The sequence below is a fragment of the Lagopus leucura genome, unplaced genomic scaffold (assembly GCF_019238085.1).
Source record: "Lagopus leucura isolate 7727_CA_CO unplaced genomic scaffold, USGS_WTPT01 Super-Scaffold_100053, whole genome shotgun sequence".
NCBI classification, from domain to species: Eukaryota; Metazoa; Chordata; class Aves; order Galliformes; family Phasianidae; genus Lagopus; species Lagopus leucura.
In genome coordinates, this window is record NW_024962299.1 from 1,922,246 (window position 1) to 1,991,501 (window position 69,256).

General features: G+C 48.3%; 3 protein-coding genes across 10 annotated transcripts in view; all 3 read left to right on the top strand.

Annotated features, from left to right (window-relative positions):
• The window catches only part of CA5A (carbonic anhydrase 5A), a 15,217-nt gene extending 4,509 nt beyond the window's left edge, over nucleotides 1-10,708 (top strand). The window contains exons 1-7 of one of the 3 annotated variants that reach the window (XM_042885946.1): nucleotides 1,710-1,830; nucleotides 2,334-2,531; nucleotides 6,163-6,281; nucleotides 7,691-7,786; nucleotides 7,942-8,004; nucleotides 8,560-8,715; nucleotides 9,939-10,708. In XM_042885946.1, coding sequence (XP_042741880.1) covers nucleotides 1,725-1,830; nucleotides 2,334-2,531; nucleotides 6,163-6,281; nucleotides 7,691-7,786; nucleotides 7,942-8,004; nucleotides 8,560-8,715; nucleotides 9,939-10,118 — 918 coding nt within the window. In that variant the 5' untranslated portion in view covers nucleotides 1,710-1,724 and the 3' untranslated portion in view covers nucleotides 10,119-10,708. Of the gene's footprint in view, nucleotides 1-1,709; nucleotides 1,831-2,021; nucleotides 2,097-2,333; nucleotides 2,532-6,162; nucleotides 6,282-7,690; nucleotides 7,787-7,941; nucleotides 8,005-8,559; nucleotides 8,716-9,938 lie in introns of those variants that run through there. The other 2 variants (XM_042885947.1, XM_042885944.1) reach the window with 2 other exon arrangements.
• A 5,693-nt stretch (nucleotides 10,709-16,401) lies between these two features.
• On the top strand, nucleotides 16,402-49,073 carry SLC7A5 (solute carrier family 7 member 5). Its single transcript, XM_042885903.1, has 10 exons — nucleotides 16,402-17,017; nucleotides 28,640-28,765; nucleotides 39,433-39,538; nucleotides 40,233-40,277; nucleotides 41,567-41,690; nucleotides 42,740-42,843; nucleotides 43,394-43,490; nucleotides 43,944-44,093; nucleotides 44,942-45,119; nucleotides 46,758-49,073. Exons 1-10 carry the CDS (start codon nucleotides 16,423-16,425, stop codon nucleotides 46,811-46,813), a joined length of 1,581 nt encoding a protein of 526 aa, XP_042741837.1. The 5' UTR covers nucleotides 16,402-16,422; the 3' UTR covers nucleotides 46,814-49,073.
• Nucleotides 49,074-64,526: 15,453 nt separating this feature from the next.
• The window catches only part of KLHDC4 (kelch domain containing 4), a 27,617-nt gene continuing 22,887 nt past the window's right edge, over nucleotides 64,527-69,256 (top strand). For 3 of the 6 annotated variants that reach the window (XM_042885958.1, XM_042885959.1, XM_042885961.1), the window contains exons 1-3: nucleotides 65,801-65,835; nucleotides 66,822-66,877; nucleotides 67,999-68,097. Coding sequence is in view for 2 of the 6 variants with exons in the window: in XM_042885955.1 (XP_042741889.1) it covers nucleotides 64,589-64,687; nucleotides 65,744-65,835; nucleotides 66,822-66,900; nucleotides 67,999-68,097 (369 nt within the window). In the remaining 4 variants the exon portion in view is untranslated. Of the gene's footprint in view, nucleotides 64,688-64,776; nucleotides 64,882-65,743; nucleotides 65,836-66,821; nucleotides 66,901-67,998; nucleotides 68,098-68,915; nucleotides 68,984-69,256 lie in introns of those variants that run through there. The other 3 variants (XM_042885955.1, XM_042885956.1, XM_042885960.1) reach the window with 3 other exon arrangements.

The window sequence follows — 69,256 nt, forward strand, 5'->3', positions numbered from 1 at the left end:
GAAAGGAGTGATTTGGGCCATTCTTCTGAATGCTGGGAACAAGATTTAGGGCTTATGTTTCTTTTTGCAGCTAGTTCTTGTGTTTTTCTGCAGTTTCCAAAGCAAAGAAAAGCAGCACTTTGAGAAGGAAAAGAGTTTTGTGTAATGAAAAGCTCAAGCTTTACTGAGATGCGTGTTCAGTAAGAAATAGCATGTGCATGTAAGCTGGATGCATGTTCTGTGAATGACTCAGAAGGGAAACAAACGTGTTGTGGGGCAAAGTCATTTCCCTGCAGCTTTGCAGCTTTGCAGCCAGTTGTTTCCACAAACCTACGCTGTAAGAACTTCTCTCTGGTTGTGGGTCAGCCCACAAGAACTGACTCACTCTATTCAGTTTAGTAGCTCTATAATAGGCTTTTAGAGATCCTTGCAGGATGGAATCGCTAAAAGGCTTTGAGAAAGTTTGGTCATCTTCATGCTTCTCAGTGTAAAGACGACTGAGTTGAGTTGGGAGGCTTATTTTTCACTTAGAGAAAAGTGGGCATGCAGGGCCACCAACCTCCACATTTCACAGCAGCCCAGGCTGCCCAGGGCCCCATCCAACCTGGCCTTGAACACCTCCAGGGATGGACGGGGCATCACAGCCTCTCTGGGCAGCTGTTCCAGCATCTCACCACTCTCATAGCAAAGAACTTCCCCCTGACATCCAACCTAAACCTTCCCTCTCTCAACTTCAAACCATTTCCCCTTGTCCTGCTGTTATCTACCCTTCCAAAAAGCAAGAATTCAAGGCAAGCATTCATTGCACTTGCAATTGAATCCTAGCACCAGAAGAAATGACTGCATTTAAAGGGAGGCGTATTGAGGGGAGGGGAAGTAAAAGGAGATTTGGGTGTAATGAATCCTGCCATCCATATGAGATCGCATGCTGTCTGCTGACCCATCCCGTGGCTGTGCAGTCACTGGAAGCAAACAGCTCTGCAGATTTCAACTCAGGACCCTTCAAGCTTCAGATGGTGAAGGGCCTGGAGCATCTCTCCTATGAAGAAAGTCTGAGTGAACTGGGTCTGTTCAGCCTTGGGAAAAGAAGACTGAGAGGGGACCTGATCCAGGTCTGTAAGTATCTAAGGTGTGGGGAGCAGAATGGCGAGGCCGGACTCTTTTCAGTGGTGAATGGAGACAGGACAAGGGGAAACGGCTGGAAACTGCAGCATAGGAAGTTCCGCACCAATGTGTGCAAGAACTTCTTTACGGTGAGGTGACAGAGCACTGGAACAGGCTGCCCAGGGAGGTGGTGGAGTCTCCTGCTCTGGAGATGTTCAAGACCTGCCTGGATGCCGACCTGTGCGACCTGCTGTAGGGAACCTGCTTTGGCAGGGGGTTGGACTCGATGAACTCTGGAGGTCCCTTCCAACCCCTACAATTCTGTGATTCTGTGAAGTGATGATTGGAGATTCATGATCCTTGAGGTCCCTTCCGATCCTTGCCGTTCCGTGATCCTGTGTGATTCTGCGATGAGACGCTGTGGGTGCAACGTTGTAAAGCGGAGCTGACCCCAGCTGGGTACGTGAGGTGACAGCAAGCGTGAATCAGCCTGACTGCGTGAAACGGACAAGAAATGCTGGTAGGGAGACGTCCCTTAAAGCAGGAAGGCGGCTGGGAGAGCAGCGCCGCCCTCAGCTCTCCCGCCCCTCGGGGCGCCATGGCGGCGGGCGGGGCCGTGCGGTGAGCGGCGGAGCTGCGCGATGCTCCCGCTGCTGCTCCTACGCCGGGCCGCGGCCGCTGCCTCGTGGCGGGGAAAGCGGCATTGCAGCCTGGGCACCTGCTGCTCGTATCGCCTGCGGAACGCCCGTGAGTGCCGCTGCGGGATGCGGGGCGGTGGGTTTGGAGATCTTTGTGGTGAGGGGAGGGACTTCCACGGAGAGCTTCTGCCCGGGGGCTGCTGGTATCGAGCAGAGCCGTGCGGAGGAAGCTGCGGGGATGTGGGGAGGTGCTGGCAAAACTACAAAGCGGAGCTGCCTTAAAATCCATTTAGAAAACAATCTTCTAACGATCAAGAGGGGCAGTTTCTTTGATGGGCGTTTTGCAAGTGCCTCTAGAGGAGCTTCCCCACAGCCGTGAGTCAGACTGCTGCGCTTCCCTGCGTAGCTGACTCACACAAGTGGAATTTTTTGGGTGCAGTCTTGTTTTTGTTTATTGTTGTGATGAACAATTTTACCTTCCTATGCGCCTGCTAACTTAAATGATCCTTTGCAGTCAATATTTCAATTTGCCGTTCGTTGCCAGAAAGTCGTTAGTGTGTAATTAGTTCTGTAATTGTGCATCAGAGCCAAACTTTCTCCTTTACCTTCCAGTGCATCCGCTTTGGCAGAGCCCACTTACAATTCCTGGGGGCAGTCGCCAGTCTCCTATCAACATCCAGTGGAGAGACAGCGTCTACGACCCCGTCCTGAAGCCTCTGAAGATCAGCTATGACCCAACAACGTGTCTTCACATCTGGAACAATGGGTATTCGTTCCTGGTGGAGTTTGATGATTCTGCTGATAAATCGAGTAAGCAAAGCTGGGAATGTAAACAGCAAAGCTGTTTGTGAGGGTGGATGGTGACAGGGCAAGGGAATGGTTTTAAACTGAGACACGGGAGGTTTAGGTTGGGTATTAGGAGGAAGTTTTTCAGCCAGAGGGTGGTGAGGCACTGGCACAGGTTGCCCAAGGAGGCTGTGGATGCCCCATCCCTGCAGGCATTCAAGGCCAGGCTGGATGTGGCTCTGGGCAGCCTGGGCTGCTGGTTGGCGACCTGCACACAGCAGGGGGTTGGAACTGGATGAGCACTGTGGTTGTTTTCAACCCAGGCCATTCTGTGCTGCTATGAAAGATCTACTTTGCATGCTGTGAAAAGCTCATGTTGAATCACAGTGTAAATGTTGAAAAGGAGCATGTGGTGAATGCTTCATCTGAACACTGATTTTCAGTGGTGGGAATTGAAGTTACAGAAGTTCTATCTGGGACTCACTGTTACCACTTGTACCATTAACGCGACCATTGTACGCATATTCTCTGTTGTAGGGTGAGACTTATTTTTGCTGCCAAAGCCTTAATGCCCTGCCTTTTCATTGGGTATCGTAATAGTACAGCTTTACTTAAGTGGGTCAATCTTCAGTCATATGTGCATGTATCTAATTACCTTTACATAAGGTTTTATCATTAAACTTTAATAACCTACTGCTTCTCTTTTGCAATGTGAACAGATATATTTAATGCTTTTGAAGTAATCAGCGGCAAAGTTGCTTTCAGTTGGAAAGCATGCATACTGTGGTGGCAGTGCTAAGTCACAACTTGAAGCAGTGATTGAGCACCTGGTAGGAAGGCAGGGCCAGCCTAGGGGAGCTCAGGTGCATGGAATGAACCTGAGTGATGGAAGGGCTGGAGCCAGGATCCAACCCTTCCCATTCCTCATTAAAGGATTGGCAGTGGAGGTGAGGGTATCTCTCTAGAGATCTGTGCATGCCTGGGGCCTTCCAAGGCTAAGAAACTTCTTTCCTTTGTTTCTGTGTTTGTGGCTGTTGTGTTTGGGCTTATCCTCACCTGTTGCAGCCTAGGACTTTGCTACCTTGCTATTATTGCTGTGCTTCCCATAGTGTTATAGTATTACACATACTTATCTCAATGTGCTTTTAAAGAGTTAAATAATACTGAGCTGCTACTGCATGGAGCAGGTGTTTGTGTTCCTTTCGTTTTAGTCTAAGCAGGAGGCTGCATGCAGAATCCAATTAAGAATTCCAGCAGTTTGTTAGGAATGAGCACTCTGACCTGAGCAGCCAATTTTTTTTGTGTGCTCAACAGAGTCAAGTGATTTAAAGTGATGAGACTGCTAACCAAATTACAGACTTCCTGTTGGTTATTCCTTCTGAAAATTCAGTTTACCAAAGTATGTTGTTATTTGGAAAGAACATTTCGTAAGGGTAGATGAGCTGGTGGTGGTTGGTCAGGGATGTTGAGAAACATCTGATTCATGTCAGTTCTTCAGCTTGTTTTGGAGGAGAACACAGGAGGGACCCTGGGCAAATCTGAACCTGGTCAATTCGAGGCATTAATCTTTGAGATGACTGCTTACTGTGAGAAATGCTGAAACTTCTTAAAGGATTTCACAGCATTATTGGGAATGAAGCATTTCTGGTTGGTATTTGGAAGGAGGCTGATAAACAGTGTGGGTTTTTTGTCTGGTTGTTTTTTACTGTTTACAGCTGTTCACCTAGGAAACGTTCTTGTTCATTTTAGGGCCTGTGGGTTGGTTTGTTTTTATTCTTTAGAGCTGTTCATCCAGGAAACGTTTTTTCCTTGTTCATTTCAGGGCTTTCCTATATGATAAATAAACCACCTGTTTTTACAGTACAGACTGCAATTTCATTAACGAGAAGAGAGCTTATGATGGAAACTCTCTAACAAGCTCATCAGTGATTTTAGCCTACTGATTTTAGCTGTGTTTCGCTTTTAATTTGTCTTTCGTTTACATAAAGGCAAGCATGAGATGGAAATAGTCAATTGAAGGGGTGCTGGCCTTTTTGAGGCTCAGTATTCACAGAGCATCACAGCTCTCAACGGTCTCTTCTGTTTCATTTCCAAGACTGAAAGCTCGAGGTAAATCTCTGTGAGGTTTCTCACTGCATTTCTGTGGATGACTGCCTTTTCGTCTTCATCATCTTCCTTGAATTAAAGTCAGTTAAAGGTGATGATGGCTATTGGAGGGTAGTATTTGGTGATGGAAGTCCATAATGACCGACAAACAACGTTCATGGGGTGTTGCTGTGTATGTGATCTGATTTCCAAGTGTCTGCATCTCTCACTTGACTTCCTATACCACTGTTGTTGTTTTTCATTTGTTTTCTTTCTGCCAGCTTATGTCTAACAGTAATAGTAGTCCAGAGAAGGAAGGTTTTGAGTAAATCTAGAAAACAACAACAAAAAAATTGAAATGGAATTTGTAGGCGTGCATCCAAGATAGGCAAAAAAAAGCCCAACTCCTTGAGATGAGGCAAAAAAAAGCTTTGGCAAAAGATGAAGGCAGTGCTGCAGTGGGGTGTTTGCTTTTGGGCAGGGCAGGATGAAGTTTCTTTCCTGCCACTTCCTTCTGTCTGCTGGTTTTCTACACATGTGCCTATTCCTAACTTGTGAGCAAACATCCAATCAAGAGTGATTATTCACATGAATGTAATTAGTTGTGGGTTTGCATCTTTGCATAGTCAGGAATGAATACAGAAGTGCTGCGTTGGCAGTGCAGGCCTTGCCTTCTTCCCATCCCTGAAACTTGTTGTACTTCATCATGGTTTTCTTTAATGATAGCCAGTTTGGTATTTATCCTAATTGCTCAGCAGCTGTGGATTAAGTTTAATGTCAATATGCATTGCTTGTTTTATCTCTTCTCTACTTGTAATGAAAGAGCACTTAGTTAGAACTAAAAAACTGCTGATAAGCTTTCAGTCCCTCTCATTTCTTTTCTACTTGGCATTAAACTGATTAACTTCTTTCCTGAAGTAGTGTTGGGTTTTGTACTTCATGTGGTGGCTTGCTGTGAAATCGAAGCACGCTGTACAGTAAAGTAGAGAATGGGCAAAGTGGTCTCTACAGCAATGCATTTGTTATTAGCCCCCCTGGAAGCAATTATGAGCTCTAACTTTAAGCTGCCTTGATGTAATAACAAGCAGGAAGGTTTTGCAAGATATTCCTGGTTCAGTTAGTATGAAATGAATGAAAACCAGCGTATGCAGGAAACCAGGCCTCAAGTTTTCATTGATGTATTTACCAAATCAAGGATGGCTTTCTGATCTCAGGGCAGCAGGCTGAATGTTTACTCCTGCTTAAAAGTGCTTTGTGGCTCCCAGAAGCAGAGAGTTTCCCACAGGCAGTCTGCTTTTGCGTGCTTGTGGAGCAGAAAGGAGTTGCATGAAGACTCTGTTCAGCTTATCTTCAATTTGACACACATTATTCGGACTGCAGGGGAAAAACAGTGATGTGTGAGGACAGTTTTGTCCTAACAGTGTGATTTGTAGAGGTAAACGAGGGATAAGGGGATGTTTCAGCAAGATACTTGATCCAAATGACTTTTCTTTGGGTGAATTTGTGCTGCTTGTCTGGACAATTCCAAACCATGCTTGTTAACGTGGATGTCTTGCTTTGTTTTTTTCAGTCATTGTTGGAGGTCCTTTGGAAAACCAGTACAGATTGAAGCAGTTCCACTTCCACTGGGGAGCCATCAACGAATGGGGATCAGAACACACAGTTGACAGTAAATTCTACCCAGCAGAGGTATGAGGAAAAACCTGAACAGTGCAGATAACAGAGGCTGCATCTTGGGCTGTCTGCGTGAACTGTCAAGCTTCTAGAAAGAGCTGTATTTATTATTATTTTCTTTTTTTAAAAGCAGCTTATTTATGAGTAAGTTCATATTGACTGTATTTTCTGAAGGAGGATGTGGGATTGAAGTAAGCATTGGCCCCTGTCTGAAAGTTTCAGAGAGATTTTCTTCTCCCTGAATGCCCACAGAGGAAGCTGCAGACAAGCCAATGGTAGGCAGCAAAGAATCATTGCTATTCCAGCTCCGTCAGGAGGCAGTGGCACAAATCCCTTTTCCCCTTTAAAAGGAGGACAGACAAGGGATCATAAATAGGCTCTGTAACAGTCAGAGCAGGTGTCTGTAAAGGTAAAATACACAAACTCACTTCTGTTTGTCTTGAAAAAGTGCCGCACTCCTAAGCTGCAGTGACCTGAGTTCATGTGGGCTGTGGGATCTGTTGAGGGTGCAGTGGGTGCAGTACATCTCAGCTGCTGCTTAGTGCACCTCCAAATCTCCCAATCCTTAATGCTTTTAAAGCACCTTGTTTGTTATTACTACACACTTAAAAACTGAATGTGTACCAAATATTGCTTTTTTCCTCAATGTATAAAGAGAAACTGGAACACTATTTAGTTCTCTTGCACGTATCTGTGACTTGAGATCTGGCAGCACTCAGCTTGTATGCAGTGACTCCCATGTGCGTGTGAGCCTGCAGTCCTGCCTAATGTTGCAAAGTTATTTCCAATTACTAACATAAAGAAGCTTGTATGTTTCTTATTTCTGTGGAAGTGTAATGGTTATTGTGATTGCTTTATTTTCTGTTTTTAACTCTTATGAAATCACTAAAGTGGCAAAATTCCCCTGATTAGTTAAGTACTGAGGCAGCAAGTGAGTCAATAAGGAGGATGGGGCCGAGGGGGCGAAACAGATGAAGTTGCTCAGGGTGGGTGGTATAACAGCAGTAAACATAATTATATACCTGAAATGGAGTGCTTCAAAGGGGATTTTTTTTTTTCCTTAAGAAAACTTCTCTCCTACTACTGTGTTCATAATGATGTCAGTCAGCTTTGTGATGCTTGTTAGCAGCAAGGCTGTGACTGGGTGCTCAGACTGGGTAGGCTGGCTGTTATACACAAAACCCTTCAGGAGGATGCAAGTATTAGGCTGTAAGCAGCACTAAGGCAGCTTGTATTACGTGCAGGATTAAGTTCCTTATCAGAATAACATCTTCCAACTGTGCTTTGGTTTTGTGGCCTCTGATTTCCGTGGTAGTTCACTGCAGCATTGTAAATTGCAAGGAACCAAACGCAGTGAAGATGAGAAGTCAAGCTTCTTGCTGTCGTTGCTGTGTGTGTTGATGTCTCATTGATTCATGTTTCAGCTGCATTTAGTACATTGGAATGCTGTGGTGTACCCAACTTTTGAAGAAGCTGTGATGGAAGGCGATGGCTTGGCTGTAATTGGAGTCTTTTTAAAGGTACTTTGGTATAACAAGCTCTAATGGTTTAGTTTTATTTTGGTAAAGCTCTTTTAGTGCAAAATATCTCTAGGTGGCTTTTTGTTTGTCTGAAAGCTGATAAGGTAGACAGGTGGGATGTTGGCTTAATATTCTCTCTTGGTCATCTTTTGCAGCTAGGAGCACATCACGAAGGGCTGCAGACGTTGGTGGATGCCTTGCCAGCAATTAAACACAAGGTGAGTGTTTTTACATATCCCACCAGTTATCATTCAGCACAGCCAGCAGTCGTTCAACAGAAATAATGCTTTGGGCATGGGGAAGTTCTAATAAATGTTATGTGTCAGTCTGATGGGCACATAGAGTCAATTATTGACTGTACTGCAGATAAAATGCTGTATTTCAAGGAGGAGATTGTACACACTTCAAGCTTTCCAAATGATGAGAAAAAGAAATGATGTTCTGGAGATTGTATCCCCTTGAAAGAGGGTAAAATACATGTGCAGAAAATGAGTTTCTCATAATGACTGCTGTCTCACTTGCTGCAGTGTGTTGTTCCTTTCCATGCTCTTCTTGTGCCTGCTCAATAACTGCTTCTGCCTCAAATCCACCTTAACGATCTTGGACAAGTTTGAGGTTTTCAATTACTACTTTATGTAGATTCCTACTAATACAGCACAATTTTACACTTGCAGTGTTTAATCTCATTGTTAAGATCTCTTTAAACATTGTCTTTGTTTTTTTTGCCCTCTCTCAAACTGCAAGCTTTAAAACGAGTTATTTCTGGGTTTTAGGACACTGTTATTGAGTTTGATGTCTTCGACCCCTCCTGCCTGTTACCTTCATGCCCTGATTACTGGACATATGCAGGCTCTTTGACCACTCCCCCACTTACTGAATCAGTCACGTGGATTATTAAGAAGCAGCCAATAGAGGTTGATGAGAATCAGGTAAGTCTCTTGCTGATATTTAATACCACACGTCTGCCTGCCTGTTGCTGTGGAGGGAAAGAAGCACAGAAGCAGCTGCTTCACACCCGCTATTTTGTTTTGGGGTATCCTGATCTTAACCACAGGTAGTGCTGGGAGGCTGAAGACCTCAACAGTAAGCAGTTCAAGGTGTGTGCCTTGTAAAGGCAGGCTCCCCGTATGGAGTTTCATCCTGATTTCTGGTAACGAAGCCTTGTGCTGGAAACCGCACCCTGAAAACTTACAAGGTTGTTTACTAGAACACTGCATCATTTTTCTCTTTGCCGTTCTGCTCTCCTTCGCATGACAGGGAGGGAGAAGAAGGGGCAGTTTTTGTGACACTCTGAACTCTGACCATTTGTGCGTGTCCCTGATAGTGTGTTCACTTGCACAGAAGTCTTGCAGAAGCTACAAGGGCTGCTCCTCCCCCTGGGCAGGCTTGGAGGGGGCACGAGGAGTGGTGGCTCTGAGTCCTGGTTTCTCTCCTTTGCCTCTGTAGACGTGTCTGCTCACTACTTGGCTGTATTGTCCTTGAGGTTTTTTATTTTCAATTTCCTTTTAAAAGGACAGAGGTTTCTGCAGAGGTTGGTTCAGGTGGTTGGCAGTCTGCTGACCCCAGCCCTGACTTACTTCATGCTCTTTGCTGCTTATTATTGCAGTATTTTGTTGTACAGTGTGATGTTGGTATGAAATAGATACAGGGAGAAGTGAAAAATGGTCAGGAGAGCTGATCAAAATTGGACAACGTACTGATTCTTAATAAAACTTCTGCATGCAGCTAGACCATCTGGGAAGTCAAACTTGAGGCAAATATTAATGGTGAAGAATAGGCATGTACACAATCTTAATATTTTAGTTCTGTAAGGGAGCAGAATGGGAAGAAAGCAAGGAAAAATGAATGCATGCTTTTCTTGCAGTTCAAACTTCTATACATTTTGTTGGTTCCTCTCTCATTCTTTCATGGCACAGAAGATCTTAATTGCTTAGCATTGTTGTGCCCTTTGTGAGGACCAAACATCTGATCTGCTGCATGCTTCAATCTGCAGTTATAAACCATTGAGGACAAAAGCCATGTAGGTGGTTGCAGGTTGGGATTGCTTTCTTTTTTCCTTGAGCATCAGTATAGGAATGTCTGTATAAGAAAACCAAACTCCAGGAAGGGGTTTGGAATTCCAGGAGCTAAACTGGCCATTTCTCATTCTCAGCTGGAGGCGTTTCGGATGCTGCTCTTTACTTCAGATGGTGAAGAAGAGAAGAGGATGGTGGACAACTTTCGCCCCCTTCAGCCATTAATGAACAGAACTGTCCGCTCGTCCTTCCAGAGCAGGCATCTCTTAGATATGGAAGCACAATACTCGGACCACGCTCAGCAGATCAGGCCATAGATGGCCCACGGAATGTCAGTCCAGACTGTAGTAACTGGGTTTACCTTACTCTGTAATGATTCCTCCTTTTTTGCAGGATGTTTATGCCATGCAGTTTCACAGACAGCTAATTTTGGTTCTGAGAGTCAGCTGAGCTTCAGTAGAGAGGCTGTGTGTATTTTAATTTGTTTTTAATACAAACTCTTAACAAATTGCTCACTTAAAAGCAGGGATCAGTGAGGAATTCTTTTGAAAGTTAAAGGCAAAGTAATGCAGGAGATCTTTTCTCTTTCTGCCTTCTGAATTGTTCTGTGCCTCTGCATAACTCCTCCAGTGATTTGCTTAAATTAATAATTGCAACATGTTAACAAGCAGGAGGTGTGAAGAAGTGAAGTCTGTTAAGGTCCTTTGTGGAACTTTTGGAGTTTTGAGGCTAGAACTGTCTTCTGCAATCACACATGTAGATGTGTTTTAGCTTTGTCCTGTTTTAAAACAACAACAGCTGGTGCATAGGATGATGAGGAAAAAAAAAAAGCATTGGTTGAGTGACCCATGTTTATAATGGATGTAATGTAAGTCTGCCTTATCTGTACTGCAAACCAGAAGACTTTGCAAAACCTTACAGGAAATGTCCACAAATCCCATTCTACAAATTCTGGCTTTGATACTCATGGAATGGTAGATGAGTGTGGACAAAACACAGCAGTCAGATGCTTGATTTTTATTTCTTTTCAGCAGTTTGTAGAGCACCAGTGCAATTTTCCCAATGTTTTGTCTGAAGCTGAACTTCTGTTCTTGGGAGTTACCCACCCTCATGGTTACTGGGACCATGTTGTTCTATATAGCACCTTATGGTAACACAGACCAGTGGTGGTTGGAACTCAGTTGAGGAGCAGACCAAATTGTTTTAAGTTACCAGCTGTGGAGCTGTATACTGAAGTGATGGTCCAATTGCCACAAACAGTGCCTACCTCTGAAGTATGCTACTAGCCATAACTTTCTCTAGTGCACCTTTCTGAATGACTTTTTATGCTTTGCTGTGCTTAGCAGTGTGCTCGTGCACGAACTCACCTGTAGAACCTGTGATCTCGTTTGTTCTGAGAGCAGTTCTGGTTGTGTGCTCATGAGACAATCTTGATAGAGTCATAGAATGGCTTGGGTTAGAAGGGACCTCGAGGATCATGAAGCTCTGACCCCCCTGCTGCTTGCAGGGCTGCCAACCTCCATATCTAACACTAGACCAGGCTGCCCAATTCTGATTGATTGTATTTCATGTATATTTTTAGAGGATGCATTTCTTGATCCTCTCCTGCCATTAAGCAGTCAGCAGTTGCTGGTGTCATTCAGGACTCATGATGCCAGGAGACCAGCTTGTCAGTGACATATTCACATCTTTGGAATCAATACTTTCCCACTCCAAGTGTTCACTTTAGAAGCACTTTAACACTTTTCACCATGACTCTAATGATTTCAAAGCGTTTGAATATTTTTCCTTAACCAATTAAATCCGTGCCTTTGCTTCCTCAATATCTCTACCTCACACTTCTGTTACATTTCAGCAGCTGTGCCTTTCTCCTCTCACGTGGCTGCTTAATATTAGGGTGACTACTCAGTAGATCTAAGAAAATCTCCACTGGCTTCTGCTCCCTGTGTGTTGTATGTACATCTTTATAGCATGTTCCAAGTGGCAGTATGTATCTTCAGTTTCATTCTCTCCCAAGCCCTTACAGCTCAGTTCAGTTATACCGTGTTTCTACTCTGCTGAGCCACTTCAGTAATGGCGTTGCCAGAGAATGGCAGGTTCTGAAAATAATTTTGAAAGGGGCATCTGCAAGTCTGGCAATAGGAAGAGATTCCTTTTACTTTGTACCTGAGTGCACTCAATCTTCATTGCTGAACCTGCTTTTGTTATTAGCAATTAGGAAAGCCCTGTAATACAGTCATCGTAATGCTTTCTTTGCTTTCAACAATGCAGGTGACTCAGTGGAACTAAGCTGGATAGAGGCAGCCTGCATCAACCAAAGTATTTAAAACTGCTGCCTTATAAATGTGGAAATGGATGTGGCAAGAAGAACTGGAGTAGGCTCTGTGAGATCAGGGAGAAGCCAACTGTTTGCTTTACTGATGGAGTAAAGTGTTAGGATAACAGAGGGAACAACTTGGCTTAATTTGGGTCAGTTTGAATTACCAGCTGAGAAGAGCAATGGGAAATTAACCTGCTTACAAGCAGCTTAATGTAGTATCTCTGAATTGTTATATAAGTTACTCTGGTTAGGAAATGTCATCTTGTGGTTGTTAAAGTTCTTCAAAGCAACCAAACTCTTGCTGTCATAAGTGAATGGGTCTTTAGAAAAGCTTTATGCGATTGCTCAGAGTGTTTTAGTTGCCTGCTTGCCCTCAGGTTTTGTGCACCTCTGATCCACCAAGCTTATTTCACCAACTAATGTCTCTTTCCTGGCATGTGCAAGTACAAGATATGCATTTTGTTCTTAGGGGGTTACTGTGGTGTTTGTGTTTTATCTTCTACATGGAGTAGCATCTAAATATCCTGATGTAAAATCTGTTTCAGTTTCAGTGCTGGGTTTCATATATATATGTATGTATAAGGATATACATATGTGTGTAAACAGGGTCAGAAGAGGAAAAAATGAACTGGAGTGTGCTAAAACAAGTAAGCTTTACAGGGATTTGCTGTTACAGTTGTGCTGCTTCCAGGATGCCTGAACATTTCCATGTCAGTGTCTTAGCATCTCTGGTTCCAATGGGCAGTATTCCAGTTGCAAGCTCTGGTTAAAATTAACAGGCTGGAAATGAAAGTGGATCTTTTTGTTTGTTTGGTTTTTTTTAGGGTTTTTTGTTGTATTTTGCTGGGTTCTTGGCTAATTTAGTTCATGTCTGTAACGACTTTGCACAACTGAGTTAAGCTGTATTTGGAAGGTGTCTGCATAGGAATCTTCAGGCTCTTTTGGAGGGTACAGTAGGGAAGGGTCAGAACAGACTTTTGTTCTTGAACCTGATTGCTTCTCAGTGAGCATCATTCAGTGTTAATTAACACTGTTCTGAGAGACGTTCCTGTGGCAGTCAGCACTGTGACTGAAATGTTGTAGTGGGACTCGTGTTGAGGATGGCTTCGTGAACTGAGGGTGGAAGTTCTCAAGTGCATATGGTAATATATATTGTGCCTATTACTGAAATATTGCCTTTGTGGACAACATACATAATGAGAAGTGCCTTTTGTACTCATAGCATACAGACCTTTCTTTTCAGTTTTGGTGTAAAGAAACTTCTAGTCACTGTATTTTTTTAGCTGTTAAACTAGTGTGCAACCATGCAATAAAAAAGCACAGCAACCCGTGTCTGTATTTCATTGTGCAGTTAAGCTCTCCAAGTTAGAAAGGAGATTCTCCATCAAGAAAATAATTCCTCCTTCAGAATGACCCAGTTCATTATGAGTGGAATATGATCAGATGTCAGCCTTTGATGCTTCAGTCTGTGAAAGGCTCTGCTGGACTGTATTGTAATTGGAATGAAAGGACAATGAACTCTGTGTTGCAGCCGTGCTGATGGATGTCCAGTTATCTGCTCCATTGGGATAGATGCAGCATGCTGCCTGCAAGGAGATTCCAGGCTTGAAGTTCCGAGCTGCCTTGTTTCATATTTAGTGTTAAACTCAACCTAAAAACTGTCAGCTAAGTTCCTTTCTCTGTTTTCACTGTAATTAGTGTTGATAAAACTGAATAATTTGATGTGTGGTGCAGCTCTCGAGAAGTTTCACATGTAGTGATTTTTGCAGTGCTTCTGCTTCAAGGTGGTATGAATCTTATTGAACAATCAGGAAAAAAAAGAGCTTTAATTTATTAAAATAAATTGCTTTTATCAATAACAATTGGCTAATAACTAAACATGAATTCATCTAGTTGACCCGTAGTAGCCAGGCTGAGGGCCTGGGTATCACATAGATACGTTGTGCTAAGCTGAGATTATTCCCACTTCTTTTGGTGGGACAGTAGGAGACCATTTCTGGTTAAGGGATTTGAGCCCTATGAGTGGTTGCAGACCATACTGACCGTTCTTTGGGGGCTGTCCAGAAAGGTAAGCCATTTCAGTGGGAAGAAAGGTTGAGAATAATACCAGCTCCAGCTCTACTGTTGCAGTTTGAGGATTCTAGAAGCTGCCACCCATTCCACTTTGCCCAGCAAAGAAGCTTAGGAGGTCTTACTGTGTTTGTGTGTGTAGATAGACAGTATATATGTAGTACAGCTGAGCTGTTTGCTGAAGAAACTTATCTTTTGGTTTATTTGGTTCCAGTGGGCTCTCTTACTTTGATCAAGGCAGCTGCAAGATGTGCATTAATTCCAACAAATGGCCAATTTACTGCTGATATTGGTAATTATTGTCTTGTTTGCTCTTGCTTTTCGATGTGACCAAATTGAAGTGTCTGAATGTTAACGTGTGGAGAAGTGGCTGCGTAATCAAATTGCCTTCAGAGGTGCTGCAGAACAACTTGGGGGCCTGAAGAGTTGGTGGTCAGAGCTGATAATCACACAATAATCCCACTTGTGAAGTGCTTGGAGGACAGAAGGCACCCTGTGAACACACCTGAACGCTGCAACTGCAGAGCAGGTACTTTCCCAGCCCAAATGGACAAACAGCTGCAAGATGAACTCAGGTTAGTGGGCAATACAGCCGTCTGTGGGTGACTTCAGGTGGGGCAGTGGTGCTCAGCTGCTTCTTGAGCCCAGCGTTTCCAAATGGCAATGGTGTCGAAACTGAGCTTGAGGTCTGCAAATTCTTAGTGGTCGTTCTGCTTAGAAGTTGCTTTTTAGACGATTTGGGTGCGGGGAGGGAAAGGTGATCGCATGCCTTTGAAAACTAGTGGGAATTGTTGCTTTCTTAGTACGGATGCTGAACTGAGCAAGGCAGTTTGAGGTCTGCGTGTTGCTGTGGCTCACAACCACTAGGTGTCACGTTCTGACAAGCTGTCCCAAAGCGGCTGGACGGAGCCCTGCGTTCCTCCGCTGCCTCAAGGGAGTTCCAATGTCACTGTCCAGTGTGAGCGACCTGAAAATGTCACTCAAATGTTACAGCTTGCCCCCAAAACGCTGACCTGGCTTTTCTCGAAGGTATCTTCCAGAAATGCCCTGACCCACCCCAATGCCTGGAGCTGGTTGGACCTGCCTGGAGGAGCGTGGTTTGGGGAGGAAGGGCACTGAGCCTTGGATTTGAAGCCTGGATGTGACTTCATGTGTGATGCCTGCTACCCTGCAGCTGGGACACTGCTCCTCTGAGGTACCACTTCCCACTCACAGTGAGGATGCTCACTGCCAAGTGTGGGCTCCTGGGTGCTAAACTCGTCTCCTATCCTGCAAAGACATGAATTTGTTACAGGATTGGCTCCTCTGGCTCTGTTGTGAAGTTGCCAAGAAAGTCTCCTTGGATGCAGATCCTGTGCCTTTGCTGAGGCAGTGTGATGGAAACTGCTTGTTCTGCCTGCCTGCTTGCTAGGTTGGCAGGAACTGTTGTGAATTTATCTTTTCAGTGTAAGAAGTGAGGGCAGACTTCAGCAGTGCCTCTGCAGAAATGCAGGCAGCTGGAACGTGGCCTGTGTTTGAGTCAAACATGGTACGTAGAAAAGCGCAGTGAGCACAGTTATAGAATGGCCAGGGTTGGAAGGGACCTCAGGGATCACGAATCTCCAACCCCCTGCCACGTGCAGGGCCACCAACCTCCACATGTAATGCTAGACCAGGCTGCCCAGGGCCCCATCCACCCTGGCCTTGAACACCTCCAGGAACGGGGCTTCCACAGCCTCTCTGGGCAGCTGTTCCAGCACCTCACCACTTTCTCTGTATAAAGAACTGCCAGCACCCTGAGATCAGATGAGGCTGCGGGATTTGGGTGATGTGGGCTTTGCAGAATTGGTTCCCCCTCCTCCTCCGCCATGTTCTGCTGTGTAAGAACCCAGCCCGAGTCGGGTAACACGACTCCCCGCCTGGCCGGCGGCCTTGCGGTCTTCCAAGAGCCGGCGGCTGAACGGGGGCACAGCTTCGCCGGCTCGCTTTTCCCTACCGCCCACCTTAGGGGGGAGAGCGCGGAGCTCGGCGCTTTCCCGAGGCGGCACCGTGCGGGGCCGCAACCGGTTCTCCTTCCTCCTCCTTCCTCCTCGTCCTCCCCCCGCCAGGAGCCCGGCCCCTCCGCGGGCATCTCCCCGCCTCACCGGGAGGCGCTCCCCGCACGCCGCCCACCGCCGACGGAACAAAAGGGGCGGCTGCATGGTGGCAGACGAGCGCCCGGCTGCGCCCGCTCCGCTCCGCGCCCCGCCACGATGTCGGGCAGCGGCGGCGGCAGCAGCGCGGTGAAAAAGAGGAGCCCGGCGGGCTCGGCCTCCTCCATGGCGCAGGAGGAGGAGAAGCAGGCGATGGAGAAGATGCTGGAGGCGGCTGGAGGCGCTCAGGAGAACGGCTGCGCCCGCACGCCTTCTCCCACCGCCGCTCCCGCCGACGGTGAGGGGGTGGCCTTGCAGCGCTCCATCACGCTGATCAACGGCGTGGCCATCATCGTGGGGACCATCATCGGCTCCGGCATCTTCGTCACCCCCACCGGGGTGCTGCGGGAGGCCGGCTCGCCGGGGCTGTCGTTGGTGGTGTGGGCCGTCTGCGGGGCCTTCTCCATCGTGGGCGCTCTGTGCTACGCCGAGCTGGGCACCACCATCACCAAGTCCGGCGGGGACTATGCCTACATGCTGGAGGTGTACGGCTCCCTGCCCGCCTTCCTCAAGCTCTGGATAGAGCTGCTCATCATCCGACCCTCCTCGCAGTACATCGTAGCTCTGGTTTTCGCCACCTACCTGCTGAAGCCCATCTTCCCCACCTGCCCGGTGCCTGACGAGGCTGCCAAGCTGGTAGCCTGCCTCTGTGTCCGTAAGTAGCCTCGCGACCCCCGCATTCTCCCCTGTTCCTGCGGGCTCCCGCTGCCCCACGTGGCTCCTGCCTACCATCTTCTGCCTTCCCCAACCCGCCCATGCCGGGGGCTGCTCCCTTTTCTCCTTTGCCGTGCAGTGCGGGTTGATTTTTAATTGATTTTTTGGAACAATATGAGTAGAAGACCCCATCCCCGATAATCCAAGCGAAAAAATAAGTCCCTATCTGGCATTCAGGGCTGGGGAACCATTAGGATTGTCAGAACCGCAGCAGAGCAGCGTGCTGTAAATGCAACGTGTTTGTGCGCTGCAGTGGGGTTTCTATGGCCCCACGGCAGGGCTGGGGACTGCCGTTCATGGGGCTCTGCTGGGCAGCCCTCTGTCTGTCACGGCTGATGTCCATCACGGGCAGCACCAGCAGCCGGTGCTGAATGCGGTGCTGCACTGCCCGGCTGTTTTCAGCACTGCTTTTAAGTCGTTTCCCTGCTCTGCTTTCATGCTTGAGAAGTAGGCTTTGAGTTTGTAGTTTTTGGGTATTGGGGTGTTTGGTTGTTGTTTTTTTTGGCCGTGTTTTGGCTAGCAGATGTTATTTCTCATGACAGTTGCCTCTCCAAGGAGTGCTGTGTGCCATGATGCATTTTGGGCCATCAATGTCCCTGCTATGGCAGATGCTGCTGTAGTCCTCTGCTTTTTGAGCTCTGGTGCTGTCAGTGCAGCCTCATTTTTCTTTCCTCTGTGACTGTGAAGTCACCCCAGCCAGACTCCCCATTTCATAAATACAGGAGAGTTTTCTGCCTTTCCTAGACCATCAGCATCCTGTTCTATTGATAGCTCCTGTGCCATTGTAAAGACGTGCGTTCCCATAAGATACTGCCTGTTGGTGAGGGCTTTATAAAGCATTTATTTGGTGCCTGGAGTTCATGCTTTGTAGCTTTGGGGCTGTGGGGAAGGCTCTGCCACGCGAGGGGAGGCTGTGTTAGATTCTTTCACCTCTGGAGATTGCAGGCATTCACAAGTTGCAATCATTGTGGGGTGATAGGTTATCTGTAAATGTCTTCATACACAAACTGACCAAGTCTTTGATGCATATTTGACATTCCTTGCTAGCAGATAAAATAAGAAACAGCCAGGGCAGCAGACTGTGCATTTCTGGGGGCAAGACTGGAACTTACTGACTGGATCAATTTTTCATCACATCAAGGCAACTGGGCAGATGTTTGGGCTTTTCTTCCAAGCCATTAACAAAATGGAATGTGTCTATTAACAAAAATATAGCCTCCTGTCTAATAAAGATGCAGCAGGCTTAGAAAGCAGCTCTGCTGGTTGGTTCCTTGCACGTTGGGATAAAATCTGCTTTTACATCTTTCTTGATCACATGCAACATTTTCTTCACTGACACAGAAAAAGGTGTGCATGCACTTGGGGTTCACCTGGTTTATTTGCTGAGAAGCCAACAGCATTAGGAAGCTGATTGCATTGAGTTTCTTACTGTTTCATGTCCAAGTTGTGCGGTGCAAGGCCATGCTGAGTCGATAAAAGCTTTGTGTCTTTACCAATACCTGACTTTTCATCTGCAGGATATTTGCTGGAAGACTTGGGCTCAGGTGTTTCTGTTCCTATTTTGCTGATCAGAAAATAGATACGGGGGGAAATTGCCCACGGCAAGATGTCTTCATCCATGGGATGGATTGCATCATGAATCTTGAGGCCAGGTCTCCCTCTTGCTTTTGCTTCTCTGATAAGTACTATCAGTGTCTGCAACATCCTTACACTAGCAATTAGTTTTCCTGCAGCAGAGTTTGTTCTTGAACCTTTACACTGAAAGAACAAGGGTAGAGTTGCTAGTCCTATAAACGTGCATCCTTTTCATGCATTTCTTCTTTAAACCTTTTTCCTCACAACCCCTGGTTAGCATTCTGTTTGGGTTAAATCTCTGTCTCCGTTGCTTTGCAAGGTTAGTTCATCGTGCATCACCTTCAGCAAGTCAGATCTCTGTAACTTTGTTTTCTGGAGCTAGCTTTCCTACTGCCTGGTGCCAAAACCACATCATGAGATGGGAACAACAAACGAAGTAAATCTGGTCCGAGGGCTGAGTTACACAAAGCTTCGGTGCACTTTCAAGGCACTTTGTTGTGGGGTTGTTCCAAACACCCACAGCCAGCAACTGTTTGTTTTTCCAGGAGCTCTGGGATAGGAGAGGTGACCCATTTGGGCATGTGCTCTACAGTGTGTGTTAGTGATAGAATGGTTTGGGATATCTCAAAGGGGGAAAGAGTGATTTGGGAAGGAACAAGGGAATTTGGGCCCTGCACAGTTGACTTGCTATGCAGCCAACACTCAACCTCCAGCACCAGCTGTATTCTTTGCAAAGCTTGTGTCTCGACATAAAATGCAATTGAGTGTATGGTTTCTGTAAGAGGAGAATTACAAAGTAAATTGTTTTGACTGCACTGATTACTGGTGTTGAAGAGTTGAATGAGTTACAGTGGCAAACCCCCACCAACCCCTGAAAAACGAATTGAATTCCTGGGCATTAAGGTGATGTGAATAAATCACGGTCTTGAAAGAAAGAAAAAACAGTTGGAATAGGGAGCTTGGTTCCTCATGAAGCACTGAAGAAAACAAAGTGGGTGGTAAGCAGATTTTAACTTCAAACGGATACTTTCTGCAATCAGGGTTGTAATCTGCAGTTGGTATGCAGGAGTTACTGCACAAGATGTTATGAACGCTCATTAAGGTTGCCAAACAAGTGCAAGAATCCACTAGAAGAAAGTCTTCCTGTAGAAAGATGGGTCAAGCTGTTCATCGTTAATTTGGGCTATTTTACATTCGTTGCACAACAGCTCGTGCTCTCTGGCTGTAAGAATCTGTGGGTGATGGGTTTCAGCCAGTAGGTTACTTGAGCAGCTTGTGGCCATATCGACTGCGTGTTGTTTAGTGTGTGAGATGGGATGTCTGATGCTCCTAGGGCTGAGAAGTCATGAATGTTACCCCTTTTACAGAGGGTGGAGGAACGGTTACGAAGTCCTGACTTCTCATAGTTCATGGCATCTATGTTATAGTATCACTATCCTGATACTATTATATATATAATGTATGTAGGTAATGTATGTACTATTCTGATCAGCTAAGGAGCCTGCTTCATGTAGTATCAGGTGTGCATGTGTTTAAATGAGGATCCATCATATTAATTTGGTGGTTCCTCTGGTAAGTCTGGATAATGGTGTGAAGCAGCATCCATCTGAATGCACATCTCTGCTATCTTCGTGGCTCAGATTTGTGTTTACAATTGGCTGCTGCTTGTTAAATTTCATAGATGGGAGCTGATGATTCTTAAGAAAAAAAATTAAAATTTACAGGGCACAGCCTGGGATGCAGTCCAAAGATAACATGCATGTTTTGTATTTCCAGCTGTTAATTTAAAGGTTTCCTACATCTGATAGGACTTCCAAGTGTCGTGCATTAAATTCCCTGTAGAGGAGGGAGATGGGATGATGGTACTTCCAGGCATGAACTGGTTTCTGACTGGTGTTTCACATGTCCTAAGCTGTTCTTCCTGCATACATCCTCACACCCTGCCTGCCCTCCCACCCAAGTGCTGCATAACAGGTTATTCTATAATTCCCTTATTTCTTGGCAGTGTCATCTGCTCCCTGAAAGCTTGAGGAAGCAGCCAGTTGCATCTAATTTTACCCTTCGGTATCAAATGGCTGATTTGACTGTTAGCTTCTGAAACCCTCCATTGCTTGTCAATTATATATGCTAATCTGGCGCTAAGAGCCCAATATTGCTGCAGCAGTATCTGCTCCTGCCAACGCTATGACGTTTTAATCTTCTTTCCAAGTTCTTTAGACCTCCTTTGCTGCTTCTAAAGCATTATTTTGGACAGTGCCGCGAGCGTGGGATTCCAGGAACATCATCACACATTCATCTCTTCTGTTATGAACGACCTAAGAAGAATTAGGAGCAGTCTGTGCAGAGCTGAGTCGTGCCCATAGCACGTGCTGTGTGGAAGTGCCTGCCATTGCCCTGAGTGTGCTGTGAGTTACAGGAAGGGAATGGCATCAAATCCAGCGGTTGACGGGAGTGCATAAATGTGTGCCTTGAATGCCTTCCAAATTACAGTCCATATTCAGTGGCTGCACGTGTTGCAGGCAGGATGTCTTTTATCTGGTGCTGATATCTTACTTCAAGTCTGTTTGGCCAGTTGTTTAGAGTGAAGCTGTGGGCAGATTTTGAGCTCATCAGGCAAGCAAAGCAAGCACCAAGTGCATCTTGTGCTTGTCTGCTCAAGGTAGGTTCATTCTGCAGCGTGGAATTAACATGCCATGCTGAGCAGGTTGTGAAGCTTTGAAGGCTTCTTTTTTTCCTCTTCCAGAAAGGTGGATTAGGTAACTAAGCTGCGTCTGTAAACACGGACCTGTTTGATCAGGTTGGAAGGAAGGGGTCTTTGCAGAATCCCTGCTGTACGGTTAATGCTGCAAGGCAGAGATTGCTTTCTTAAATCTGCATTTAATTAGAGAGAGTAGCATTAATGAAAACAGCTTCTGACACTCGTAGGGCTCTCCTGAAATGGATGAGGGTTGGAGCACTCTTGTAACACAGCAAGCAGCTCCTGCATTTCTTGGCATCCCCCTCTTGGCTCTTACAGCAAATGTCCCATTAAATTTTATTGTATTTGAATGATTTACATTACCACTGAGATCCTTCCGAGTCTTGCTCTCCTAACATGAACAAATTGGGAAGGCTTTTGCAGAGAAACTCCCTGTGATCAGTGTAATTTGAAACAACGTGGTAGAGTGTTTCAGGCATCCCAGCAGCCTCACAGTGTGGTGTCAGAGGTGGCCAAGGGAAGGTGCTTCTGTGTGAGCACAGCATAACCATGGGCCAGGTAAGAATCCACGTTTAGCAGGTCTGGCAGCTCTTGGCAGGGATGATGGTTGGATCTGTTGGACTCCGTGTGCGCATAAAATATTGGTCAGGTGGTGTTTGCTGATAGAAGATATGTTGTGTGAAATGATGGGGGTGATGTCCAGCTTGAATATCTGTATCTGCGAACCTGAAATTAGTTGTGCAGCCCTCCCTGCCCTGTGCTGCGCTGTGTTGGCACAGCTCTTGGAAGGCAGCACAGCAAGTAAGTGCTTGTTAATTTTTATCTTATAGCATTCTGCAAATTTGCAGGTGTAGCTGCTTCTGGGAGCTGTGATACGTGGTGAAATGCTCACTTCTGTGGGTGCCTGTTCTAAGCCTGATACAGCACTGGAACAGAGAACCAGCTGGGAACTGTGACAGCAGCTTTGCAGTCCCTCTTTTAATTCTTCTGTGCAACAGGAATTGAAGTGAAAGCATTTATTTTTTTTTTAATCCAGGATGGTGATTCTTCTGTTCCTTCCCACCCTGTTTGGAGATGGCACCATCACGCACATCTTGTTGCTAACCCTTTTCTTCCTCCCTCTGTTGTATAGATACCTCTTTCCTTTTCTTTTTTTCCTTCGTTCTATATCCAACCTGTGTTCTGATTACATCCCCCCTGCCCCATTGTGTGTTTTGGTTGAAGCTGGCAGGAAAGGCCATTTTTTGGAGATGGACAGGGTTTGTGATTGCATCAAGGCAGCGGCTTTGGGAGGGATCCCACTTCTCATCTCCAGTGGGAGCAGCAGCCTTTGCCCTCTCTTCTCACCTGTTACTTGCTAATGTGCTCACACCTCATTCCTGTGGGAAGAAAAACATAAAGGAAGCTGGAAACTCCTGCAAAGATACATGCAGTATTGCAAGACAGTTTTAATATAGACACATTTTGTCTGGTGCCATCTGCTCCTTAGAATCATAGAATCCTTACAGCTGGAAGGGACCCCTAAAGGCCATCCAGTCCAACCCTTTCCCTACTATGGACTGATTACCGTGGCTGTTAGGTTTCTCCAAGGGCTTGTCCTTGAAGAAATATCAGCAGAGGTTTTCTTTCTGTCTCTTCTGTTTGCTGCTATGCAGGGCACAGGGCTTCATTCAGTATCTGTCAGGTTGAAGTTTCCCTTATCGTTTTCTATGCCCTTGTATGTGTGACTTGTGCTAGCTTGTGCTGCTAGAAATAGATACCTGAGGCTGCTCACTCACTCTGGAGCGAAAGGAGCAGCTTTTGCTGTAGGATGGTGCAAGGAAGGAGCTGAGATCTGTGCTGTAAGTAAGTGCAAGGAGAAAACCAACATCACCCTGTGGCAGATGGTAAATGGGAGCATGATGGTACGGCTGTAAGGACTAAGGGAAATGCATGAGACATAAAGAGGAGTGACTGTGATTCATCCTCTGTGTGGCACAGTCTCTGTTATCCTGGTGAGGAAGCTGAGGTGGAGCATACCCCATCAATTCTTCCTCTTTCACAATGAATTCCCTGCCGTGCTATGCATTTTCATTCTGCTCTTGCAGAATCACAAATAAGAAGCCATGGGTAACTTGCAGTAAGTTGAATTTATGTGTTAAAGCAGGCTGCTTCTGCGCATTCATCCTCAGTATGGAGGTGTATATGGACTTCCATAGGAGGCACTGCAGAGCAAGACCAGGGAAACTGATAGGAAGTGAAACAAAGGACAATGGGGACATTGTGCAGCGCTCCTGATGCAGAACATCACGCACGGAGCATGGGCAGCAGCGCCAGTGCCTCGAGAACTCCAGCATCCATTTCAGCGCTGTTTCACCTGAAAACCTGCTAAGGATCTTTGATAAGTACTGAGCAAACTCTGTTTTGCTGTCAGAGGGTGACAAAGGCTGCTGGAATCAGATCCTTTGATGCCCCATGGACACAGAGCTCCTTGTCCATTTGCATTTGTTCAAATGGAGCCGCCCCGAGCGCTGTCTTTTTTCCATTTCCTATCCCTGGCCACCTTCCATTACCCATGAAAGCTGCAGCCCTGCCCTTTTCACAAGGATAACTGCCAAGACTGTTGCATCATAACTGCCAAGCCCTGCTTTACCTGTGTTAGCGCTCCATTCATACACTGTTTGCTTTGGGTAGAAGCACATGCCCACAGGGGAGATTTCCTCCCTCCTGTATTTAGTTTTTTGGACACTGATGATGTTACTGTTCATCGTGGGCTTGTCTCTATCCCTTTCTGTATCTGCTTTGTAGGGGTTTATTCCCACTGTTATCCTGTGTTTGGGACTTGAGACCAGGAAAGCTTAAAGGAAGGAAGTTTAAAGGAAGTTCAAAGAAATATCCCTATAAAATATGAAAGGGAGTGGATGTTGTCCTGGGTTCTATGTTGTGTTTGTCAGTTTATCCTTGGTTCCTACCAGTGTAAGGGGGAAATCACCCAATTGTGCCAGCGAATGCCAGCTGAACAGTGTGAGTGACGTGCCTGGGGTAAGCTGACACTACCAGGGCAGAGCAGATAATTGAAGCTGGACCCAGTGTTACCTTTGGGAAGCCTCATTTCTCTTGGAAAGCCCCTGGCTGTCAGCTGGTGTTACCTTCACCTGCTGGCCTGGTTGGAGTGCCCTGGAGGGAAGCTTACCCAAATAGCTGGACTGCGTCGTAGGAGAGGTCCCTAGTGGAGATGAAGGTGCGTAGTACTTTGTAAGAATACCCTGTGAAATGCCAGCAAGCATCTCTTCCACTTCCACCAAGGAATAAAATAAAAAATAGTACCCTCTTACACTTGAGATCTCCGCAGCAGTCTGGCTCCCGTTATCCCAATTATGCAAAGCCCTTTTGAGTGGGGCTGCTGGGTCGGGCAGATCGTGGCACTTCAGATGGTGCTAGAATGCATATCCATAGAATAATTCCTCGAATCCCTCCTTGGGGATTCCTTGGTCCCCATGGGGCACGCTGAGCACAGGGCTGCCCCGTTGCTGAGCACAGGGCTGCCCCGTTGCAGAGCTGCTTCCTGGCAGCACCCATACAGCTGCTCCTTCAGGAAGATGCAGTGTGGTTGAATGTTTCCCAGGGCTGTTGTGCTGGTGGACCTCAAAGCTGTGAGAGCACAGCTTCATATGAAGCACTTGGAGGTGCATGGAGGGATGCCAGCAGTCCCTCAGCTCCACGGGGGGTACTTCAGAGCAGAGGAATAAAACCTGGAACTTGGGAGAGCTGAGCTCTGCTGTCCTGAGAAATTGAGCAACTGCTGGGATTTGTCTTTTGCTGAGAAAGCACTCAGTCTGTTGTTGTGTGCCAGGGTCTGTGTGGTTCTGGTGGGGCAGTCTGTTGTGTCGGTTTGTTTTTGTAACCCATCTCGCATTGGAAAGCATTTAAGCGTAGTAACTTCACTGCACTCGTTTGGGAAAGACAAATATTATTGCATGGTGAGGAAAGCAAAGCAGGGAGACTGTGACTAGAAGGGCTCTGAACCACGACTTCTGTGGGAGAAGATCTCAGCCGTGTTCTGTCTCTTGCCCAAAGCGTTCTCTTGTTTTTACAAAGGCACCGCTATGTTCTTAAGGGCTAAATGCAAAAGCTTGTGTTGCTTTTGGATTTTGAGCTGCGTGGAAGCTTTTGCCTTTTATGTACAGCCCGACCAGCAGGCTTTGTACACAACCAGAAGGTGAAAAACGATCCCAGGCCGGCAGCCTGCTGGTTCAGCCTCCACGCTATTGTCAAAGAAACAGAATGCCTAAATGGGGAAGAGAATGTCCATGTTGCACCTCCAAGGGCTGTCTTCACTAACGGGAAAATGTGCTTTTAGATGTGTTAGCTCATGCTTTAAATATCCCTCTGTAAACAAGGGGAGGTTTATTTTTAGCTTAATCACCAGTCAAAGTGAGTCCTGGATCCGCAGTTCTCTGCTCATCCTCCCCGCTAGGATTCACCAGGGGTGCTTCCAGCAGATGAATTATATCTGCTTGGCGTTGTCTGTTTTCCTTCCCATACAGTAAGTTGACCTTGCTGTCTATTTTAGTCCTTTTTCCTCCCCGTTTATCTGCACGGTGTTCCTCTCAGCAGATGTTGGAGGCAGATGTGCCCCAGCCTCCACTGCTCAGTGTTGCTGGACCTGGGGACGCGGTGTCTTTGCAGTGTGCCCTATCTCCTGAGCAACACGTGGTGAAGGCGTTGTGTGATAGTGGGTTATATTTGGGGGAACGTGCCTGGTGTGTGTGCTGCTTTCCTCATCGCTTGCTTTCTGCCATGTGCAGTGCAGCCAGAATGCACTGTTCTGTCACCTGCAGCCTTGCTGCACTGGGTCAGTTCCAAGGCACCACCTTCCAAGCAGCTGTGCTCCTCTAAGTGCCAAATATGTGATTCCAAAAAGAGTGTATCTAAAAATCTTCATTCTTTTAGTTTGTGTTGGCTCCTTTGCTTTTCTTTGTGAAGATTTCCAGCTCTCTCCTTTTCCACCTTTATGCTCTCTTGTGTTCAGATGACACGAGATCCATAAAGCTTTGCAAGGAGCAAAGTAAAAGCTGACAATCCTGAAAGCAGCTGCAGTGTTCTGGGACATGGCAGGGTGCTGCTCTGGGGCTGGTTGCATCCTTCACTGCCCAAGGTTCCTCTACCAGCTTTTCCTGCAGCCCTTAGCTGAGCAGTTTGCAGCTCCTAAATCCTCTTATGCTGATGCCTGTCACCATGGTGCTAGGCTGTAGCAGGCTTTTATAGGCCCTTGTGAATGAATGATGCAACTTGCTTCCCTTCTTGCCTATGTGTGCTCTGAGTCACCAGGAAGTCCTATTGCTCTGTGACATTCATTGGAGCTGTGAGCCTCATCGTTGCTGTCAGATCCAGAAACTGGAGTCCCTGGGGACTGGGCTCTGCAGCCAGCCCTGGGTGCATCTGAGCACACTCATCAGTTCCAGCATGGCCATTCCCAGCCCTGCTGTGGGCTCCCTGTGCTTCTCTGAGCTCTTCCCAATGTGGTCACTTAGGATAAGGGCGGAGGCTGACTGTAAGCCAATATGACCCTTTAAAATGTCAGTGCTTGTTCCTCCTCCCATCGTTTCATTTCTCAGTATGCAATTCAGTGTGCAAATTCCCCTCGTGCCCTTCCTGGAAGCAGGACGTGAGCTGATGAGCAAGAAAATAATCCTCTGTGCCATGAGCCAGAGAGCCAAGGCACTGCTGCTCCATCCTACTGCCTCACATTGGGCTGGTGCCCACATCAGTTTGGGCATGGCTGTAATTTAGGGGTCATCTTGCTTCAGAGTAGGGTCCTGGTGTGGTTTTCACTATGATGCTGTGTGTGTTGGGGATCTCAGGGCACGGTGCACTCTCACTGGGCAGTGATAGAGCCATCCAGCCACTGTATTTCTCCCTTCTACCCCATCAGCCTTCCTCCCCTCTGTCTGCAGCACACATGCAGCTTAGCTTGCCTGGCAGTAGTCTGTCCCAGCAGTCCCCTGTACTGCAGGTAGAGCGCTGTGCTGATGGGCTGCCTCGCATCTCCTCTGATGAAGGCTGAAATACCTCCATCAATGCTCTGGGCTTTAAAACATGAGCGTAGCCTGTGACCAGGAGAAACAGCTCTTTGGCTCTCTGAAAAGGTGCTGTGAGGAGTGAGAAGAGCCTTGTCACAAGGGCAGAGGCCAGAGCGAAAGGGCAATGTGTGACAGGCACATGAAGGAGTGCAGTGGCCAGGCTGTATTTAAGCACGTCCCGTAATGGGGCAGCACTTCTGGACTCTCTCCGTCCTGTACCAGCTTTAGAAAAGCTTGCCTGGCTCCCGGGGGGGTAAAAATACAAGCTGCAATCTGAGTGGGAAAGTCTCAGAGCCCTGGGGGGGGAGAAGCCTGTGGCTAAAGAAGGCAAGATGACGTCTGTCCTGCTGGCTGTGGAGGCCTGCCATGGGCACTGTGCTGACACTGTGCAGGGAGTGAGGGGTGACATCCAGCACGTGGGGCAGCAGCATTCCCTGCGTGACATTTGCCTGTCTCTGTGACATGCTCTGGCAGTGGCTGTGACAGTCTGTGTGACCTTCCTGGCACTATGGGGGGTGTGGGTCCAGTGCAGGAGGAGAGCTTCCTTGGGTTCATGGGGTTCTCTTCCCATTCTCCCCGCTGACCTGTGGGCTTTGTTTGTTTCACAGCTCGCTGAATGTGTCAGGTCTGCCTTCTTTTCTTTCATGTTTAGGCAGCACAAAGTGGCCCTGACGGCCTCTTAGGTGCTATTGTTAAACTGGGAACAATGCATCAGTTCTGGAAGCTGCCCAGCCATCTCTATGATGTTTCCGCACAACTACAACATCAATTGTCTGGGCAGGGATCGCAGAGGACTGCTTTGATGCCATTGGCCCCAGTCACCACTTTTATTTAGATGCCCTCAGAAATGTTCTTTCCGATGCAGAAGGATGATTCCTCGTCCCTAAAAGCACGTGCTTCATTCACACTGCTGTAGAAACCCAGCACAGAATGGAGGAGCATGGAGAGCAGTGTGTGACAAGTTGCTATTTCAGGCCCTGGGCAACGCAGCTCAAAACGTGACGTTTGGTACCCAAAATTCGGCCTACGGTTGAGGAAGATGGCAGTGCCCTGAGAACCCCAAAACCAAAGCACACAGCTGCAGCTGTGAGCTCAGTGGAGTGCATCTGTTTATAAGCTGCTCCTCGAGTTTGTTTGGGCTGTAGCAAAAAGCAAATGCTGATCTGTCCTGATTTGTTCTCGGTGCTTTGCTGAGTACTGACGCGTCTGTCCCGTCCGTTTCTTGCAGTGCTCCTCACGGCAGTGAACTGCTACAGTGTGAAAGCTGCTACCCGTGTTCAGGATGCCTTTGCTGCAGCCAAGTTGCTGGCGCTGGCTTTGATCATCATTCTTGGCTTCGTTCAGATTGCAAAGGGTGAGTACGTCTCCTTTTCCTTTTGAAGGTGGTGCGGAGTTGGAGCTTCAAAAAACCAAGTAGATAAAAATGGGAAGATAAGAAAAGAAGCCGAGCATTTGCTTGCTTGCTTTTTTTCTTTCTTGCTTATTTGCCTCATGCAAGTATAAAACCCCCTCAGACCTGCAGGAACGTTTGGTTTCAAACCCCTTTGATCAGCTAATGAGTACAGATGTGCTTTACTGGCTGCTTTTTTTAATTAGTTTGCTTTTATAAAAGCGACAGGCTGCCCGTTGAGGCTGTGGATGCCCTGTCCATCCTTGCAGGTGTTCAAGGCCAGGTTATATGAAGTCCTGAGGTTATATGAAGTCCTGGGCAGCCTGGTCTAGCATTAAATGTGGAGGTTGGTGACGCTGCCTGTGGTGGGGGGGGATTGGAGCTTTGTGGTCCTTGAGGTCCCTTCCAACCTGGGCCATTCTGTGAAAAGCAAAAGGAGTTTTCTCAGTGGCCTGCACAGCCCTGCTTGGTCAAAGTGGACGTATAGAAATCCCTCCCCTCTCTGTGAGGAGGATATGCATGTTGGTATTTTAATTCCTGTTTCAACTATGGGAGCCAGTGCTGTCTTTGCAGAATTTCTTGCTTTATCAGAGGTTTTCTTTTCTTCCAGCTCAGTGCCTGCACTCAACAGGAACATTGTTGAAGGCTTATCACAAAACACACCTCCCTCCTCTTCACATCTCCCTTGTTTTGCCGAACGTTTTTCTCTCTTAGAAGTAAAAATGAGCCTTTGTTGGTTCTTTCATGTTTTACAAGTAAAAGTCTTTACAATTTTGTTTGTTTGTTTGCAGATAATAATCTTAATTTGCATGCTCAGAATCCCCTGCTCTCCCCCTGTGTCTTTGCTCCTTCTGTTGAGGCTGAGCCCTTCCCTGCCCTGGTTCTGTGGATGCAAATACATGTTGAGTCTGCAGGCTCCTATCTGTAAACAAGAAAAGATTTTGGTCTCGTGTATTACATCCCATACCCACCTGTCCCACTGGCTCTTTACCTCCTGATAACTTGTCATCTCCAGTTCTTCTCCTCTCCTTATATTGTGCAGTTTTCTGGCTGCCAGCGATGCCTCTGACCTATGAATGGAGCCTTTTGTGCAGCTCTCTCCTGCAGAGCTGTCCTCAATGCTGCTTTCTCGTGCCCTTAGCTGACCTGGCACAGTGCACAGCCAGACAGGATCAGGGGCAGGGCTGAGCACGTGGCTTGCACCTTCTGTGCTGTCTCAGAAAGGCTGCTCTCAGCTGGAGCTGTGCTGTGTATGAAGCTATTTCCCTCTGCATGCATCTTTGGGGTGGAAGTAGTATGAAACCTATTACAGCTGCAAGTTTTTTGTAAGGTCTCAAGGTCCTCTGAGCTGTATACATGTTGCCATACAGCTCCTTTCGTGTGACACTTGTTTTCCCACTGCACCATGTGGCTGCTTAAAGCAGGGAGAAAACACAAGGAGAAGCAGTAGTTAGACCATAACATCTGAAGGCAAAGACCTCTTTCTGCTGTGTGTGCACAACACTCAGGATAAAGGATCAGAGTGGCAGTCTGGGGATGGAATGAGGCATTCCTTAGAGAGCCTGTATTTGTATGCAGGGACACACTGCTGCTTGTCTGAGCTATTTTACAGCATGCTGCCTGGGTTTCTGCCCATAGTCTAACATGGATTTTATTAACTTCCTAATGGAAGTTGCAAGCTCTCTGGTAAATCATTGAGAATATACCCTTCCCTTTAGTTTCTGCAGCTTTCTCAGCTTTTCTTCAATGATCAGCAGGGCTGGAGCACCTGTCCTATGAAGAAAGGCTGAGGGAGGTGGGTTTGTTCGGCTCAAAGAAGAAAAGGCTTTGGGGAGACCCTTCAGTGCAGCCTTCCGGTACTTGGAGAGCTTGCAAGCAGGAGGAAGACTGACTTTATACACTGTCTGATAGTGATGGGACAAGGAGGGGTGGCTTTAAACTAAAAGAGGGGAGATTTAGGTCAGGTTTTAAGAAGAACTGTTTTATTCAGAGGGTGCTGTGAGGCACTGGAACAGGTTGCCCATAAAGGTGGTGGGTGCCCCATCTTTGGAGGCATTCAAGGCTGGGTGGGGTGGGATCCTGGGCAGCCTCATTGAGAGGCTGGCACCCATGGGATGATCTTCAGATCTTTAGGGTCCCCTCCAACCTAAGCCATTCTGTGATGGGATTCTATGAGATCACACCAGGTGACTCAACGCTTCTGTATCAAGGATACATCGGCAGATTTTTCTTCTTCTTATCATCACTTGCAGCATGTTGAAAACGGGAAAGCACTGCACTGCTTTCTGTCTTCATTACGATGAGGAAAAATGAATGCCATCTGTGAGACAAGGAAAATTTTAGATCAGGCTTTAGGAAAACACTTTCAGCTGTACTGCAGAGCCCAAGTAGATGTCCAGCGATTTACAAGGATAGATTAATAGACATCTCTCAGGCCTTGTTTAATAAGGCAGACCTGCTTCGAAGCAGGGAGACAAGCTGTTGCCTTGAAGCCCTCGTGTCTGCTTGGAGAGGTTGTGCTGCATGCTGCTACTACAATGCAGAGCTGCTGGATCTTCTCCAGCAGAAATACTAGAGGGCTGGTCTTCGGAAGTGCTGACACTTTGAAATGGATAACTTGCCTCTAAGAGGCCATTTAACCTCTCAGGTAGGTGGGTGATCCGAGCCTTGTAGCCAGCATCCTGCTTTTATTGCTCTCTTATCCCAGCCCGAATGCTCCTTGCACAGAGGGCTCCCAGCACAGCCAGCTCAGTCCCACGCTGGTGGCTGCTGTTGGGTGAAGTGCACACTGAGCCCAAATGAGTTCTGTGCTGTTGGGTCTGGTGCTGAGATTTCAGCCATGGAAGGGCCGTGTGTTCCCATGACACTCATGGTGGTGGTGTTGGAGCCCTGCTGGTTACTTCAGTGCTTACTTTCCCATTGCTGTTTTGTGTTTACGTATCCATAAACAGAAGAGGAGCAATCCCACGTTTTCTTGCTCAAATGTGGAAACTTCTGAGGCTTCACAGAAGTGTATCCTCCTCTGCACTGACCTCCCGCCTTCAGCTTTTGGGCTTTTCTTGTTATCCTTCCATTGAACATGCTCATTATTTCCCAAAAAGCAGCAACGTCTCAAGACAAATAAGTGTGTGGCAATATTACCACACGGAACACAGGCTTTCCTTGTGATCTTTCTGCAGACAGCTGTTTTATATCTTCTTTCATGCCAACTTCAAAAGGAGGGGAGAAATTGGTTTCCTACTTAACGCAGCCTTTCAACTTCTGGACAGTTGGCTCAGTATAATCCATCCCCTTGGGATGCACTTACTGCACCAACACACGAGTTACACTTTTAAAAGGCTTTGTGTGATTGAAGTTGTGCTGCTTTGTAAGTTCAGTGTCCCAGACTTAGTGTGTAAAACCTTATATTTGCTCCCCCAGCTGTACCACCCTGCAGCCTGTCCCTCTTAGGCAGTGTAAACAACTTCCTGCATATGCAAGATCAGCATTTTTTGCCCTTCCTCTTACTAAGAACTGGGCGTTGTTCTTTTTTTTAATCAGCTCTCAGGTTGTCTTCTGTCCAGTCATCTCCATTGCTTTCTGACCGTGGTGTTTGTTGGGTGAGCAGGCAGTAGGACTCAGCCGGAAGGAGCAAAGCAATCAGGGTGTGCATCCTTAGAGACTGGCACTCCTGCTGCTTACATGTGAGGAAATCCAGCAGCTTTCTCAGTGTCAGAAGTCTCGAATCACGTCTCAGAAAGGATTTTCAACCTTTGCTCTTACTGAGGATTTGTCCCTTTCCCATCTCAATGCCTGCTTCTGATCTTAGATCTCTTGTCTGCGCTGTCTCAAGCGCCTGCTATGATGGCAGCAGTCAGCATTATACTGCCTGGCTCCCTTTGCTGTGCTTGTTGGAAGCAGAGCTGCGCCTGCTGAAGCAGCACAGGGTGAGCTAAGGACAAAGTGGGCATGTCCAGCTCCAGACGTTTCCCATGCAGAATTTTGACGAGGCTGGGAATCTTGTTTGTGTCAGCCAGCGCCGGCGCTCCCTACATCAGTATTGCCCTTTGCAGATAGGGATTTAAAGGTGGCAAATTTTAAACTCAATGCGAGAGGGCTTCTGAAAGTGCAGAAATTAAGACCCAGCCAGGTTATTTTGCTAGTTCTTTCTCTAAATTTCTTAAGCTTTCCTTCCCTCAGGTCTTTCTGGGGCCCTGGGCAACCTGGTCTGCTGTTAGATGTGGAGGTTGGCGGCCCTGCATGCAGCAGGGAGGTTGGAGCATCATGATCTTTGAGGTCCCTCCCAACCCAAGCTCTATTCTATGATTCCTTAGAGATTTTCTTTTCCTCTGCCAGTAGTAATAGCAGCTGAGTACCTCAGGAAAGCCCCTTAAAGCCAAATCCACACCAAGAGCTGGAGCTGAACTCGGCAAACAGCGGAAGAGGGAGAGCAGCTCTGAGCACAGAGGGCAGGGCTGCCCTAGGTTTCCTTCTGACCAGTTCTCATCACCTCTTGTGTGCAAAACCAAGAGCCAATCTGATGGATATCGAGGAGGTGTCTTACAAAGAGATGCTTTCTCATTTTCTGCCCCATCCCTTATGAACTGCCTTACTGATAGCTGAGTTTGGATGCAGTGATGCAGGCAGGGTGCCTATGTTCGAGGACCCAACCTGTGCCATGGGAACCTTCTGGTGATGGAGCTGTGGGTATTTGAGATAAGCTTGGAGGACAAAGCCAAGCCAGATGGGTGTTCACTCAGTTGTATGGTGACTAACTCGCACTGTAGATCCATTTTGGTGATGAGACAAAGCCTATAGATAGTAAACATTCCTCCAGCTTTTAATTGTACCTGTGCAAGTTGGGGCTGAGGCTTTTATACAAAAGATTGCAAGAAGAGTGCCCTGCAGCTGCCCGTGCTGTTTCTTGTTACATTGGCAATCAGAAATTCACATTTCATTATTCAGACAAATGTTTTCCTAAGAGCAAGCTTTGAAGGAATGCCATTTTGCTTCCCTTACCCTCTTGTTAACGGAGGGCACAGGGAGTGGAAGGCTGCACTGAAGGAGAGCACGAGAGAATGGGCTGGGAAGGCTGCCAGCATTCTGCACCTCTAAATCACATCAAGCACATGGCGGGGATTAATCAGGCATCTTAACGTTAGCTGGAGGGTTGTTACAACACAATTATGTTTTATGGGCCTCTCGCTCTCTAATCTTTGATTCCACCCTCGGCCAAATGGTGAATGCAGACGCTGAGGCTGGGTGGGCACGGCAGGTTGGTGCTATGCTATGCTGTTCTGCTTTGGTCATGGAATCATAGAATGGCCTGGGTTGAAAAGGAGCACAATGCTCATCCAGTTCCAAGCCCTTACTATGTGCAGGTCGCCAACCAGCAGCCCAGGCTGCCCAGAGCCACATCCAGCCTGGCCTTGAATGCCTGCAGGGATGGGGCATCCACAGCCTCCTTGGGCAACCTGTGCCAGTGCCTCACCACCCTCTGGCTGAAAAACTTCCTCCTCATATCCAACCTAAACCTCCCCTATCTCACTTTAAAACCATTCCCCTTGTCCCATCACCATCCACCCTCACAAACAGCCGTTCCCCCTCCTATTTATTCTCTCCCTTCAAGCACTGAAGGCCACCAATGAGGTCTCCCTGCAGCCTTCTCTTCTCCAAGCTAAACAAGCCCAGTTCCCTCACCCTTTCCTCATAGGAGAGGTGCTCCAGCCCTCTGACCATCTTAGTGGTCTTGTTCCAAGCTGGTGGGAGCTGGGTGGATGGTGAGGCAGCTGACAGGAGAGGCTCTGTTGGCTTCTCAGTTGTCTGAGTGCAGCTATCCCAGCAATGCAGATGTATTTAACTAGAGAGCAGCTAACACTTTGGCATTTGCTGTTTGCTTCTCTGCATCTCTGTCTGGGTCTCTTTGGTTGCATCAGAAGCAGTCATTCGTGCCTGATGTGTATTGATGCATTCAGCAGCTCTGTGTGTGCATTGTGTTTTACATTGATCCTCTCCCACAGTTAATGACTTTGTAATTAATGGCCTGGGTGTCTGATGCTAGGGGTCTGAGAGACAGGCAGGTAATTTGTCCACCCTAAGTAATTTGGCTGCCTTGCTTATGGAGTTGGTTGGCTGTAGCTAGCCCCTCTTTGCCCTCTATCTGGTCAGGTGGCACATTTTTCTGTTTCACTCCCAATCACAAGTTTCTATGGATGTGGACTGAACCCTTTGTGCATGTAAACAAAATAAAGCCAAGCTTATGGGAAGTGGCTGGAAACCCCCTGGGTGGTTTGTTTGGGGTTAGCACCTTGCTGTTCATCTGCTCTGACGGGTGGACAAGGGGCATTGAGGAAACACCTTTCCTATTGTACCCAGGATCAAAGTGACCCCATTTGTCCAGGCTCTCTGCACTGCCTCTGCTTCCTGGCTCCTGAACAAGGCACAGCATGCTCTGTGCCCACACCTGGCTGCCCCTGATGCTGCTTTTGGATCTGCTTATTTATTTTTCATCAGCAGATGTTAAGCTGGCAGACACGGAGGTTGGGAAAATCAGGAGGTGTTTGCACAGGGGGAGGAGAGTGGGGACATTTTTGATGATATCAGCAGGATGGAGAGGAGGTGGAAAAGGTAACAGAGTCTCATCTGGCCCAGTGCTCAAATGAGTATTGGAGAGGAACTGTGCAGTGTGAGTTCTGGGGCTTCCAGAATCTGCTCAGGAAGATTTCTGTCTGAAGCAAATGGATTTAAGCAAGTTCCCATGCAGATCAGGGTGCAATCGCAGAGTTTAGGAACACGTGGTGGTGGGTTAGCTTATGAACACAGCTCCAGCAAACTCCTTTGCAGGTTCTGGATGCCCTGAATGCCTCAATAGACCTCATAGTGTGCTGTGTGGGTGCAGATCTGGCAGCGCAGACCCAAAGGAGAAATAACAGCTCTTTGTGAACAGCATTTACAAAGCTTCCCTGCTCTGGGAGAGGCGTTTTTCCTAAGATAGAAGGGAGCAATTGAAATAAGGAGTGTCATAACTCATCCACAGCCAGCAGTGAGAATCAGGAGTGTAACCCCTGAGCTGTGCCTTCTCCTTGGACGCTCTGCTAGGGCTAGATTTGCAATGGTGCCTTTCAGACTGTATGCAGACACCCATGAGCTGGGCCACGATGGGATGCAAGTTTGATAGCTGCACAGGCAGAGCAGCGGTGTGAAGGTCGGTGGCTGCCATAAGGGAAGCACGAGTGGGCACGTGCTGGGTGCAGCTGTGGGGATGCTCCTGGCCTTAGCGTGCTCCTTGCTGCCTTATTTTTTGGCCTATCAGCTGCACTTGGCTCAGGAAATGTCTCAAGTGAATACGTTTTTTTGTATATGCAGCACGTGCCTCTTTGTCTGTTCTCCCCACGAGGGAGACAGGGTGATACCCTCCCCCCCTTCCTTGCTGAGTTCTCTAGCTGTCTGTGTTCCTTCTCCTCGCCGTTTAGGCAAGTTAAAAATAATTATGGTTAACTGCTTTCTGCAATAGAAGATTACTGCACTATTAAAACTGGAGGGGACACGACTGGGGTGCCAATGAACGTTCTCACAGGAAGGGTCTGAACATGCAGCGCATAGACCGAAATAGGGCCCTCCTGCTGGAAGGCCCCAGGTGACCCATTGCTCACTGGCGCAATTACCAGAGTCTTGGCAGCTGGCAAGATCAGCAAATGGGGTTTCTGTCAGAGCTTGTTACCTTAATTTGGTTAATTGTAGAGCAGAGTGCGGTTGAGCAGCCAGTTCAAACCAGGTTTCAGAGCACCAGGGTGCCAGGCACGGGCAGGGCACTGCCTGCTCCCAGCAGCTGGCGGTGGGATGGAATGGATGCAGGAGCTGAGGGGATGAGCAGAGCACACCCCTGCCTGCAGCCTGGGATGGGTTTGCTCACAAAGCCCTTGCACAGCCGTTGCCATGCTTGGCAATCTCAGCTGCAAATTTGTACCCGTTGATTTGATCCCAGGTCTGCTTAGAGGCTTGAGTTTGGGCTGGAAAGGGCAAGATGGAGTGTCTGTCTGGAGCAGAAGTTCATCCCTCTGTTTTGAACAGGGTGGGAAAGTGTCTGTGATAGAGGAAGGAGGTAAGAAGGACTGAGCTGCACCACCCAGCCCAGTATCTCCAGTCTCCAGCCATGGCCCAAGAGCAGTCACCTGTGGGTGAACCTAAGAACATGGAGGCTCTTCTGGCACCTTTTTCAGCCTCCAGATCTTCTGCAGCAAATGTAGATTGATGGATTTCTCTTCCAAGAGTGAGTCCAACAGCTGCTTGAACCTCTGACTAGTTGGTGATGGGGTGGCTCTGTTAGCAAAGTCAGCTCTGGGTGGGTGCAGTCGGAGCTCACCTGCTGTCTTTTAAAGCTTAGCCCACCTAGAAAGACAGCTGGCATCCCTTTCTGGCAGTCTATGGTTGGTTGGTTTCACCCCAAGATGTGGTGCTGGCTGTGTCTATGACCACACTGCTATGAGGCACAAGTCAGTTACTGTCTCTGGCAGGGCAGGATGGAGCTTTGAAAGGACAGCTCTGAGCTGAGATGTCATCTTCAGAGTGGACTTGTTCAGAAGCCCAGGAATAAACCTGCCATTCCCTGCTGCTTCGTGATGCTGCATTCAGCTGTGCTCTTCTCCCCTTCTGGGCAGCTGTGCCAGCTCAGCCCTTCCCTGATGGCACCACACACAGCCTGGGGAGGCTGGGGAGACACAGAGTGAAACCTGCAGGTGTGGCAGAAGAGCAAATGTGAGAACAGAAGGTCAGCAGGTCTTTGGGAGCAGACATCCTAAGGGCTGTTTGAAATGCCCACAGAGCTCTCCTACACCATCAGCATGTGATTCCAGCAACTAATTAAAATCCCTGTAAAACTGTCGCTTATTCCCATAACAAAAGACCTGGAAAGAACTAGGCTGGTAATTATTCAGGAGGTGCTGAAAATAAACTAAGGAGAGCTGAGGCTGTGGGATGGAAGGAGCAGAATGTGATGCCATGCACACCCACCTCAGCTCCATTGTTCAGATCCAGGCCAGGGCATTAATGCTACATTAAGATGATGTGACTGAACTCATAAGCCAAGAATTAAGGTTAAACTTTGCAGCATTGCATCAGTCTGCGTTTCCACACAGCTCTCCTGTTTCAGTTCCTCGTTTCATTCAGGAACAGGCAGCTGGGCCCTGCTTTGTAGCCTCCGTCAGCTTGGTTAATTGTAATTATTGTTGGCTGATGCTAGACAAGTCACAGCACTGCCTGATCTCTTTGCTTCCCTTTTTTCCTCTGCCCCCCTGCCCTGCTTTTGTACTTGTTTTTGTAATGCTGCTCCCAGCAGCAGATGTGTAGCAAAAGAGGGTGCTGAGCTCTGGGTGGGACTCAGCAGGAGGGAGAAATGGGCAATGGCTGGGATGGAAAGGATGGAGCAAGGGATGCAATGCTCCCACATATAGGACAGCTCTGTGTCACAGCTTCACATCACTGGCATGGGTTTGGAGCAGTCTCTAGCAACATGCCACAAAGGGAAGCACCCCCAGCAGACCAGAGCCTGGCCCTTTCTCTCTGCTGGGAACGTAGTGCTGTATGTTTAAAGGTCCCTGAAGGCATCCTTGTTTTATCTGCCCTCACAAACAGAGCTATTGGTGGCACTTCCAGTGTGAAACTTCCCAGTGTAAGGGGGGAAGAAAATACTGCAAGAGTTAAAAAAAACTCCTCTTGTTGTTTGTACCCTGTTTTTTCCCCACCTGCAGGGCTGGGCACCCCATGCTGAAAGCAGAAGAGATAAGCTGCAGGCGCTGCTGACTGCCACGTGATGCAGTGGCTTGGGCGATTAGCAAAGATCTGTGCCCTAAGAGGAATCACATGGGCTGATGGGGGCTCCCTGCGTGCAGCCAGGGCTCTGTGGCTGCAGTCTGGATGCAGTTTATGGTGCTGAGCCCTGCTTGCTCCCCTTCCTTCCTCACCGAGGGCACCAAAGGGAGCGTGACTTCGCCAACGGGGCAAGCACAGAGCCTCCACATCAAAAGGCAGGGAACAAAACAGCTGCAGAGTGTTGTGAAGCAAAATAAATAAACCCTTGGCTGCACTGGGGGAGTTGTGACCAAGTATACAATCGAGTCCTCTATTAATGGCTTCTTGTTTCAAAAGCCAGCTCCATAACAGGAACTTTGGATCCTCGAGCCCTAAAGGAGCTAACTTCTGATATTCAAGCCCTAAAAAAGCTAACTTCCCACAATCAAAGCCATTGCCACAACCCTCTGCTTTATCAGGTGGAACTGGAGGAAATCCTGGGGTTTTTATCGAACGAAAGCAGCCTTCAGTTGAGAGAACAATGCAAGCATGTCTGTTTGCTTAGCATCTTCCAGCAGGAAGGCCCCCAGAGTGTTTTCTTCATGGGGAGATAGCTGGGAGATTACCTTGGTGATAGCACGTTGCTGTGTGAGAAAGTCTGACTGCTTGCTAATGGCCTGCTGCTCAACATGGCAGATCTGGGCCCGATTATTTGGTGCATTACCCCAACTGAATCAAGCACTGTAAAACTGGAGGAGTCAGCGCAATCTGAGTGGGTGCAGGTGCTCTCCAACACAGCACCAGAGTGCAGCAGTGGGATCATCAGGTGTCTGGCATCAATCCTTTCCTCTTGTTTTCCTCTGTAGGTGATGTGACGAGCTTGACTCCTGAGCACTCCTTTGAAAACACAAAAGTGGGCGTGGGGAACATCGTGCTGGCCTTGTACAGTGGTCTTTTTGCCTATGGAGGATGGTAAGACGCAGCCCTCTTCCTTTTCTTAGTGTTAAATGCTCCAGTTTGTTCCACTTGTCCCTAGGCTGTGTTTGCAGGAGCATCATCCAGGACCTTCCCACTCTCTGTTGTTACTAGGGCAGTGAGGCAGATGGATGCTCTGGGTTCCCCTAGTAATGTCAGTAGTTGTTCTTCACGTGCAATTTCCAGCCACTTTACTGCAGCAGAAAGGCAGCAGATGATGGATTGTTTGAGTTCTCTCCTGAGAAGAAAGCAGGAGGGTGGAATCCCTTAGCAGACACTGACTGCATGCTAACAGATGAGTTTAGGTATGGCAAAGCGGGGAGGCTGCCGTGTCCATCCGTGGCAGCACCAAACTCCTGGAGGACATCACTATCAGCCCCTTTGAGCACCGAGCAGCCCAAGGAGCTGCTCAAATTGCAGTGAAAGCCATCGCACTGCCCAGAGGCTGACCCTGCCACCAGCCCTGAGCCTGCAGCCAGCTCTCCTTTCCTCTTGCAGGGCAGCTGGCAGCGTGGTGCAAATTACAGCAGCCAGGGCTTGCATTTCTGCAGGTTTGCAACTAGGCATCACCCACTGCCAGTTTAACAGCAAGATCTGGATTCTATCCCACCTAAAACTCCCTTGTAGACAGATAGGGGTGAAGGGCTTTATTTACTAACCTGAGTTCATTGCTGTTCTTTTCACGTTACAGGAATTACTTGAATTTTGTTACAGAAGAGATGATAAATCCCTACAGGTGGGTGACTTCCCTGGAAGGGAAACTTCGTGCCTGTCCCTGTTATGTGTTATTATGGGTTGTTCATCAGCCCAGAAGCTTAAGTCCCTCTTTCTAGGGAAACAGGCTAATGGCATTGTTCTGCCTTGGATTAAGGGAAGGGGAATTATAATCACTGTCTGAGAAGGGCTGTTGCTTACACTGGATTCCCGTGCTGCTGATATTATCTGCGTTGTTGGAGAGTCCTATTTCCTTGGCATGGCACCCCTCTGAATTATAGGCAAGGAAGAGGCACTTACAGCTTTATTGCTTTATTGTGTAAACTCCCACAACAATGTGCAGGCATGCATTTGTCATGTGCTCTTCCTGTTCTGTCGAGAGCAACGGGCTGCTTTCTGCACTGCTCGTGCCATTCAGGGCAGTGCCAAGGGAGCTGGAGAGGTGAGGATGGGCTGCACCAAAGCAGAGCATCGCTGATAGATCCATTCTGCCTGTAGGGAAGGTGCAGCCCTCCCATCAGCACAGGCTTTGGGATCAGAGCCTGCTCCTGGCTGGCCCCAGTGGAGATTAGTGCCTGCTGGGAGCTAAGATTGGTGTGCTCTTTTCTTGACTAACGCAGTTAAAGGAAGTTTTTGCAGTCTGCAGTAATTTTCTTGTCTTCTGGATGCAGCCATGGCATTTGAGTCTCGCCACCTGTGACTTTGGACCAACTATATGGGGAAATCAAGCAGGGTTTCCTCTTTCAGTTTCTGCTTACAGATGAGGTTAGGCTGCTGGGAAAGGCACGTTTGTACCAATGCAGCCTCAGTCTTGCAGCTCCACTCAACCCATGCCTGAACTCATTTTCTCTGAGTTCAACCAGCTGCATAGAATTAGAGCTTAAAAACAGCCAACTCAACCCCTGCTCTTTCCATCCCCCACAAAAAAGCCACCAGCACAAATGCACATCCGTTGTCCAAAGAGGATGACAGTGCTGATGCTACAGCTACCAAGAGCCGTGAGGTTTTAGTTTTACTTGATTGCTGTGACGGTGACCGTGGATTACTGCCTGCCCAGACAGCCAGAGTCTCCCTCTGTAAGAAAACCCCCTTCTGCCATCATCCTTCACTCTGTCAGCACCAGGCTGTTCCCATTTTCTGGAGGAAAGCAGTGTGACAGATTCTATGTATGCTGGAGAGCCACGGAGGAGCAGAACAGCTCCTGCCAGCTCGAAGTGAGTGCAGGAGGGCTGCAGCGTGAGCCTTCAGCTCGCCCTGTCAGCAGCTGTCTCCTGAGCTCGAGCTGCCTTACAATTGATGTTTTCTTCCTAGAAACCTGCCTCTGGCTATCATCATCTCACTACCTGTAGTCACTTTGGTTTATGTGCTGACAAACTTGGCTTACTTCACAACCCTGTCCACGGAGCAGATGCTGACGTCCGAAGCTGTGGCAGTGGTAGGTGCATTTCTGATGTGACTCATCTGGCTTCCAGGGCTGGTTAAATTGAACTTACAATCTCTGCATACATCTCCTACTTTGTCCCTCGTTGACGGTGGCTGCATGTAAAATAAATAAATAAGCTGTTGTTTGACGGGAAATAAAGAGCAACTGTGACGGAGCAGGGAAGAATAGCATGATACCAGGGGGATTAATCACAGATGGGGGAAGGGGGGTCAGTTAACACTGCTCTTCGTTCAGAAATAGCCCAGGTTGCTGCTGCTGGCCCCATGACTTATCATCAGTTACCGGAACGTGATATTTATGGGAAAAGGTCATTCAGACAATAGTGGACTGAACTGTTCTCTCTCTCTGTATCTTCCTTGTTACAATTAAGAAAGCAAAAAGAATACCTCCATTAATTAAAATGTCACGGAGGTCAGCAATCTGATTGCTTCAGAAATGAGTGGTGTGGCATGACTTTGCAAAACTGTGTGACCAGGATTGTTTGGTGCTTTAGGGGGAATCTCCTGACCCAGGATGGTCTGCGTGGACCATCAGGTGACAGCTCCATCCTTTGGTCAGCACAGAGCTCCAGCCTGCAAGCCACTGTGTGGCAGCAGGGTTGAAACTAGGTGATCATTATGGTCCTTTTCAACCCAGGCCATTCTATGATCCTATGACTATATGAAACAGCAGCCTGCATTGCGTTTCTCTAATTGTGTTCCTTTGCATGTCTGTCAAAGTCGACATGCCTTGATGGCGTGGGACTGCAGTGTGAGTGAGTTTGTAATTCAAAGCTACGACTCCATGTCACTGTGTTTGTAAGGGGCTGTGTTTCAGTGTCCTCACTCAGCTCCATGCCTGCAATTAGCAACATCTGAATGGCTGAACCTACTTCCATTTGGCTGCGAGCTTTTGGGTAACCGTTCCAATCAATCTGGCCTCTCAGTTCTCAGGGAAAGAGTTAGCTGCTCAGATTACTGCAAACGTTACAGCTTTGTAGGCAGCTATGAGTTCTCTTGGGCATTTGGGTGTGATGTACTGTTCTTGTTGACCCCATTTAGGACTTTGGGAATTATCACCTTGGTGTCATGTCCTGGATCATACCTGTCTTTGTGGGCTTATCGTGCTTTGGATCCGTTAATGGATCCCTCTTCACCTCTTCCCGGTACGTTTCTTGCTGAGTTTTGGGCTTTGTTTCTTGCTTTGTTTACAAGCAGTGCTCGATGCCTGTGGGTTTGGAACAGTTGTCCTCCCCAGAGCAGCTGTGGGTGGACACAAAATCTGAAGGGTCTGGAGGCCATGTGGGGAATGATAGAAACAAAAATAAAACCATATCTGATTTAAAAAGAGAGCCTGCAGTCATCCGAGTCTTCTGTTCCTCAAGCAAAGTCCTGTTGAAGTTAATTAGAACATAAACAAACAGGCTTGGAGCTCATTGGCATTGCCTGAGAAAGTGGGTGTAATGAAAACCAGAAACTTACGAAACTTCAAGGCTGAGAACTCCTCCAGAGCGAGGAGAAAGGATGGGGGCAGGACACGGGCTGAGGGGGCTCAGGTCTGATGCATCTCCCCCAGGTTATCTTAGGAAAGTCACTTAACTGTTTGCTCTGGAAAGAAGGACATAAATACATCTTTCTGGGCCATCCCTACCCAGAAGACAAACCCCAGCCCAGAGCTGGAGGTTGCGGTGCTGATAGCTGCTCTGTGTCCCTCAGGCTGTTCTTCGTTGGATCCCGAGAAGGACACCTACCTTCCATTCTCTCCATGATTCACCCGAGGCTTCTCACTCCTGTACCATCCCTCGTCTTTACGGTGAGCCCTGGGATGTGATGGGGAGCATCAGCCTGGTATTGAGAAAAGGGTCGGGGATGGGATCCCAATGAATCATTTGGAGAAGGACTCCAAGTGCAGCCATTTCTGCTTGCTGCTGTGAGAGGGGATAGGTCCTTCTTCTCTTCATATCTTATATTCAGTGGTTTAGCATTAAACGTGGAGGTTGGTGGCCCTGCATGTGGCAGGGGGGTTGGAGATTCATGATCCTTGAGGTCCCTTCCAACCCTGGCCATTCTGTGATTCTGCATGATTCTGCAATTCCACTTCTGTTTAGTAATCATTCCAAGCACCATTTGAAAATAGCTTAAATGAGTAAAAAAATGATCAACCTGATTCTCTTCTTGGCAGACAACTCTCACGTTCGTTGCTTTCATACAAGAGGTTTTGCCTACCTTTCCCTTTGCTAACGGCTTTATTTTTTTCTGGATGCAGTGTGTCATGACCCTGCTCTACGCCTTCTCCAATGACATTTTCTCAGTCATCAACTTCTTCAGCTTCTTCAACTGGCTGTGTGTGGCCTTGGCCATCATAGGCATGATGTGGCTGCGTTACAAGAAGCCTGAGCTGGAAAGGCCCATCAAGGTATGAGCAGTGCAGGAACTGTTTCAGGTCTTCCCAGTGCTGGGCTTTTTCATTTGTGCTCAGAGAAAACATAGGGAATAGCTCCTTCAAACCTGCCAGAGGCTTCACCTGCTTTTCCTGTACGGAAAAGGGAGTGGAATTGGAAATGTATTGCCACCAGGAGAAAAGCTATGGAAGCATGAGCTGTGTAGTTAACGCTGGTGTCCCAGATACATCAAAATCTGCCAAAAGAGTGCACAGAGCAAGGGAGCAAGGGAGCAAGGGAGAAAACCCTTTGTCCACTGGGTGCACTCGCTATTCAGGAGGTGAGGAGCTGTTGTGACTGTGAGAGCCTGGGGATGAAGGATGCTCTGGGTGGCAGAGATGTGGGGTGGCCCAGCACAGAGCTCTCAGTGACCAGCATGCTCCCCAGGCTGTGGCTCTCAGTGAAACGCTCTGTACCATCGTGGAATTCACTTAAAATGATTTAATAAAGTAGACAAACCCACGCCTGCAGAGATGAGAACTCTGTTCTATTTGTCCTTGGCCAGCTTGGCAGCGCAGCATCCCGGCTGGGAGGAGGCCAAGACCATGTCAGCCACAAGCATGTCTGCCTTCCTTATGGGCATGTTTCTCACTCATCCCCCAGAGCACACTCAGGTCTCTGCCAGGCAACAGGGGGCCAGAGAGAAACAAACTCTCAGACCTGTACTGACGCCTTCCCAGAGTAACTCTTTCTATGGCTTGTGCTGCGTCTGCTGCTGCATTTGATGCTGTCAGTTCAGATGTTTTTTACAAGGAATCATTCAAGAATGGTTTTCCCTCTTCCCCTGCTGTAAGTTCTTACCCATTCTTTGGTCTGTGTTTAGGTGAACATCTGCCTGCCCATTTTCTTCATCCTGGCTTGCTTGTTTCTCATTGCTGTTTCCTTCTGGATGACACCAAAGGAATGCGGGATCGGCTTTGCCATCATCTTCAGCGGGATTCCTTTTTATTTGTTTGGGGTCTGGTGGCAAAACAAGCCCAAGTGGATTCTCCAGGGCATCTGTAAGTATTGCCAGAGCAGAGCAGGGGTGCAGCAGTGCCTCTGGTGAGCATGCTGCAGCTAGCAGCGCTGGCTCTTGTTTGTGCAGTGAGGACTCCCAAAGCCTTGGCTCTGATCGATGCTTTGAGCGCCAACAAGTTTTAGCTTGACGATTACCTTATCTATCAAGCACCTAAAGTGCACCTTGCCTTGTGATAATTGCAAAATTTGGGCCAATTATCTGCGGTGGAGCATAACTCAATGAGCACGTTACTGCATTCTGCCCCTTGTAAGAGCACAGGGTCAAGCCTTTGCCAGCAGAGAATACCTCTGGAGTGGTGTTGGGAGGGAAAAGTAATAACAGCTCAGCAGTCTGAGCACAGTTGGCCTAAATTTGACTGCTGTCAGATCAGAGTTGGTCCCACTTCATCGCTCAGCCAGCGCTAGCATCTATTCCAGTCAGAGCTCCCTTTGACATCCAAATGTGACAGCAGAGCAAGGGGAGGAGAAAACCCTTTGTCCACTGGATGTTTTCTCTTACGAGGCTTATTTTTAAGGCATCTTTGGGTAAGGTTTTCCAACAGGGTGTATTTTGAAGGGCTGGAAAGGCTGTGCTTGGCACAGGCAACTGCTGTCTGAACAACTGCATCAAGAAAGTCAGTCCGTGTTGCCCGAGCACTGAGGTCTCCCATCTGTCTCCCAGCCCTCGTGCAGCAGGCTGACCCAGAAAAGCAGACGTGTAGAAATGCCCAGCCTCAGCTGGGTGCTTTTCATGAAGAAGAAAAAGATGTTTAACGGTGCTCAGCACTCGTAATTCTTTATTTTTAGCTTTTTTTCCCTCACTTTTTTTATTATTCTGAGTATTAGGCTCAGTTCCTGAAGAGCCGTTATTGCTGTGCCCAGGTGGTAAATTACTGTATTAATTAATTTCCCCTCACCAACAGCTTTTAAGAATAAGACAGAAAATCTCTAGGAACACACAGTGATAATCCTGCAAATGCCCCATTAGAAACTTAGTGAACTTTAAATGTGTGTATATGAATATACATTGTGAATGATTTGATCACCTCCAACGAATCTGAGTTTGACTCTGCTTGCGTGCTTGTATAGAACTGCTGCTGGTTTTCCTTGGCAAGACTGCTTTGTGGGCATCCAAACAGGGAAGCAGCAGAAAGGTGTGCTTGGATAGCAGCCACTATAATGAATGCTGGGAAAATAATGAGGTTTAAAGAAGGTGCACGCATGTACTGCTAAGGTTTTCCAAATTGGAAGGAAGCGCTTTGGCCTGTGCCCCTTCCTGCTATTGTGCTTAACTCTGTTTGGACTGCTTACAGCTCTGGCATTCAAATGCAGTTACTGTGTCATCATGCAAGTAGAAACTGGTGCCGAGTGGTTCCAGGGCTGTGCAGCATCCATCTGCAGGAGCAAAGCTCCCACTCTTACGTGCTCGAGTTCTAGGCAGGAGTGGAGAGCAGCCTGTGGTTTGTTTGCTCTCAGCTTTACACTGTTCTTGGACTAACCCTGCTCAGAACTGCAGTGGGTTGGCTAGGAGCGTGCTCTGCTTCTTCTGAGACAAAGAGTCGTGAACTGAGACCAAGATAAATATGCCAGGCCCTCTGTATGCAATCTCTTTGACCCGTACTTTGCTTTTTCTCCCGTAGTCCACGCAACAGCCATGTGCCAGAAACTGATGGAGGTGGTTCCGCAAGAATCGTAAGCAGGAAAAGCAGAGACGTTCAGCCTGAGGAAACGCACAATATTGTTTTAAGACGACACAAGGAGAAAAAACACTTCTGACCCTTCATCAACAAAACCTAAGCACTGGAGCACCCTGTCAGAACTTCATGTCTGACACGGTGCCGCCTGCTCTGCCTTGCCTCCTCCAGCCCTCCTGCTGCCGCCTGAGAAGTTCTCGGTACCAAGGTACCAACGTGGGCCAGGAAGAGGAATTCCTGCTGGCGACTTCTTGTGCATCCAGTCAGCCTCTGTGCGTGTGAGACTGAGGGCCGTACCTCAGTTCTGTGTGGGTTTAGTAAGACGAGCGATGAGCCTAACCAACCTGCCCTGCCTGGTCAAGGGGTGGATGAGGAGGAAGGGTTGTCTGAGGGCTTGGGTTGGTGCTGGCTCTCACGCACGTGCAAGCTCATGTCTAAATCTGTGCTACTGGTGCTTTGTATTCTGTGCAGGGAGTGCCACTGGTGGTGATGGATAGAGGTGAGACAAGGCAGAGCAGAACTAGTGTCAGAGAAATGAGAATGAGGACTTGGCTGTCTGGTCCCCGGCTGTAGTGTGGTTGTAGCTCTCGGCTCCAAACCGTCTCCTGCTGTTGAGCCAGATTGCTGGGATGCCCTTCTCAAAAATGCCCACCTTGAGCCCCGTTGTGATAGCGCTGGGATGGAGCAGGCCCTGTTGCTCCCAGTGAGCTCAGGGAACTGCAGGAGGTTGGTTCCTTAGCTTGCTCACCCTTGTTTTCATGTAGATGTCATCCACCGTGGGGTGAGCCCTGCTTTGCCCTGTCCTTACCCTTGGGGTGATCAGTGCATGCCCCTAAGCCAACTACAAAGATAAAATATGGGTGGGATTCTCCTGGTTTGTTCCCTGGGTTCTGCATGGGAGGTAGGACCAACTTGGCCTGGGGAGTAGGAGGGGGCACACACCCCAAATGGCTGGGGCCTGCTTTAATCCTGGTCTGCTGTTTTGCTCAAGGAAGCCAGGACTGGAGGCTTCTTGAAGAAGTGGCTTATATTGCCTCTGCACTCCAGGTGATAGTCAATTAGAAATCAAATGCATCTTTTCCCCACCAGTAAGCTGCACTTGTCTCTGTTACAATCTTCTTTGTGCTTGTGCTTCAGAAAATGGTTGTTGATTCTTTTTTTCTCTACCATACTTTTGTAAAGTAAGCTGTTTGGAAGCTGGTATCCTCCAAGAGCAATTGCTATCTACTGGATTCTCTCCTTTTAGCATAGAGTCATTTTGGAGAAGAGGCATTAAGGACACCAATGGTACTACTAGCTCATGCTTTGTCCTTTTAAGAAGCTCTTCAGCAAAAAAAGCATTTAAGCTTCTGTCCCAGCGTGTGTGGCAGTGACCACAGCTATGTCCCACATGTGTCTATGTGCAGCTCCTTGCTACTGCTTTGCCAGGTGTGCATCTTTGCTTTAAGGCAGGAGTAGGTGAGACAATCATCACGCTGAAACCTTTGTGGCCACGTGCTTATTCCGTGGCAATACAGTGCAGAGATACCCAGCCCAGCTCTGCTATGCTTCACATGTGTCAACACAGAGCTCTGCTCGAGCTGAGTTAACCTATGGAGAATTGCAGCTGGTTGGGGTATGTCTGCAGTGCAGAAGTACCCAAAGTTCTGGCCAGTGCATGGCTGTTCAGGGACCTACGTGCAATGAACTGGAGCATCTCAGAGCCAGCACCCATGGAGAGACATTTGCATAGATAAGGTCATGAGCTATACAAATCCTGAACTCAGTTTCCCCTCTTTGCAAGGAGTCCTCTTCCAGCTGAAGGCTGATGTTTTTGCAGGGTAGCGATGGGAGGTCGCTCCTTATGGCCTGCTTCAAGGGGAAAAACCTGTCTCTCCCCTTCCCCTTTGGTCTTGGCAGGTTTTGGCTGCAGCAGTCTCAGGACTGGTTTCCTGCAGGGCCTGGATTGAACCTAGGGACTCTCAGTGCTAATAATATAAACCAGCAGAATTAAGTCGAGTACTGATTTACAGCAGATTTAACTTGCATCACAAGACCAATCCACAGAGAGCTCAGAAATGGGTCCAAGTCTCCCAGACGTGTGGGGATTGCTTGGTTTGGGCATATCTCTTAATGAGTTTCATCAGTGATGAAGACCATCAACAAACGATATCCTCTTGGTGACCCTTTCACACTGGTTTTACAGAGGAGATGTCACACTGAGATTTATTTTTTTATTAACTGATCTTAATTAAAACCTTAACTCGCTCGCTTGCTTTTTGAGAACGTTGATTATTTTCTACTTGCTGCTAAGGATCTTTCTGTTGTGCTACTAAACCTGCTGCCTCTGGCATTGACATTGCACGTTGTGCGGTGACCTTGTTTCCACAGCAATAGAGGTATAGGGAGAAACCCAACCAGGCACCAGCACAAATTCACACAACTTTTGTATTGGACCAGCTCACATCTCAGCCCTCCCAAAGCCTGATTTCTTATATCCCTGGTTCATAGAGGCTGCTCATTCCCCACTGGTAGAGCTTGGTGGCATGGCTGGTAGAGAAGGCTTTTACACTAGAGATCTGGGAGGTGATAAATAAGGAGATAAGACCAAATTTCATTTCAACAAGAAAATGTGACTAAAGCCATTTCTCCAAGGGGTGAAAGCTGTAAGTGGCCGTGGCTCTGTAGTCGTGTCCCTGTGAGCATTACTGTGCAGTGACTGTTGTACAAAGCTGAGCCCTGAGCCTTGCTGCTCTTCATGAAGCTTGGCTGTGAGTTTTTGGAGTCCCTGCACTGTGGGTGTTATGGAACAACATCCCATGGGATTCAGAGGAGGCCACAGCCCATGGCTGTGCTTCAGGTTCCTCTTCCTGAGCACGAACCTGCTCTGATAAACAAACCATTGTGTTCCAGCAGTCCCATCTGTGCATAGCTGAGTTCAAAGGGGCTCCAGTGCTTGCACAAACTTTCAAGACCCGTTGGGTGGAAGCTGGTGCAGAATGGCTTTGTTCTGTGTGCTGAGCACCATGGGAAGAGCTGTGCGGTGCTGCTGGCCCTGCAGGAAGGTTTCCTCTGTCTGCTGCTGCCTGTGCCTTTAGCCATGGCCACAGTGCTCTCAGGCTTTAATAACAATCCAAAAGGAAGCAAACAACTGTGTGCTGTCCTTACACAACACGCTGGCTGTCTGGGTGGGACAGCAGCTTGTGCACAGCCTGGTTCCCAAAGACATCCAAAGGGAAGGCACAGAACGGCCAGACCCTGCTGGGATTTTGCCTTTGGAAGCTGCTGAAGCCACACTGCAGCTGGGGAAGGGCAGCCTGAGAGCTGTGCTGAGAGTCAGCACCTCCCCAGAGCCCTGCATTACAGTCCCATGTCTATCCGTGGTGTGCATGGGAGGTGGTCCTGTGATGGAGCTGCCACAGGGCTGTCCTTTGCTGCTTGCTTCAGAAGCAGCCGCAGCCTCATGGCTGGCTTTGCCCATGAGTGGGAAGTTTCTTCCCAGTTTACACAATCCAAACTGGAACTGGCAACGGGGTGGGGGCTGCACGCTGCTCAGGGTCTGCCGTAGCCCCTGGCGTGGCACAGCCCTCCTCCCAGCCGTGGCGGTTGGCGATGTCCCTTGGGTTAGGTCATCCCTAAGGAATCCATGTCCAGAGGATTTTTCTTTGCTTTGAGCTCCTTGCGTTACAAGGGGTGATGCTTCCCCCAGCTGCTGAGCGTCAACGAGAAAAGGAAGAAAAAAAATAAATATTTTTTTAAAATATTGAATTAATTCATGAAGTAGCCTAAAAGAGACTTTATATCTACATCGTAACTATTTCCATCGGTGACACCCGTCTCAGTGCAGGCTTCTGGCTGCCACGTGCCATGCGGTCCTGCACAGGGATGGCTTTCACACCCCAAGAGATGTCCCCATTTGTTCAGGGGACAGAGCGGGGCCCGTGTCCCCCCCCCAGAGCCCTGCAGAGAGGGACTGTGGTGGGACGTGGACCCGGTGCTGACCCGTGGAACAATGGTGAGAGTCACTGCTGGAGAATGAGCTGCCTTTTCCGAGCAACCTGTCTTCTGAAGTTCATATTTTTGTCCTTTATTTTTAAGCAGGAAAGAGTTATCTCGACCTCCAGAAAATCTACACACCTGTTTTACCTTTTTTGTTGCATTTGGTTGCTTTGCAAAAGAAAAGAAAAGAAAAAAATTACTAATTTAAATGTTGCTGTAGATGACGTTCTATTTATTTTTAAGGGGTAAATATCTTTTAAGTCTTAATACTTCTACAGTCGATGCTATTTACAGTGTCTGTGTCCCATTGGCACAGCAGTTCAGTGGCTGGCCGAGCTGCTCCGCCAATGGGAACACCATCAAACTGCCTTGTAAAACAAAATGTCTCCCACCATGTATTTTTTCTAGTATTTCTTGATTCTTTTATGTCGGTGGTTAACAAACCTGTTCCGTGTTCGGGTTGTTTTATGTTTTGGGTTGTCTGTTGGTTTTTTTTTTTTTGTTTGTTTGTTTTGTCGGTTGTTTTTTAACAAAGAAAGCTGAATTACAACTCTCCCGTTGCTGGTCTTTGCCTCCAACTCTTTTCCTTTCGCATAAGGTTCTGTTGTTGGTCCTGAGGTCCCTCTGCCCTTCCTGCTCTCACGCGCACATCCCTGTGTCTGGTTGGGCCTAACGCAGATGAAGGTGATGGGGAATGGGTGATGGGAGGCACACGGAAAGGTGGAGGTGTGAGGAGTGCCACTGTGGGCACCAACTATAGAATCATAGAATCACCAAGGTTGGAAAAGACCTCAAAGCTCATCCAGCCCAACCGTTCACCTATTCCCAATAGCTCCCACTAAACCCCGTCCCTCAACACAACATCCAGCCTTTCCTTGAACACCCCCAGGCTCGGTGACTCCACCACCTCCCTGTGCATCCATTCCAGTGCCTGACCACCCTTTCTGAAAAGTAATACTTCCTCATGTCCAGCCTGAATCTCCCCTGCCATAGCTTGAAACCATTCCCTGGTCCTATCAATAATGACATGAGAGATGAGGCCGACCCCCAGCTCACTACAACCTCCCTTCAGGAAGTTATAGAGAGCAATGAGGTCTCCCCTGAGCCTCCTCTTCTCCAGGCTGAACATTCCCAGCTCCTTCAGCCTCTCCTCATATGGCCTGTGTTCCAGACCCCTCATCACCTTTGTTGCCCTTTGGGAGAAGATGGGGCTGAGGTTTCTCATTCGACGCTCTTGCAGACACCAACAGGGAGAGGTGGGCACAGAATGAAGCTCCAAGCCCAGCAGTGCGTGAGGCTGCAGTGCTGCTGCACACATTGATAGGGGATTTATGCACTGCAGCCAGCTGGGTGGGGGTGGTTAGTGAGCTCCCAAGAGGCAGTCCTAGCTTCAGGAGTGAGTGTTGCATCTGCTGCAGAAAGTAATGCTTGGAGAGAGTGGTGGCAGTGCTGCATGGAGCCCTGCAGCCACCTTAGAGCAACCCCAGCTGCTGCAGCAACATTCTGCTTTATATGAAGTGAAGGAGGAAGTCAGGGTGCAGAAATGAGGGCATTTCAGGGCTGTTGTATGCAACCAGGGGCACTTGCTGTGTTAGAGGTGCTCAGTGGAGGTATTAATCTAAGGAGAACATCTCTAAAAGCCAGCGTGGGCAGGGAGCGGAATAGCGTGTGCCACCAGATTTATAAGAGATCACTCACAGAGTGACAGCTGTGGCCAAAGAAGGAAAACAGAAGAGAGAATAAACCCTGATAAGACTCAGCAAACATTGCATTCACAGTGCTGCCACCAGCATGAGAACGGGATGGGGCTGGAGCCTGCGGGAAGCTGGCTCTGGACAGGGCTGTGCAGACAGGGAAGGTGGCAGTGGAGAAATGACATGAGTTATTTGTGTTGTGTTCATTACAGCCTTGCTTAGAGACGTTCCCAAGCTGGAGCTTTGCAGGGAGTGTGTGCAAAGAGCTGTGCCAGATGAAGCGTGGTGCTTGGAAGCAAAGCTCCAGATCTGAGTTTGGAGACTTGGAAAGATCCTGGTAGGCAGGCAGGTCAATGCATGGCCCAGTGGTGATGTCCACGGTGTGGGAGGGGGCACACGGAGTGCTGGGGTGGGCAGAGGGTGCAGGGATGGCCTGGAGCAGTTGCAAGAAGCTGTGATAGGGAATACAGCGAGCAGAGACAGAGAGAAGAGCGTCCTGGGCAGAAAGACAGCCTTGGGATGGGGTCGGAGCTGACAGCTTCTGGTGACCTGTGTGAAATCCACAGTGGGCTGCAGTGAGGGATCTCACGTGAAACAAAAAGCAGAATTGCAGTGCTGCTCTGTGACGTTACTCTGTGCGTCCATCCCGAGCACAAAGCTGCCTCACTCATCCCAACACAAAGGCAGGAAAAGGTTTCAGCACACTGTGATGTTCATCACACGCTTGTGGGCAGAGGATGTTGGTGAGACCAGAAGTCTGCCCGCACCAAAGTTCAAAAGGAGAGAAGAAAAGGGGCTGTTGTGAAGCACAGCAGTGCTGAGGTCCACGTTCCCAGGGCTGGGAGGGCTGAGTGGGAATGGGGCTGAGCTGTGATGGGAGGAGAAGGCTGGGAATGCAGCCCTGGAGCACATCAGACATGGAGATCAACGTTTTCCCATTTCTCTCCCCAAAACCAAAGTGGTATGGAGATGCTGGGGGGTCTGCCACCGAGGATGGATGAAGCAGCATAGCAGTAACTCTGTGAGCTGGAGGCAAGCCTGGCAGAAAGCATTAACCCAGTCATTTATTTGAAGGTTTGTGTACAAGATGAAAGGTACCAAATAAATGTGTTTGCAGAGGGGAGGAGGCAGCCTGAGGGCAGGGTGTGATGCGCTGGGAGATGTTTCAAGGGCACAAATGGGAAGGAAAGAAAGGAACTGAGGAGGGGTTGTGGCTAGAGCCTCTGAGGGGGGTAAATTAACGTAGCAAAATGAGATCCAGGTGTGAGGAAAATTAACAGTACTGGCATTGACCAACTGCCCTGCAGCAAAGTAAAGAGGAGAACAAAATTGTCTTCTTAAAATTGAAGCAGTGGAAGTTCTGCTTTTTTTTTTTTAACAAAAAGGAGCCATGAGGAGCGGCCTCCATGTCCCCTAATGAAATAGAGGTGTCTCTCAGAAGGTTGGCAGCCTGGGCACTCCTCTGGCCATCCAGCACTGTGCTGTGCTCCTGCTGCTCTGCTCGCACTGTCATCACTCATCGCTTTGTCATCTTTTGGAGCACAGCACCAGCAGTGCCAGGGACATGCAGGAGGGGTAGAAATGCACTCGCCAGGGCTCTGATAAGAGCAGATGACTGACTTCTAAGGCTGCTGCTGGAAGAGCTGAAGGTCTTTACCCAGGCTCTGTCTGTGCGTGGTGCCAGTGCAATGCAAGCTGTGAGCCGGGCATCAGCAAACACCTCCCCAGACTGCTGGAAATGAGGTATTGTCTGTAACAGCACCATGGCAGCACTCACAGCCTCCAGAGCAGCCAGCGGCATCCTCACCAAAATGAGTAATAAAAATAAAATGTGCAGAGCCTCACGCACGCTGTGTGCCATAAGCAAATGGTGCGGACGTGGCAAGGCGCCTGTACAAACCCTGCAAGTGTAACTGCGTGGTGGGAACTCAAACATGTTCTCCACTTGGATTGAGTTCCTGGCGGATCCAGGCAACGACTGCAGGAGCTCCGGAGCTCACAGAGGTTCCTGCTCCACTTGTCTGGAGCAGCAGTGGCCGCTGTGACAAGGAGCTCATCCTTCCTGGCTGGGGGAGCTCATAAATCAGGTCTGGGCATCGCAGGTATTTGGGCTTGTGGTGCAATGAGGTGTGGGGTGAGGTGCTGCTGCACGTCCTGTCTTGAAGTCAGCAGATCAGCTAACACAAAAGGCAATGTCTGGAGGGTGTGCTGTACTTGCAGGCCAGGAGGAACCAAAGCTGCTGTCATAAAGGGCACGCAGAGCTGCTGGGCCTGCAAGGACTCGCAGTGGGGCTGCTGCTGGCCCCTGCTTTCACTAAGCAAAGTCAGCAGACCAACTGCATGTAGGTAATAAACCCAACTGTATGTGCGATCTGAGCTGAGTAAAGCAAGCTGAAGGCATTTGGGGTTGCAACAGCTGCAGCAGGGAGCTATGGGCAGATCAAGGGTGCAAAGCACCGAGGAGCTTGTGTGAGGACCTCAAGGGAACGTGGCAGGGGGACATTGCACCGAGAGACCAGGGACTGGAGGGGGTCCCCATCCTTGTTGTGTCCCAGAACTGCAGCGATGTGGCACTGAGGAATGTGGGCACAGTGGGGTGGGCCTGAGGATCCTAGAAGTGATTCCAACCTGCACAATTCTGTAATTCCAAGATGTGGCTTCACCACATCTCGTGCTTGGTGCACGCTGGGCTGCTGGCTCTCAATGCCACCGTGTCCGTCTGTCTGTCTGCAGCTCCCCCCTGCTGAATGGCATTTCACTGTTTGCCAGCATTGTGTCTCCTTACGAAAAAAAGCCCAGATGGACAAAGCTGCTTTCAAAGAGGTGCTGCCTTTCCGTGGTGCAAAGGGTTGGAGCTCTCACATGCTGTGCTCTCTTATGCAGTTGCTGCAAACATCCGTGCTGGCTGCAGGCAGTGTATCACGGGGCAGGAGCAGGAGCTGCGGTGCAGAACAGGGAGGTCTGGGCTGACCAGCTGCTAATTGGAGCCTCCTTCCTCAGGTGGGGAGAATAATTGAATGAACACAAAGTGCCAATTCCTAGAAGAGGGTTATTTAAAGCCACACTAATCCAAGTGTACAGCAGTACCTGTGCGTAATTGGAAATTATCGTCGCTGGTAAAATTTTGGTTTAGGAAGGAATATCTGGAGATGGAAAAATCCTTCTGCTGATTGAACAGTCTGGAACCTGAGCGAACCCAGGCAGATGATAAGACCCAAAATCTTGAGAATCATCTTCTATAGGATTTTCTTCTTGCTGCACGGGTCCAGTGCCACCTGGGTCTCTGCGCTTGCAGGAATGGAGCCCTTCACCCCAAAGTTTGGAGCTATGGTGGGATCACAAAAGTGGAATTCAGAAGGGGATCTCCTGCAGGAACACAATTTACAAACCTCAGCCACTTCAATGCCTGCTTGCCGTGACCTGTTCCCTGCCCAGACAATGGGGAAATGTGGAAAGGCTTCAGCCCAAGAACACTGGGAGAGCAGAGCTCTGTTGATTCATGCAGGGGGTTAGGTGGGGAAGGATGCTTTCATGTGGTTTTCCTCGCCCTTATTACACAAATTCCAGGCTTTCTGTGGAGCTCGCTCCCTCCACTGCGTGCCACCAGTCCTGGTGTTGATTTGGGGATGCTTGCTCTGACTGTCAGCACGAGGGCTGATCTCCTGCCTCTGTGCTCCAAAAAAGAAACCACAGGCACAGGGCAGGCTTCTCTCTTCCCTCCCTGGGGCAGAGTTAGTTTGGAGACTGCTGAACTCCATCCAGGTGCTTGGGAGGAGATAGGGAATTGGAAACCAAGAAGAAAATTGGCCTGGCACGCAAAATGGAGCTTAATCCCACATTAGATCAAGGAGCGAAGGTGCGTTGGGATCTACATCCATGCCAGGTCGTGGTGCAGTAGGCAGAGGAGCAATGGCAGGAGCTGGCTTGCAGTTAACTCACAGTGGGGGCAGGAGGATCGGGGCTGTGCCCTTTACGTTCGTTCTGCAGCACCTGGGAACATGAAGAGCTCTGAAGGCCAAGCCAAGCTGCTGGCACCGCCTGGGTTTTGTTTCCTGGGTGTTGAGGCTGATACTCAGGGTTAGAGGATTTTCCCCACTGCGTTTGGTGGGTTGGGCAGTGCCTGTCTCATTGCCTCCCCTCAGCAAATAACCACAGGTGCAAAGGCCACTGCCCTGCAGGCACAGGGGAGGAATTGAGGGATCTTGTAGGAATGAGGGACCCAACACCAGCCCACACCTACAGCTCAGCCCTGTACAGGTGAGCCCGTGCCTGGGGAGAACTGCCAGCATCTCCAGCATCTCAGAGCATCTCCAGGTCCCAGTGCCATGTATTCATCTGATCTGCAGTGACAGAAAGCTGTAATACACACAGCATCCCTCAGCAGCCAGCTCCCTGCCCGTGCAGATGGGCTGCTGCTCATTCCGACCCCACAACATGACAGTTTATCTTGTGGGAGAACACGAAGCTGGCCCAAGTGTCAACAGCCACCATAGAAACGCAGCTCCCCACTGTGATCCTGCCCAGATAGCACCGCAGAGCAAGCAGCAGATAGCAGAGCAAATATTGGTTTTCCGCTGGGACCCAATTCCGCTCTGCTTCATCAGCAAGAATGGATCATCTGTGGTGTGTCAGATTGTTTTTCATGTGGAGTTCTCCATAAGAAAGCCTTGCCTTCCGTTTGAACATCACAGAAAAGAAGAAAAAAAAAAAAGCCTGATGTTACATATCACCAATGTCTGGTTTTCACCTTCCTGTGTGCCTCTTTTATTCTAGTGTGAGAAATGACATCACGGAGGAAATGATGATGGTTATTTCCAAGAGAGAACACACACATTAACAGAACACCCCTAAGAGATGCTAGTCGAGATTGCAGCTGGAGGTTAAAAATAAACCCTTTATTTGAAAAAGTAGGTAGACAGATATGGAACCATTACCTACTGCATCCTGTTGGTGAAAATGCTCTGAAACTCGTTCAGAAGTGGATGTGATGTCATCTTTTACAAACGGGATCATACTGACTGCTGGAGTTTTCATCTAGCCTGATAGGCCTGTGTCTTTGTGGCAGGGTTTGTACACAAGACACTGCCATGTGCTGGAAGGATCATAGAATCATAGAATCATAGAATCAATCATAGAATGGCCTGGGTTGCAAAGGAGCACAGTGCTCATCCAGTTCCAACCCCCTGCTGTGTGCAGGTCACCAACCAGGCTGCCCAGAGCCACATCCAGCCTGGCCTTGAATGCCTGCAGGGATGGGGCATCCACAGCCTCCTTGGGCAACCTGTTTTACCTGCACCTCATGATGCAGACAACCATCCCTGCAGGGAGCTCTGAGGTCTGGGGTTTGCTGTTGCTGCACCCATGGAGCGTGCAGCTCGTTTGTTCCATGCATGTTATCTCACAAAGCACAAACCCCATCACAGCAGGCAGCCCCTTCGCTGTGCCCCGGCAGCCCAACACCTTAGGAGAACATTTCTATTCACGAAGAAGTAGTTGATATACCCAGGTTTACCTTTCTAAGCCAGTGAGAATGAATCAATATTTTCTTTTCTTTTGCAAGACCACAAGGAATCTTGTCAGGGTCAGCATTGCCCGAGGGCAAATGTTTAACATGATAAGGGATGCATGGAGCTATCTTTATTGGGAGGCAAACAAAACCTGACTGAACTGGAGTAGGAGAACATACTGAATCCCTCTGCAATGCATTGCTCAACATGGAAAGTTGTCAGCTCAAGGAGATGGCAGCAGGAGACAACCTGGCCCAGTCACGGTCAGACTGGGGGCAGTGGCTTTTTGTGAAGACAAAACACGATTAATTTAATCAACAGTAGAATTAATTCAATCAGCATTGACATTATCAGGACTGAGGTAGGAGAAAATCAAATGCTAAAGGTCAGGCTCTGTCCTTTCACCTCCTCCGCTGTAAAAAACTGCAGACTTTGGGCACGGCAGAAGGGTGAGGAATGCTCCCATCTGGCCTCTCTGGGGGGCTCCAACCATCTGCAGCAGGCACTGGGTTCCCCACGCCTTGGGAATGCCTTTGGCAATGTCACACCACTGCAGGGAGTTTCTGCCTCCCAGGCCTGGTGCTCAGTTTACTGAATAGTCCAAATTCAAGTCTGCCCCTGTCTGCTGCCATGCTATGAGGGATATCATCCTCGTGGTGCTGGTGTTCCCTGTTCCATGATGAATGCTCCTCTCCCAAATATTCAGGGGTTTTGTGATGAAACAGTCTTCAATACAAACTGAGGGTTGGCGAGGTGCTCACCAAGCACTGATTATTCTTAACAAGAGAACTAGTAAGCTGTCTATGGACGGAAAACAGGGCTGAGAACGACAGGCAGTGGGTGATCCTCTGTATCCACGTGCAGCTTGACAGCCATGGACACAGAGCAACAGCAGTACCAGCATGTGCACCAGCTCCTGAGGCAGAACAAACCTAAGTGGGTGAAACAAATCTGCTTGGACTCACTCTCAGGGCAAGCAAAAGCCTTGCACTCAGCTCCCGCTGGAATTTGCTCCCTTTGCCATCTAATTTGTGACAACTGAAGAACAGTTTGGTGCTCTTCACCAAGCCTGAATCAGCGAGAACGGCAGCGACCCAAAGACAGATTTCCTGAGTGCACTGTGCTGCTTTCCTCCTTGCATCCTCAAGCCTGGCCCTGGGCTGCGTTGCCCATTTCCCAGCGGTGGGAGCCCTGCGCCTCCACAGATGATGCAACGCCGCCGCTGCTCTTGCAGCACTGTGTGGGGCGAGCGGCCCTTCGCTGCAGAGCTGACACCCAGCGGCACGCAGCAGCCATTGCAATCCAGTCTTAGCACATTCCACCCTGGGTTGCATCAGACTCAGAATTTGAATAACGGGGAAAAAAATGGGTTGCGTACGTAAGGGCCGGAGATTTGATGGTGGTTTTGGCTGCTTTGCTCTTACTGAGAGATAAGACCATCGCTGCCTGGAATTCACTGCTCAGCCCGAGCTCTGGGGTTTCCCTTCACTCGCTCCTTTCCCACTCATTTCACTAAATTATTTATCCTTCTCTTCAGAAACGCAAGGGGGAATTGAAAAGTGCTGGGGTGCCACGGATGGAACTGAGCTCTGCACCCGGGTCTCCCCACCTACACTTGACCCTCAGGTGAAGTGAGCCAATGCACAGTGACACAGGCATTTCAGATGAATGTTCTGCGTCATCTTTGTACGTAAGAGAGCAGAGCAGTACCTGACCATGTTCATCAATACAACAGGAATAAAGCAAAACAAGCCTGATGACAGGTGAGGAGAAAGAGGTCCAGCTGTTACCAGCCACACTCCATCCCTCATATTGTGAACCATATAGCCTTCCCCAGGGATGATTAAGCATCTCTAAAGAAGCTTAGGGAGCCTAATAAACAGCTTGCTAGCCTAATTAATTAAGATTCAGGTCAGACATATAGGCAGCCTAAGATTTCTGCCCTCTCAACCCCATTCTGGGAACCAGCACAGTGACTTGAGCAGACTGATGGGGGGCAATGGCACAGAGAGATGCGACAACAGCCAGACGGACATCGCCTGTGCAGCTGCTGGAGCATTTTCATCAGAAGCAGCCTCCAGGCTGGGCTGCTAAATGCTGCCAGGCTCAGTGATGCTGCAGACACCTTGCACACTTGAAATGTCTGCTCTGATGAAATAGCAGAGGCAAAGATGTTGCAGTCTGCATGACAGGATGCTCGACAAAGGACGAGCAGAAGAAAGCAGTGACACATGAGGAAGAATTTTGCTTCTCTAGGAGGAAGCCTAAAGATTTGAGTGTACTGAAACATCAGCCCCTACAAAAGTCCCGACCCCCTGTGCTTTTATACCTACAGCATGCACATGTGCTTAATGTTAAATAAGCAAAGTCTGGTGCTTATCAGCTTGGTGATAATTTTGAAAGTCACACTCAGCAAACAGCACAAGAGGGCACTTCTCAGGTGGCAGCTGGTCAGGGTAAGCAGCTGACATAATTTAGCAGCCTTGAGCTGCTCACCAGGAGCAGAGGTGTGTACCTCAGGAACAGGATCCCTGGGCACTGCCAGGCAACCAGCACTCTCTTCTCACCCTTGCAGGAAGTCCCAGCTGCTTTACATAAATCAGTATATAATCCTCCCAGTACACAGCCACCCTTAAAGGCTCCTCTGTTCCACCCATCTTCATCTTCAAGTGCACAACGACCTTATTCGCAGCCCTAGAACTCTTTCCAAGCAAGCATGCCGTGATGTTGAAGAGCAAAAGAATTGCAGCAAGAAATACATCTTAATGCTTCCTGCTCACTACCTACCACGCCTTTCATCCTGGCACTTTCACTGCAAGAACATTCTCTCATTAAAAACAGAGTGCAGCTGGGCTGGGCCAGCTTCACACACACAGGAATACAGTGTGAAGGGGCTCCTGTTGATCCTAAAAACAACCTTTTCGGTTTCAGGTGTTAGGTATTCATTTTAGTGCTCAAATGGACACATCTGCATTTAAAAATTGGGCTCAGAGGTGGGACAGGCATACTCATTTGCCCTCACTGAGTCTGTGGGTTTGTCCCTTCAGTTTTTTCCTATACATCAGCTGGAGCTGCAGCCTTCAGTATTGCTGCTACTGGTGCTAATCGTTAGTGCTATAGAAATCATTCTCACCCTGAACTTGCAAGATTGCTGCATTGCTATTAATGATTAGAAATGTGAATTTCTGAACAACCCTCCGGCTCTGTCTCGCTTCAATTCTTTTTCTGCAGTTTTCTTTCCAAAACTGAGTTTTAACCCAGCCACGTCCCATTGGCACGGTGAGAGAAAGAGCCTTTTCAGATGCGCTGGGAAACCAGCTTCACGTGTGACAATCTGCTGATGGATTTAGATCGATATCCCTTGGGATCTGCACCTGAATAAAGCCATGCTTTGTACTCCACTCCAGGGAAAGCTCTGCTTTCCTCTGCTTCCTCTGTTTGCAAGATATGAAAGCACTGATTTCAAAAAAGAAAATACAGGAAGCCAATTGAATGGCTGTGAGATATTATCAGCCCCTGAATGGAGCAAAGCACCGTTGCTGACTCCGCAGCAGCTGCCTGCTTGGTTTGCATCCAGACTCAGGTGCTGCATGCATCCGCAGGGACCGAGGGGCCTCTGCTGGACTGTGAGCACAGCCAACATGAAACCCAGGCTGTGCAATAGCAGGGATTTGTAGCAAAGCAAGCATGGCACGGTTACATGTTCCCTTGCAGCTCTCTCCTCTTGCTGTGCAGAGCTTATACTAAAATGCCCGTGTTGGATGCTGCCAGAGTGTTTGAAGTGGTGACCTCTCAACAGCCCCACGGTTCTCTGCAGCTGGGCTTAGCTTCATCCTCACCTTTCTATAAGGGCACTGTGGGAATACCAGCTCTTGCTAGCACTGCAACACATTCTGGTTGACTTAGTTACTGTGCTGTCAGCATGTCCTCCTATTTAATCTGTGCCATTAATTCTTGCCTTGCTACTGGCTTCCGAAAGCATTAACAAGGGGAAGATAAATCAAGTGTTACAGCACAAAGAAGACCTGTGGGAAAAAGCTTTTGAGTCTTTTCTGAGGCTTTCATGCCTGTTATTCCAAACTTTGCTGATACAGCTGGATTTGCCATCCTGTTGAATGAGCATATTGCAGACCATAAAAAAAAATAACAAAGTAAAACCACGTGCTCTTTGTGTAGGTGGGAGTTGGAGACAGGCTGCCAGCTATAACAGCATGGGACACTTGGTAGCAGCAGAATTAAAAGTGCAAACGCTGGCATGGCATGGCTTATGCCATGTCCTTATCAGCACACAGTTCAGAACACCAAAACAAAGCGAAAACAAAACCTGAGGCTGGGATTAGAGTGCACAGACATCTGAATGCAGCAGCATGCGTGAGCCTGAGCTTGTCCATGTTCGGGAGCACACATCTGTCGTCCAGCTGCAAGAGGATGTTTGTGTGAAAGCGTAGGCAGACATCCGTGCAGGTCGTGTGGGAACATGCAATGGCCCTGGGTTTGTTCGGGGTGATGGAAGCTTGTGTAAAGAGCCCATCTAAGCCAGTTTTGGGGACATACTTTCAGGTTGCAGTCTTTCATCTCTGCCACTCAGCCGAGGTGTCCATCAGATCCATTCAAGACCTCTTAGCAGTTACCATCATTGCTACAGCAGGACGGTGTAGCACATCACGGTGGAACAGGAGAATATTTATCCCTGAGAAGTTTGTGCCCCGATTCATGCGTATGTTGTGCTTTGAGTTTTCAAATAGCAGTACAAGGTTTTCTTTGTCCTTTTTTCTTTGTCCTTTCATCCTCTTTTTTCCACATAGACCATGAGAAACCAGACTGCATAGTTCAAGAGTTCAGAGAACTCACACTGAGAATGTTCTGCCCCACGCAGTTCCCCACACAGTGGCTAGTTCCAAGTGACCCTGAGCATCTGAAACTACATTCAGATATAGAAAATATTCAAATGTAGAAAATAATGACTTGTGAGTGTAATTTGAGCTCACAGAGCTGAGGAGCACTGAGTTATGGAAACACTATGAGTGGTGCGGCACCAAAAAAGGCTGATGCAAATGGAGATGGGTGTACAGGACGCGAAAGGCTCGTTGTTTCTCCATTAACCTCATGCCTGATGAACACCTCAGGAGGATGTTTTGTGAAAAGGCAGACTTTTTCATGTCAAAGTCTCCTCCCCCCCAAAAAAATTTGAAGATCTGGCCCCATGGGGACTTGGTGACCAAATTCCTGTAGACATCAGGAAGGGACATTTTTCACACGCTGGTTTCTTCTTGAGGTTCAACACCAAGAAGCAGCAGGGGAGCTTCCTACTCTACGCGTAGAGCCAGGGAACTCAGCAGAGTGCCTGTAACTTGTTGGCTGAGAAACTGCCCCATTCACTTGACCCGGTCCCTCTGCAGCTTTCTGTTCTCTTCCTGGGCATAAACATTTTGCAGGTGGCAGCTTTAGTTGTAACCACAATGTTGTCAGAATGACCAGGCAATCAAAATCCTGGTCAGGATGTACATTGTCCACAACCATGAAGTATTTTCCCAGCACTCCCCTTCTCCATGCTTTGGGGTCATGTTTCCAATATGCGAGGTTGGTGTGTAGGCAGGTTTTGAAAGGGTAGGAATTCCCCTGCAGTTTCCAAAGCACGTATTTGATGTTTGGGGCTAACCTGAGGGCACTGAGCTGCGCCTTCTGTGATATCCTCACTAATCTGAGGTAGGCATTGGGTTGGACAGGAATGAAAACCACCCTGCCTCTAGGCAAGGCAGGCTTTGAGGGAATTCAGTGAAAAATACAATTGAATTCCCTCTAAAAGCAAGAAACAATCACAGAAGCAATTGTAAAGTGGGATGAAGGAAGCTTGCAGCTCAAAGATGCATTTGAACACAGGTGATGTTAACACTGTGCTCTGGTTATGTGTTCAAAGATGGTGTTTTCTCAGGAACTCTACCTGGGCTCAGCATCCACATACAATACCTAAAAAGCCAAATTGTGGTTACTTTTCCCCCAGCGGAGGATTGCTGCCTGCCACCATCTTGCAGTACCCATCATCTCCTTCAGCTCTCCACATTCAGCTACAACCTCAATTTCCAAAACTGCTGCTGCAAAAGAAAGCACTCACACAGCCCCCAGATTCCCAGCACTTCCACCCCACAGCTGGCTTTTATGTTTACTAGGGGAGAAGCCCAGCTCGCGCTGTAGGGCAAACTGTAGGGCCTTTGCATTGCTTCCATTTTGTGTGAGGGAAGGGGCCATTTTGTGGGCTCCTCAGGGGAGAAAGAAACGGGAACACGAGGGCTCCAAATTCTGAGTGCGACGGCACGCGGCCGGGTTCAAGGCACAGCGAGGCTCTCAGGGCTTCTCAGGCACGCACGTCCTCAGCCTTCGCTTGGAGCTCAGCGAGGCGGAGCTGCAGGCCGGACTCGGGCGAGCTGAGCCCGCCGGGCCTGCAGAGGGCTCCCGCGGCCGCGCTGCTGGAGCAGGAGGCGGGCAGCGGCCTGCGGCACCGGGCTGGGGAACGGCCTCCATCCGGCCCGCGGTGCGCCCCGGGCGGGCAGGGCGGCGTGGACAGCGCGGTGCGTCCCGCGGCCTAGAGCGGCCTGCAGCCATGGGGAAGAAGGGGAAGAGGGAGAAGAAAGGGAAAGGGGCCGAGAAGACGGCAGCGAAGATGGAGAGGAAGGTGTCCCGCAGGGCCAGGAAGGAGGAGGTGAGGGGAGGCGACGGAGGGCTCCAGGAGATCACGTGTTCTTCCGTATCTCCTGTGCTTTTCTTCTGGCCTTAATTAACAGCAAACGAAGGCCGGTCCCGCAGAGTTGGTGCATGCGTTTGGTACCTTTCCCTGGTTGCAGCGTGCTGCTGCCAGCCGTGTGTGCGGCTCCAGGAAAGGGAAGCGTGAGCAGGGTGAGCTGCTGCCACCGTGCATCTGCTGGGAGGGAGGGTATGAACGGGGTGTTTGTGAGGGTGAATCGTGACAGGACAAGGGAATGGTTTTAAACTGAGACACGGGAGGTTTAGGTTGGGTATTAGGAGGAAGTTTTTCAGCCAGAGGGTGGTGAGGCACTGGCACAGGTTGCCCAAGGAGGCTGTGGATGCCCCATCCCTGCAGGCATTCCAGGCCAGGCTGGATGTGGCTGTGGGCAGCCTGGGCTGCTGGTTGGCGACCTGCACACAGCAGGGGTTGGAACTGGATGAGCACTGTGGTCCTTTTCGACCCAGGCCATTCTGCGATCCTATGAAGTGTTGGCTGATGGAGGAACGTGGTGAGCGTGGGGCTGCAGGAGGCACTGTGCAGCCTGGTATGTGTGCTCTGTGGAGGCAGACAGTAATTGACAGAACTTTGAGGGGGATAAAATTAGGTGCAGGTTTCCCTCCCGTTCAGTTTAGGTAGGACTCCATTGCAGGCAAAGGTCTGGTTGGGGCATAGTGTGTACCAGGTCATAATTGGGGCTTATGTGATCTCTGTTTCCTTGTTGGTTTGATCACTCTTCCTCCTGCAGGGGTTGCAGGTGTGCACGGAACAACACACTGTGTGCCATCCTGTTAGGCCTTTTGTGAGCAAACTTGTCATGGTTTTAGTGGGGGGAACAAGTTTTAGAACATGTGACAGTGCTCAGCATCCATCTCTTGTAGGTGGTATCTAAGCAGATTTTTTTTTAACGTTTCTTTTAAAATGGGGAAATTCTGATTCTGAATGCTGGTTTCATGTGGTGTGCAGGTGGTTCTGTGCAGGTCGAGGAACTCAGGTCTGTGTTTCTGTTTTCAGGAGGACCTTGAAGCACTGATAGCTGAGTTTCAGACTTTAGATGCTAAAAAGACCCAAGTAATTGAGACGTCCTGCCCACCTCCCTCACCCAGGTAAGAGATTGTGCAAGGCTTTGGCTGTCACTTACACAGCTGTTGATGAGATTTATTTATACCAAGTTATTTCCTGAGAGTGGAAGGCATAATAACTGGCTTGACTGATATCTGGAGTTAGAAAACACCTGATACATTGAATCCCTGGGTTAAAAAAAGAACCAAAAACATTATTTTTTTTTCCCCTTGAAATACCCCTTTTTATCATCCCACCAGCACAACTGTGAAGGGAAAGATTGGTTAAATTACAGAGCTTATTAAAAAAAAGAAAGTTAAGAGGAACCTTTGAACTTGGATGAGGAATCTGAAACAATCTGAAAGGTCTTGAGTCAAAAGGATGTGTCAAGAGTCCAAGACATTTGGGGTCTACCTGCTGCTATGTTCTGTGCATCTCTTGACTGTGGCTTCTTAAAATCCCTTCTGTGTGATATGTTCTTCCTCTGTTTGGAGGGACAGGTCACTGTACTACTGTTAATGTCACCAGGGTGCTGCAGTGGTCAGTTTGTGCCCCTCCAGCAGCGCTAGGAATCTGTCTCCACGTGATGCAGAGCACCTTGGTGGTACGTAGCTGAGTTGTGAATGTTGATGAGTGCAGAAGAATGACACAGATAAGTTGATATGAGGCAGCCTAGTTCTACCAATAGCTATGTGCTCTCATAAAACTAATTTCTGTTCTTGACACATCAGCATTAAAATTCAAGAGCTCACGTCAGAAGGCATGTTAAATGACAGTGTAACGTGTGTTCCTAAAATAGGAGAAGGTTTCAGACGGTGTCACATTAATCTTGCTGGAAGTTTTTCAGAAGTTAATTTCTTTGGGGAGCTTTTCACCCTGGGGTGAATATCAGAGCCTGGTAATTTGGCAGCTGATGGAGAGACCTTTGTGGCTAGAGGTCAAAATGGCCTGGCTTAGTTAAAGGCTACCAGCCTCAGTGTCTGAAGTCTTCTAACATCTGCTGTTTTGGTCATCCCTCTCTTGTTTGCAGGCTGAATGGCTCCCTGTCTGCCCACCCTGAGAAAGATGAATTGATCCTTTTTGGAGGTGAATATTTCAATGGCCAAAAAGTAATGTATACTTCCATTTTTTTTTCTTCTTTATTCTGCCCTTCCCCTGCCTTATGCTGTAATTTGCACGAGTCTCATTTGAAGTGAAGATTCAAAGCAGCAGTCATAAAATATGCATTTGTCCCCAGATGAGAGCAAAATAGCCTTTTAATTCTGCCACGATACTGTCTTATGCCTGATCGGTTGGCAGGAAGGAGACATGCTAGAACCCATTAAGAAGTCAGAGTGATTGTCTCAGCATCAATATTTCAGGGCTTCATAATTTCTCCAGACTTAATAGTAGCCATCTCTGCCCCTCATTTTTGATAACTATTGAAGAATCTCTATTTTCCAACTTTCAAAACAAGATGTTTCTGCAACTTTGCAGCTGGCAAGTCATTGCCTGCCTTGGAGATGCATACAGTAGCAAATAAGTGGGCACTCTTTACTGAATTTCTGCAAGTTGCAATTGTTTACAGTGCTGCTGGAGACAAATTGGGCATTCCAGCCTTGAGAAGTTGTGTGTACCGTAGCTTGAACGCTCAAGCCCAACGATGATATTTAATCTGAGGATCATCCCGTGTGATGTGCTAAACTAATTCTGCTTGTTTCACTACCTGATGTTATTCCTGTCTCCGCAGTTGAGCAGCATTTCGGGCAGCATTAATCTGTATATCTGTGTTAAGCTCCAGCTTAAGTGCTGAAATCTCAAGCTGTCACAGGGTTAAACAAAAGTTTGGGAGAGAACAGCTGAGTCGAGAGGCTCACACTGAAATAACTGTTGACTACCAGTCTAGTGGGAGAGGTTCTTTTTCTCCTTCCCTGTGTGATGGAGGCTGGTGAGCTGTTGCTTTGCAAGGCTGTCACTTTTCAAGGCCAGGTTGGCTGTGGCTTTGAGTAACCTGATTTAGTGGAAGGCGTCCCTGCCCAGGAGGTGAGGGGTTGGTCTTTAAGTTCCCTTCAACCCCAACCATTCTGTGACTCCAAAGGGAAAGCTGGTACCGTGCACCTTTAACACCAAACTCACAGCTAACCCTGAGTGGTGCTTGTGCTTGGGTAGACTAATCCTGTCCTGTGGAGAGCTGTGTTGATGTGTATCTTTCTTTTCCTCTATAACAGACGTACCTGTACAACGACCTGTATCTTTACAACATCCGGAAAAACAGCTGGACTAAAGTAGAGATTCCCAACCCACCCCCAAGGCGCTGTGCTCACCAGGTGAGGTGCAGGGTGCCAAAGAGGCAGCTGGAATTCTTCTGATGCTGTGCTAAAAATGAACGGGAGTTGACTTTTTTTTTTTTTTTCCCCCAAGAGTTTCTTGCTTCTCTGCATTTTCATTGTAATGGGCTGCCAATGGTGTCACCTTTCTTCTTGTGCTAAGGGGGGTCTGCAGAAGCCTGTAAAAGGTGGTGGTGCTCTTTGATCCCTGAGTGATGTCTGGAAATGTTACAGGGGAAGTGAAATATTGGAGGTGTATCTGTTATGTCAGCAGGACTCATGGGGAAGCTGTTTTTGTCTAGATGGACTAGTCATCTTGAGGCATTATATGGAAACCAGCTCAACCATTCCAGGCTTGTTCTGGATTTTCATTAGAATGTGACCAGATAGCTCTGGGTGCCTGGGTTGCTGTGTGTGATCAGTGGCCGTAGGCCTTCCTCTATGGGTGTTACAGATCCCACTGCTCCAGCAACAACTCATCCCCGTAAGATACCCTTGCTGGCATGTAGGATTGTCCCAACTGTGCAGCCAGATGCACTTTGTGTGCCCTGCCTTTGGCTTTGGCTTTCATTTATTTATTTATTTTCCTTGGTAGATGGACTGTTTTTCTTCAGCATCAGCAAAGATAGCAAAGTTGTGTGAACTTTCTCTGGGATATTGTGAAACTCCCTGTAGTGGCAGTGCTAAGTCACAGCTTGAAGCAGTGATTGAGCACCTGGTAGGAAGGCAGGGCCAACAGAGGGGAGCTCAGGTGCGTGCAATGTACCTGAGTGACTGGAAGGGGTGGAGACATGATTTACCCCTTCCCAGCCCTCACGTAAGGGTTGGCAGTGGAGACAGGGGTATCTCTTGTTGGAGATCTTTGTTTAACTGAGGCCTTCTGAAGGTAAGCAGCTCTTTTCCTTCATTTCTGCACCTGTGGCTGCTGCATTTGGGCTCGTTCTCTTTTGCTGCAGCCAAAGACTTTGCCACCCTGCTATTATTATGATACTTTCTATCCCATTATAGCATTACAGAATCACAGAATTGTAGGGGTTGGAAGGGACCTCCAGAGATCATCGAGTCCAACCCCCCTGCCAAAGCAGGTTCCCTACAGTAGGTCGCACAGGTAGGCATCCAGGCAGGTCTTGAGCATCTCCAGAGAAGGAGACTCTACCAC

Excerpts from the sequence above, each read along its gene's own strand:
- SLC7A5 (XM_042885903.1), top strand. The coding sequence starts at position 16,423 with ATGTCGGGCAGCGGCGGCGGCAGCAGCGCGGTGAAAAAGAGGAGCCCG. Across the intron at positions 28,766-39,432 it reads CTTCGTTCAGATTGCAAAGG|GTGATGTGACGAGCTTGACT; the intron begins GTGAGTACGTCT and ends TTTCCTCTGTAG. Across the intron at positions 43,491-43,943 it reads TACCATCCCTCGTCTTTACG|TGTGTCATGACCCTGCTCTA; the intron begins GTGAGCCCTGGG and ends TTCTGGATGCAG.